We start from the raw sequence: 72,089 nt of genomic DNA, 5'->3' as shown, positions 1-72,089 counted from the left end.
CCCGGAAATCACGTGGGCCCCACCCGGAAATCACGTGGGCCCCCAGGGGAAATCACGTGGGCCCCACAAGGAAATCACGTGGGCCCCACCCGGAAATCACGTGGGCCCCACCCGGAAATCACGTGGGCCCCACCCGGAAATCACGTGGGCCCCACCCGGAAATCACGTGGGCCCCACCCGGAAATCACGTGGGCCCCACCCGGAAATCACGTGGGCCCCACCCGGAAATCACGTGGGCCCCACCCGGAAATCACGTGGGCCCCACCCGGAAATCACGTGGGCCCCACCCGGAAATCACGTGGGCCCCACCCGGAAATCACGTGGGCCCCACCCGGAAATCACGTGGGCCCCACCCGGAAATTACGTGGGCCCCCCCGGAAATCACGTGGGCCCCACCCGGAAATCACGTGGGCCCCACCCGGAAATCACGTGGGCCCCACCCGGAAATCACGTGGGCCCCACGGGGAAATCACGTGGGCCCCACCCGGAAATCACGTGGGGCCCACCCGGAAATCACGTGGGCCCCACGGGGAAGTCACGTGGGCCCCACCCGGAAATCACGTGGGCCCCACCCGGAAATCACGTGGGCCCCACCCGGAAATCACGTGGGCCCCACCCGGAAATCACGTGGGCCCCACCCGGAAATCACGTGGGCCCCACCCGGAAATCACGTGGGCCCCACCCGGAAATCACGTGGGCCCCACCCGGAAATCACGTGGGCCCCCAGGGGAAATCACGTGGGCCCCTCCCGGAAATCACGTGGGCCCCCAGGGGAAATCACGTGGGCCCCACCCGGATATCACGTGGGCCCCACCCGGAAATCACGTGGGCCCCACCCGGAAATCACGTGGGCCCCACGAGGAAATCACGTGGGTCCCACCCGGAAATCACGTGGGCCCAACCCGGAAATCACGTGGGCCCCACCCGGAAATCACGTGGGCCCCACCCGGAAATCACGTGGGCCCCACCCGGAAATCACGTGGGCCCCACCCGGAAATCACGTGGGCCCCACCCGGAAATCACGTGGGCCCCCAGGGGAAATCACGTGGGCCCCACCCGGAAATCACGTGGGCCCCACCCGGAAATCACGTGGGCCCCACCCGGAAATCACGTGGGCCCCACCCGGAAATCACGTGGGCCCCCAGGGGAAATCACGTGGGCCCCACCCGGAAATCACGTGGGCCCCACCCGGAAATCACGTGGGCCCCACCCGGAAATCACGTGGGCCCCACCCGGAAATCACGTGGGCCCCACCCGGAAATCACGTGGGCCCCACCCGGAAATCACGTGGGCCCCACCCGGAAATCACGTGGGCCCCACCCGGAAATCACGTGGGCCCCACCCGGAAATCACGTGGGCCCCCAGGGGAAATCACGTGGGCCCCACCCGGAAATCACGTGGGCCCCACCCGGAAATCACGTGGGCCCCACCCGGAAATCACGTGGGCCCCACCCGGAAATCACGTGGGCCCCACCCGGAAATCACGTGGGCCCCACCCGGAAATCACGTGGGCCCCACCCGGAAATCACGTGGGCCCCCCCGGAAATCACGTGGGCCCCACCCGGAAATCACGTGGGCCCCACCCGGAAATCAGGTGGGCCCCACCCGGAAATCACGTGGGCCCCACGGGGAAATCACGTGGGCCCCACCCGGAAATCACGTGGGGCCCACCCGGAAATCACGTGGGCCCCACGAGGAAATCACGTGGGCCCCACCCGGAAATCACGTGGGCCCCACCCGGAAATCACGTGGGCCCCCCCGGAAATCACGTGGGCCCCACCCGGAAATCACGTGGGCCCCACCCGGAAATCACGTGGGACCCACCCGGAAATCACGTGGGCCCCACCCGGAAATCACGTGGGCCCCACCCGGAAATCACGTGGGCCCCACCCGGAAATCACGTGGGCCCCACCCGGAAATCACGTGGGCCCCCAGGGGAAATCACGTGGGCCCCACCCGGAAATCACGTGGGCCCCACCCGGAAATCACGTGGGCCCCACCCGGAAATCACGTGGGCCCCACCCGGAAATCACGTGGGCCCCACCCGGAAATCACGTGGGCCCCACCCGGAAATCACGTGGGCCCCACACGGAAATCACGTGGGCCCCACCCGGAAATCACGTGGGCCCCACCCTGAAATCACGTGGGCCCCACGGGGAAATCACGTGGGCCCCACCCGGAAATCACGTGGGCCCCACCCGGAAATCACGTGGGCCCCACCCGGAAATCACGTGGGCCCCACCCGGAAATCACGTGGGCCCCACCCGGAAATCACGTGGGCCCCACACGGAAATCACGTGGGCCCCACCCGGAAATCACGTGGGCCCCACCCTGAAATCACGTGGGCCCCACCCGGAAATCACGTGGGCCCCACCCGGAAATCACGTGGGCCCCACCCGGAAATCACGTGGGCCCCACCCGGAAATCACGTGGGCCCCACCCGGAAATCACGTGGGCCCCACCCGGAAATCACGTGGGCCCCCAGGGGAAATCACGTGGGCCCCACAAGGAAATCACGTGGGCCCCACCCGGAAATCACGTGGGCCCCACCCGGAAATCACGTGGGCCCCACGGGGAAATCACGTGGGCCCCACCCGGAAATCACGTGGGCCCCACCCGGAAATCACGTGGGCCCCACCCGGAAATCACGTGGGCCCCACCCGGAAATCACGTGGGCCCCACCCGGAAATCACGTGGGCCCCACCCTGAAATCACGTGGGCCCCACCCGGAAATCACGTGGGCCCCACCCGGAAATCACGTGGGCCCCACCCGGAAATCACGTGGGCCCCACCCGGAAATCACGTGGGCCCCACCCGGAAATCACGTGGGCCCCCAGGGGAAATCACGTGGGCCCCACAAGGAAATCACGTGGGCCCCACCCGGAAATCACGTGGGCCCCACCCGGAAATCACGTGGGCCCCACCCTGAAATCACGTGGGCCCCACGGGGAAATCACGTGGGCCCCACCCGGAAATCACGTGGGCCCCACCCGGAAATCACGTGGGCCCCACCCGGAAATCACGTGGGCCCCACCCGGAAATCACGTGGGCCCCACCCGGAAATCACGTGGGCCCCACCCGGAAATCACGTGGGCCCCACCCGGAAATCACGTGGGCCCCACCCGGAAATCACGTGGGCCCCACGGGGAAATCACGTGGGCCCCACCCGGAAATCACGTGGGCCCCACCCGGAAATCACGTGGGCCCCACACGGAAATCACGTGGGCCCCACCCGGAAATCACGTGGGCCCCACCCGGAAATCACGTGGGCCCCACCCGGAAATCACGTGGGCCCCACCCGGAAATCACGTGGGCCCCACCCGGAAATCACGTGGGCCCCACGGGGAAATCAGGTGGGCCCCACCCGGAAATCACGTGGGCACCACGGGGAAATCACGTGGGCCCCACCCGGAAATCACGTGGGCACCACGGGGAAATCACGTGGGCCCCACCCGGAAATCACGTGGGCCCCACACGGAAATCACGTGGGCCCCACCGGGAAATCACGTGGGGCCCACCCGGAAATCACGTGGGCCCCACCCGGAAATCACGTGGGCCCCACGGGGAAATCACGTGGGCCCCACCCGGAAATCACGTGGGCACCACTCGGAAATCACGTGGGCCCCACACGGAAATCACGTGGGCCCCACCCGGAAATCACGTGGGCCCCACACGGAAATCACGTGGGCCCCACCCGGAAATCACGTGGGCCCCACTCGGAAATCACGTGGGCCCCACCCGGAAATCACGTGGGCCCCACCCGGAAATCACGTGGGCCCCACGGGGAAATCACGTGGGCCCCACCCGGAAATCACGTGGGCCCCACCCGGAAATCACGTGGGCCCCACCCGGAAGTCACGTGGGCCCCACCCGGAAATCACGTGGGCCCCACCCGGAAATCACGTGGGCCCCACCCGGAAATCACGTGGGCCCCACCCGGAAATCACGTGGGCCCCACCCGGAAATCACGTGGGCCCCACCCGGAAATCACGTGGGCCCCACCTGGAAATCACGTGGGCACCACGGGGAAATCACGTGGGCCCCACCCGGAAATCACGTGGGCCCCACCCGGAAATCACGTGGGCCCCACCCGGAAATCACGTGCGGCCCACCCGGAAATCACGTGGGCCCCACCCGGAAATCACGTGGGCCCCACGGGGAAAACACGTGGGCCCCACCCGGAAATCACGTGGGCCGCACCCGGAAATCACGTAGGCCCCACACGGAAATCACGTGGGCCCCACCCGGAAATCACGTGGGCCCCACCCGGAAATCACGTGGGACCCACCCGGAAATCACGTGGGCCCCACCCGTAAATCACGTGGGCCCCACGGGGAAATCACGTGGGCCCCACCCGGAAATCACGTGGGCCCCACCCGGAAATCACGTGGGCCCCACCCGGAAATCACGTGGGACCCCAGGGGAAATCACGTGGGCCCCACCCGGAAATCACGTGGGCCCCACCCGGAAATCACGTGGGCCCCACCCGGAAATCACGTGGGCCCCACCCGGAAATCACGTGGGCCCCACCCGGAAATCACGTGGGCCCCACCCGGAAATCACGTGGGCCCCACCCGGAAATCACGTGGGCCCCACCCGGAAATCACGTGGGCCCCACCCGGAAATCACGTGGGCCCCACCCGGAAATCACGTGGGGCCCACCCGGAAATCACGTGGGCCCCACCCGGAAATCACGTGGGCCCCACGGGGAAATCACGTGGGCCCCACCCGGAAATCACGTGGCCCCACCCGGAAATCACGTGGGCCCCACCCTGAAATCACGTGGGCCCCACCCGGAAATCACGTGGGCCCCACCCGGAAATCACGTGGGCCCCACCCGGAAATCACGTGGGCCCCACCCGGAAATCACGTGGGCCCCACTCGGAAATCACGTGGGCCCCACCCGGAAATCACGTGGGCCCCCAGGGGAAATCACGTGGGCCCCACCCGGAAATCACGTGGGCCCCACCCGGAAATCACGTGGGACCCCAGGGGAAATCACGTGGGCCCCACCCGGAAATCACGTGGGCCCCACCCGGAAATCACGTGGGCCCCACCCGGAAATCACGTGGGCCCCACCCGGAAATCACGTGGGCCCCACCCGGAAATCACGTGGGCCCCACCCGGAAATCACGTGGGCCCCACCCGGAAATCACGTGGGCCCCACCCGGAAATCACGTGGGCCCCACCCGGAAATCACGTGGGCCCCACCCGGAAATCACGTGGGCCCCACTCGGAAATCACGTGGGCCCCACCTGGAAATCACGTGGGCCCCCAGGGGAAATCACGTGGGCCCCACCCGGAAATCACGTGGGCCCCACCCGGAAATCACGTGGGCCCCACCCGGAAATCACGTGGGCCCCACCCGGAAATCACGTGGGCCCCACCCTGAAATCACGTGGGCCCCATCCGGAAATCACGTGGGCCCCACCCTGAAATCACGTGGGCCCCACCCGGAAATCACGTGGGGCCCACCCGGAAATCACGTGGGCCCCACCCGGAAATCACGTGGGCCCCACCCGGAAATCACGTGGGCCCCACTCGGAAATCACGTGGGCCCCACCCGGAAATCACGTGGGCCCCCAGGGGAAATCACGTGGGCCCCACCCGGAAATCACGTGGGGCCCACCCGGAAATCACGTGGGCCCCACCCGGAAATCACGTGGGCCCCACCCGGAAATCACGTGGGCCCCACCCGGAAATCACGTGGGCCCCACCCGGAAATCACGTGGGCCCCACGGGGAAATCACGTGGGCCCCACCCGGAAATCACGTGGGGCCCACCCGGAAATCACGTGGGCCCCACGGGGAAATCACGTGGGCCCCACGGGGAAATCACGTGGGCCCCACCCGGAAATCACGTGGGCCCCACCCGGAAATCACGTGGGCCCCACCCGGAAATCACGTGGGCCCCACCCGGAAATCACGTGGGCCCCACCCGGAAATCACGTGGGCCCCACCCGGAAATCACGTGGGCCCCACCCGGAAATCACGTGGGCCCTACCCGGAAATCACGTGGGCCCCCAGGGGAAATCACGTGGGCCCCACCCGGAAATCACGTGGGCCCCCAGGGGAAATCACGTGGGCCCCACCCGGATATCACGTGGGCCCCACCCGGAAATCACGTGGGCCCCACCCGGAAATCACGTGGGCCCCACGGGGAAATCACGTGGGTCCCACCCGGAAATCACGTGGGCCCCACCCGGAAATCACGTGGGCCCCACCCGGAAATCACGTGGGCCCCACCCGGAAATCACGTGGGCCCCACCCGGAAATCACGTGGGCCCCACCCGGAAATCACGTGGGCCCCACGGGGAAATCACGTGGGCCCCACCTGGAAATCACGTGGGCCCCACCCGGAAATCACGTGGGCCCCACCCGGAAGTCACGTGGGCCCCACCCGGAAATCACGTGGGCCCCACCCGGAAATCACGTGGGCCCCACCCGGAAATCACGTGGGCCCCACCCGGAAATCACGTGGGCCCCACCCGGAAATCACGTGGGCCCCACCCGGAAATCACGTGGACCCCCAGGGGAAATCACGTGGGCCCCACCCGGAAATCACGTGGGCCCCACCCGGAAATCACGTGGGCCCCACCCGGAAATCACGTGGGCCCCACCCGGAAATCAAGTGGGCCCCACCCGGAAATCACGTGGGCCCCACCCAGAAATCACGTGGGCCCCACCCGGAAATCACGTGGGCCCCACCCGGAAATCAAGTGGGCCCCACCCGGAAATCACGTGGGCCCCACCCAGAAATCACGTGGGCCCCACGTGGAAATCACGTGGGCCCCACCCGGAAATCACGTGGGCCCCACGGGGAAATCACGTGGGCCCCACCCGGAAATCACGTGGGCCCCACCCGGAAATCACGTGGGCCCCACCCGGAAATCACGTGGGCCCCACCCGGAAATCACGTGGGCCCCACCCGGAAATCACGTGGGCCCCACCCGGAAATCACGTGGGCCCCACCCGGAAATCACGTGGGCCCCACCCGGAAATCACGTGGGCCCCACCCGGAAATCACGTGGGCCCCACCCGGAAATCACGTGGGCCCCACGGGGAAATCACGTGGGCCCCACCCAGAAATCACGTGGGCCCCACGTGGAAATCACGTGGGCCCCACCCGGAAATCACGTGGGCCCCACGGGGAAATCACGTGGGCCCCACCCGGAAATCACGTGGGCCCCACCCGGAAATCACGTGGGCCCCACCCGGAAATCACGTGGGCCCCACCCGGAAATCACGTGGGCCCCACGGGGAAATCACGTGGGCCCCACCCGGAAATCACGTGGGCCCCACCCGGAAATCACGTGGGCCCCACCCGGAAATCACGTGGGCCCCACCCGGAAATCACGTGGGCCCCACCCGGAAATCACGTGGGCCCCACCCGGAAATCACGTGGGCCCCACCCGGAAATCACGTGGGCCCCCAGGGGAAATCACGTGGGCCCCACCCTGAAATCACGTGGGCCCCACCCGGAAATCACGTGGGCCCCACCCGGAAATAACGTGGGCCCCACCCGGAAATCACGTGGGCCCCACCCAGAAATCACGTGGGCCCCACCCGGAAATCACGTGGGCCCCACCCGGAAATCAAGTGGGCCCCACCCGGAAATCACGTGGGCCCCACCCGGAAATCACGTGGGCCCCCAGGGGAAATCATGTGGGCCCCACCCGGAGATCACGTGGGCCCCACCCGGAAATCACGTGGGCCCCACCCGGAAATCACTTGGGCCCCACCCGGAAATCACGTGGGCCCCACCCGGAAATCACGTGGGCCCCATCCTGAAATCACGTGGGCCCCACGGGGAAATCACGTGGGCCCCACCCGGAAATCACGTGGGGCCCACCCGGAAATCACGTGGGCCCCACCCGGAAATCACGTGGGCCCCACCCGGAAATCACGTGGGCCCCACCCGGAAATCACGTGGGCCCCACCCGGAAATCACGTGGGCCCCACCCGGAAATCACGTGGGCCCCCAGGGGAAATCACTTGGGCCCCACCCGGAAATCACGTGGGCCCCACCCGGAAATCACGTGGGCCCCACCCGGAAATCACGTGGGCCCCACGGGGAAATCACGTGGGCCCCACCCGGAAATCACGTGGGCCCCACGGGGAAATCACGTGGGTCCCACCCGGAAATCACGTGGGCCCCACCCGGAAATCACGTGGGCCCCACCCGGAAATCACGTGGGCCCCACCCGGAAATCACGTGGGCCCCACCCGGAAATCACGTGGGCCCCACGGGGAAATCACGTGGGCCCCACCCGGAAATCACGTGGGCCCCACCCGGAAATCACGTGGGCCCCACCCGGAAATCACGTGGGCCCCACCCGGAAATCACGTGGGGCCCACCCGGAAATCACGTGGGCCCCACCCGGAAATCACGTGGGCCCCACCCGGAAATCACGTGGGCCCCACCCGGAAATCACGTGGGCCCCACCCGGAAATCACGTGGGCCCCCAGGGGAAATCACGTGGGCCCCACCCGGAAATCACGTGGGCCCCACCCGGAAATCACGTGGGCCCCACGGGGAAATCACGTGGGCCCCACCCGGAAATCACGTGGGCCCCACCCGGAAATCACGTGGGCCCCCAGGGGAAATCACGTGGGCCCCACCCGGAAATCACGTGGGCCCCACCCGGAAATCACGTGGGCCCCACCCGGAAATCACGTGGGCCCCACCCGGAAATCACGTGGGCCCCACCCGGAAATCACGTGGGCCCCACCCGGAAATCACGTGGGCCCCACCCGGAAATCACGTGGGCCCCACCCGGAAATCACGTGGGCCCCACCCGGAAATCACGTGGGCCCCACCCGGAAATCACGTGGGCCCCACGGGGAAATCACGTGGGCCCCACCCGGAAATCACGTGGGCCCCACCCGGAAATCACGTGGGCCCCACCCGGAAATCACGTGGGCCCCACCCGGAAATCACGTGGGCCCCACCCTGAAATCACGTGGGCCCCACCCGGAAATCACGTGGGCCCCACCCGGAAATCACGTGGGCCCCACCCGGAAATCACGTGGGCCCCACCCGGAAATCACGTGGGCCCCACCCGGAAATCACGTGGGCCCCACCCGGAAATCACGTGGGCCCCCAGGTGAAATCACGTGGGCCCCACAAGGAAATCACGTGGGCCCCACCCTGAAATCACGTGGGCCCCACCCGGAAATCACGTGGGCCCCACCCGGAAATCACGTGGGACCCACCCGGAAATCACGTGTGCCCCACGGGGAAATCACGTGGGCCCCACCCGGAAATCACGTGGGCCCCACCCGGAAATCACGTGGGCCCCACCCGGAAATCACGTGGGCCCCACCCGGAAATCACGTGGGCCCCACCCGGAAATCACGTGGGCCCCACCCGGAAATCACGTGGCCCCCACGGGGAAATCACGTGGGCCCCACCCGGAAATCACGTGGGCCCCACCCGGAAATCACGTGGGCCCCACCCGGAAATCACGTGGGCCCCACCCGGAAATCACGTGGGCCCCACGGGGAAATCACGTGGGCCCCACGGGGAAATCACGTGGGCCCCACCCGGAAATCACGTGGGCCCCACCCGGAAATCACGTGAGCCCCACCCGGAAATCACATGGGCCCCACCCGGAAATCACGTGGGCCCCACCCGGAAATCACGTGGGCCCCACCCGGAAATCACGTGGGCCCCACCCGGAAATCACGTGGGCCCCACCCTGAAATCACGTGGGCCCCACCCGGAAATCACGTGGGCCCCACCCGGAAATCACGTGGGCCCCACCCGGAAATCACGTGGGCCCCACCCGGAAATCACGTGGGCCCCACCCGGAAATCACGTGGGCCCCCAGGGGAAATCACGTGGGCCCCACAAGGAAATCACGTGGGCCCCACCCGGAAATCACGTGGGCCCCACCCGGAAATCACGTGGGCCCCACCCTGAAATCACGTGGGCCCCACGGGGAAATCACGTGGGCCCCACCCGGAAATCACGTGGGCCCCACCCGGAAATCACGTGGGCCCCACCCGGAAATCACGTGGGCCCCACCCGGAAATCACGTGGGCCCCACCCGGAAATCACGTGGGCCCCACCCGGAAATCACGTGGGCCCCACCCGGAAATCACGTGGGCCCCACCCGGAAATCACGTGGGCCCCACGGGGAAATCACGTGGGCCCCACCCGGAAATCACGTGGGCCCCACCCGGAAATCACGTGGGCCCCACACGGAAATCACGTGGGCCCCACCCGGAAATCACGTGGGCCCCACCCGGAAATCACGTGGGCCCCACCCGGAAATCACGTGGGCCCCACCCGGAAATCACGTGGGCCCCACCCGGAAATCACGTGGGCCCCACGGGGAAATCAGGTGGGCCCCACCCGGAAATCACGTGGGCACCACGGGGAAATCACGTGGGCCCCACCCGGAAATCACGTGGGCACCACGGGGAAATCACGTGGGCCCCACCCGGAAATCACGTGGGCCCCACACGGAAATCACGTGGGCCCCACCGGGAAATCACGTGGGGCCCACCCGGAAATCACGTGGGCCCCACCCGGAAATCACGTGGGCCCCACGGGGAAATCACGTGGGCCCCACCCGGAAATCACGTGGGCACCACTCGGAAATCACGTGGGCCCCACACGGAAATCACGTGGGCCCCACCCGGAAATCACGTGGGCCCCACACGGAAATCACGTGGGCCCCACCCGGAAATCACGTGGGCCCCACTCGGAAATCACGTGGGCCCCACCCGGAAATCACGTGGGCCCCACCCGGAAATCACGTGGGCCCCACGGGGAAATCACGTGGGCCCCACCCGGAAATCACGTGGGCCCCACCCGGAAATCACGTGGGCCCCACCCGGAAGTCACGTGGGCCCCACCCGGAAATCACGTGGGCCCCACCCGGAAATCACGTGGGCCCCACCCGGAAATCACGTGGGCCCCACCCGGAAATCACGTGGGCCCCACCCGGAAATCACGTGGGCCCCACCCGGAAATCACGTGGGCCCCACCTGGAAATCACGTGGGCACCACGGGGAAATCACGTGGGCCCCACCCGGAAATCACGTGGGCCCCACCCGGAAATCACGTGGGCCCCACCCGGAAATCACGTGCGGCCCACCCGGAAATCACGTGGGCCCCACCCGGAAATCACGTGGGCCCCACGGGGAAAACACGTGGGCCCCACCCGGAAATCACGTGGGCCGCACCCGGAAATCACGTAGGCCCCACACGGAAATCACGTGGGCCCCACCCGGAAATCACGTGGGCCCCACCCGGAAATCACGTGGGACCCACCCGGAAATCACGTGGGCCCCACCCGTAAATCACGTGGGCCCCACGGGGAAATCACGTGGGCCCCACCCGGAAATCACGTGGGCCCCACCCGGAAATCACGTGGGCCCCACCCGGAAATCACGTGGGACCCCAGGGGAAATCACGTGGGCCCCACCCGGAAATCACGTGGGCCCCACCCGGAAATCACGTGGGCCCCACCCGGAAATCACGTGGGCCCCACCCGGAAATCACGTGGGCCCCACCCGGAAATCACGTGGGCCCCACCCGGAAATCACGTGGGCCCCACCCGGAAATCACGTGGGCCCCACCCGGAAATCACGTGGGCCCCACCCGGAAATCACGTGGGCCCCACCCGGAAATCACGTGGGGCCCACCCGGAAATCACGTGGGCCCCACCCGGAAATCACGTGGGCCCCACGGGGAAATCACGTGGGCCCCACCCGGAAATCACGTGGCCCCACCCGGAAATCACGTGGGCCCCACCCTGAAATCACGTGGGCCCCACCCGGAAATCACGTGGGCCCCACCCGGAAATCACGTGGGCCCCACCCGGAAATCACGTGGGCCCCACCCGGAAATCACGTGGGCCCCACTCGGAAATCACGTGGGCCCCACCCGGAAATCACGTGGGCCCCCAGGGGAAATCACGTGGGCCCCACCCGGAAATCACGTGGGCCCCACCCGGAAATCACGTGGGACCCCAGGGGAAATCACGTGGGCCCCACCCGGAAATCACGTGGGCCCCACCCGGAAATCACGTGGGCCCCACCCGGAAATCACGTGGGCCCCACCCGGAAATCACGTGGGCCCCACCCGGAAATCACGTGGGCCCCACCCGGAAATCACGTGGGCCCCACCCGGAAATCACGTGGGCCCCACCCGGAAATCACGTGGGCCCCACCCGGAAATCACGTGGGCCCCACCCGGAAATCACGTGGGCCCCACTCGGAAATCACGTGGGCCCCACCTGGAAATCACGTGGGCCCCCAGGGGAAATCACGTGGGCCCCACCCGGAAATCACGTGGGCCCCACCCGGAAATCACGTGGGCCCCACCCGGAAATCACGTGGGCCCCACCCGGAAATCACGTGGGCCCCACCCTGAAATCACGTGGGCCCCATCCGGAAATCACGTGGGCCCCACCCTGAAATCACGTGGGCCCCACCCGGAAATCACGTGGGGCCCACCCGGAAATCACGTGGGCCCCACCCGGAAATCACGTGGGCCCCACCCGGAAATCACGTGGGCCCCACTCGGAAATCACGTGGGCCCCACCCGGAAATCACGTGGGCCCCCAGGGGAAATCACGTGGGCCCCACCCGGAAATCACGTGGGGCCCACCCGGAAATCACGTGGGCCCCACCCGGAAATCACGTGGGCCCCACCCGGAAATCACGTGGGCCCCACCCGGAAATCACGTGGGCCCCACCCGGAAATCACGTGGGCCCCACGGGGAAATCACGTGGGCCCCACCCGGAAATCACGTGGGGCCCACCCGGAAATCACGTGGGCCCCACGGGGAAATCACGTGGGCCCCACGGGGAAATCACGTGGGCCCCACCCGGAAATCACGTGGGCCCCACCCGGAAATCACGTGGGCCCCACCCGGAAATCACGTGGGCCCCACCCGGAAATCACGTGGGCCCCACCCGGAAATCACGTGGGCCCCACCCGGAAATCACGTGGGCCCCACCCGGAAATCACGTGGGCCCTACCCGGAAATCACGTGGGCCCCCAGGGGAAATCACGTGGGCCCCACCCGGAAATCACGTGGGCCCCCAGGGGAAATCACGTGGGCCCCACCCGGATATCACGTGGGCCCCACCCGGAAATCACGTGGGCCCCACCCGGAAATCACGTGGGCCCCACGGGGAAATCACGTGGGTCCCACCCGGAAATCACGTGGGCCCCACCCGGAAATCACGTGGGCCCCACCCGGAAATCACGTGGGCCCCACCCGGAAATCACGTGGGCCCCACCCGGAAATCACGTGGGCCCCACCCGGAAATCACGTGGGCCCCACGGGGAAATCACGTGGGCCCCACCTGGAAATCACGTGGGCCCCACCCGGAAATCACGTGGGCCCCACCCGGAAGTCACGTGGGCCCCACCCGGAAATCACGTGGGCCCCACCCGGAAATCACGTGGGCCCCACCCGGAAATCACGTGGGCCCCACCCGGAAATCACGTGGGCCCCACCCGGAAATCACGTGGGCCCCACCCGGAAATCACGTGGACCCCCAGGGGAAATCACGTGGGCCCCACCCGGAAATCACGTGGGCCCCACCCGGAAATCACGTGGGCCCCACCCGGAAATCACGTGGGCCCCACCCGGAAATCAAGTGGGCCCCACCCGGAAATCACGTGGGCCCCACCCAGAAATCACGTGGGCCCCACCCGGAAATCACGTGGGCCCCACCCGGAAATCAAGTGGGCCCCACCCGGAAATCACGTGGGCCCCACCCAGAAATCACGTGGGCCCCACGTGGAAATCACGTGGGCCCCACCCGGAAATCACGTGGGCCCCACGGGGAAATCACGTGGGCCCCACCCGGAAATCACGTGGGCCCCACCCGGAAATCACGTGGGCCCCACCCGGAAATCACGTGGGCCCCACCCGGAAATCACGTGGGCCCCACCCGGAAATCACGTGGGCCCCACCCGGAAATCACGTGGGCCCCACCCGGAAATCACGTGGGCCCCACCCGGAAATCACGTGGGCCCCACCCGGAAATCACGTGGGCCCCACCCGGAAATCACGTGGGCCCCACGGGGAAATCACGTGGGCCCCACCCAGAAATCACGTGGGCCCCACGTGGAAATCACGTGGGCCCCACCCGGAAATCACGTGGGCCCCACGGGGAAATCACGTGGGCCCCACCCGGAAATCACGTGGGCCCCACCCGGAAATCACGTGGGCCCCACCCGGAAATCACGTGGGCCCCACCCGGAAATCACGTGGGCCCCACGGGGAAATCACGTGGGCCCCACCCGGAAATCACGTGGGCCCCACCCGGAAATCACGTGGGCCCCACCCGGAAATCACGTGGGCCCCACCCGGAAATCACGTGGGCCCCACCCGGAAATCACGTGGGCCCCACCCGGAAATCACGTGGGCCCCACCCGGAAATCACGTGGGCCCCCAGGGGAAATCACGTGGGCCCCACCCTGAAATCACGTGGGCCCCACCCGGAAATCACGTGGGCCCCACCCGGAAATAACGTGGGCCCCACCCGGAAATCACGTGGGCCCCACCCAGAAATCACGTGGGCCCCACCCGGAAATCACGTGGGCCCCACCCGGAAATCAAGTGGGCCCCACCCGGAAATCACGTGGGCCCCACCCGGAAATCACGTGGGCCCCCAGGGGAAATCATGTGGGCCCCACCCGGAGATCACGTGGGCCCCACCCGGAAATCACGTGGGCCCCACCCGGAAATCACTTGGGCCCCACCCGGAAATCACGTGGGCCCCACCCGGAAATCACGTGGGCCCCATCCTGAAATCACGTGGGCCCCACGGGGAAATCACGTGGGCCCCACCCGGAAATCACGTGGGGCCCACCCGGAAATCACGTGGGCCCCACCCGGAAATCACGTGGGCCCCACCCGGAAATCACGTGGGCCCCACCCGGAAATCACGTGGGCCCCACCCGGAAATCACGTGGGCCCCACCCGGAAATCACGTGGGCCCCCAGGGGAAATCACTTGGGCCCCACCCGGAAATCACGTGGGCCCCACCCGGAAATCACGTGGGCCCCACCCGGAAATCACGTGGGCCCCACGGGGAAATCACGTGGGCCCCACCCGGAAATCACGTGGGCCCCACGGGGAAATCACGTGGGTCCCACCCGGAAATCACGTGGGCCCCACCCGGAAATCACGTGGGCCCCACCCGGAAATCACGTGGGCCCCACCCGGAAATCACGTGGGCCCCACCCGGAAATCACGTGGGCCCCACGGGGAAATCACGTGGGCCCCACCCGGAAATCACGTGGGCCCCACCCGGAAATCACGTGGGCCCCACCCGGAAATCACGTGGGCCCCACCCGGAAATCACGTGGGGCCCACCCGGAAATCACGTGGGCCCCACCCGGAAATCACGTGGGCCCCACCCGGAAATCACGTGGGCCCCACCCGGAAATCACGTGGGCCCCACCCGGAAATCACGTGGGCCCCCAGGGGAAATCACGTGGGCCCCACCCGGAAATCACGTGGGCCCCACCCGGAAATCACGTGGGCCCCACGGGGAAATCACGTGGGCCCCACCCGGAAATCACGTGGGCCCCACCCGGAAATCACGTGGGCCCCCAGGGGAAATCACGTGGGCCCCACCCGGAAATCACGTGGGCCCCACCCGGAAATCACGTGGGCCCCACCCGGAAATCACGTGGGCCCCACCCGGAAATCACGTGGGCCCCACCCGGAAATCACGTGGGCCCCACCCGGAAATCACGTGGGCCCCACCCGGAAATCACGTGGGCCCCACCCGGAAATCACGTGGGCCCCACCCGGAAATCACGTGGGCCCCACCCGGAAATCACGTGGGCCCCACGGGGAAATCACGTGGGCCCCACCCGGAAATCACGTGGGCCCCACCCGGAAATCACGTGGGCCCCACCCGGAAATCACGTGGGCCCCACCCGGAAATCACGTGGGCCCCACCCTGAAATCACGTGGGCCCCACCCGGAAATCACGTGGGCCCCACCCGGAAATCACGTGGGCCCCACCCGGAAATCACGTGGGCCCCACCCGGAAATCACGTGGGCCCCACCCGGAAATCACGTGGGCCCCACCCGGAAATCACGTGGGCCCCCAGGTGAAATCACGTGGGCCCCACAAGGAAATCACGTGGGCCCCACCCTGAAATCACGTGGGCCCCACCCGGAAATCACGTGGGCCCCACCCGGAAATCACGTGGGACCCACCCGGAAATCACGTGTGCCCCACGGGGAAATCACGTGGGCCCCACCCGGAAATCACGTGGGCCCCACCCGGAAATCACGTGGGCCCCACCCGGAAATCACGTGGGCCCCACCCGGAAATCACGTGGGCCCCACCCGGAAATCACGTGGGCCCCACCCGGAAATCACGTGGCCCCCACGGGGAAATCACGTGGGCCCCACCCGGAAATCACGTGGGCCCCACCCGGAAATCACGTGGGCCCCACCCGGAAATCACGTGGGCCCCACCCGGAAATCACGTGGGCCCCACGGGGAAATCACGTGGGCCCCACGGGGAAATCACGTGGGCCCCACCCGGAAATCACGTGGGCCCCACCCGGAAATCACGTGAGCCCCACCCGGAAATCACATGGGCCCCACCCGGAAATCACGTGGGCCCCACCCGGAAATCACGTGGGCCCCACCCGGAAATCACGTGGGCCCCCAGGGGAAATCACGTGGGCCCCACCCGGAAATCACGTGGGCCCCACCCGGAAATCACGTGGGCCCCACCCGGAAATCACGTGGGCCCCACGGGGAAATCACGTGGGCCCCACCCGGAAATCACGTGGGCCCCACCCGGAAATCACGTGGGCCCCACCCGGAAATCACGTGGGCCCCACGGGGAAATCACGTGGGCCCCACCCGGAAATCACGTGGGCCCCACCCGGAAATCACGTGGGCCCCACCCGGAAATCACGTGGGCCCCACGGGGAAATCACGTGGGCCCCACCCGGAAATCACGTGGGCCCCACCCGGAAATCACGTGGGCCCCACCCGGAAATCACGTGGGCCCCACCCGGAAATCACGTGGGCCCCACCCGGAAATCACGAGGGCCCCACCCGGAAATTACGTGGGCCCCACCCGGAAATCACGTGGGCCCTACCCGGAAATCACGTGGGCCCCCAGAGGAAATCACGTGGGCCCCACCCGGAAATCACGTGGGCCCCACCCGGAAATCACGTGGGCCCCACCCGGAAATCACGTGGGCCCCACCCGGAAATCACGTGGGCCCCACCCGGAAATCACGTGGGCCCCACGGGGAAATCACGTGGGCCCCACCCGGAAATCACGTGGGCCCCACCCGGAAATCACGTGGGCCCCACCCGGAAATCACGTGGGCCCCACCCGGAAATCACGTGGGCCCCACCCGGAAATCACGTGGGCCCCACCCGGAAATCACGTGGGCCCCACCCGGAAATCACGTGGGCCCCACCCGGAAATCACGTGGGCCCCACCCGGAAATCACGTGGGCCCCACCCGGAAATCACGTGGGGCCCACCCGGAAATCACGTGGGCCCCACGGGGAAATCACGTGGGCCCCACCCGGAAATCACGTGGGCCCCACCCGGAAATCACGTGGGCCCCACACGGAAATCACGTGGGCCCCACCCGGAAATCACGTGGGCCCCACCCTGAAATCACGTGGGCCCCACCCGGAAATCACGTGGGCCCCACCCGGAAATCACGTGGGCCCCACCCGGAAATCACGTGGGCCCCACCCGGAAATCACGTGGGCCCCACCCGGAAATCACGTGGGCCCCACCCGGAAATCACGTGGGCCCCACCCGGAAATAACGTGGGCCCCACCCGGAAATCACGTGGGCCCCCAGGGGAAATCACGTGGGCCCCACAAGGAAATCACGTGGGCCCCACCCGGAAATCACGTGGGCCCCACCCGGAAATCACGTGGGCCCCACCCGGAAATCACGTGGGCCCCACGGGGAAATCACGTGGGCCCCACCCGGAAATCACGTGGGCCCCACCCGGAAATCACGTGGGCCCCACCCGGAAATCACGTGGGCCCCACCCGGAAATCACGTGGGCCCCACCCGGAAATCACGTGGGCCCCACCCGGAAATCACGTGGGCCCCACCCGGAAATCACGTGGGCCCCACCCGGAAATCACGTGGGCCCCAAGGGGAAATCACGTGGGCCCCACCCGGAAATCACGTGGGCCCCACCCGGAAATCACGTGGGCCCCACCCGGAAATCACGTGGGCCCCACCCGGAAATCACGTGGGCCCCACCCGGAAATCACGTGGGCCCCACCCGGAAATCACGTGGGCCCCACCCGGAAATCACGTGGGCCCCACGGGGAAATCACGCGGGCCCCACCCGGACATGACGTGGGCACCACGGGGAAATCACGTGGGCCCCACCCGGAAATCACGTGGGCACCACGGGGAAATCACGTGGGCCCCACCCGGAAATCACGTGGGCCCCACCCGGAAATCACGTGGGCCCCACCCGGAAATCACGTGGGGCCCACCCGGAAATCACGTGGGCCCCACCCGGAAATCACGTGGGCCCCACGGGGAAATCACGTGGGCCCCACCCGGAAATCACGTGGGCACCACCCGGAAATCACGTGGGCCCCACACGGAAATCACGTGGGCCCCACCCGGAAATCACGTGGGCCCCACACGGAAATCACGTGGGCCCCACCCGGAAATCACGTGGGCCCCTCCCGGAAATCACGTGGGCCCCACCCGGAAATCACGTGGGCCCCACCCGGAAATCACGTGGGCCCCACGGGGAAATCACGTGGGCCCCACCCGGAAATCACGTGGGCCCCACCCGGAAATCACGTGGGCCCCACCCGGAAGTCACGTGGGCCCCACCCGGAAATCACGTGGGCCCCACCCGGAAATCACGTGGGCCCCACCCGGAAATCACGTGGGCCCCACCCGGAAATCACGTGGGCCCCACCCGGAAATCACGTGGGCCCCACCCGGAAATCACGTGGGCCCCACCCGGAAATCACGTGGGCACCACGGGGAAATCACGTGGGCCCCACCCGGAAATCACGTGGGCCCCACCCGGAAATCACGTGGGCCCCACCCGGAAATCACGTGGGGCCCACCCGGAAATCACGTGGGCCCCACCCGGAAATCACGTGGGACCCACGGGGAAATCACGTGGGCCCCACCCGGAAATCACGTGGGCCCCACCCGGAAATCACGTAGGCCCCACACAGAAATCACGTGGGCCCCACCCGGAAATCACGTGGGCCCCACCCGGAAATCACGTGGGACCCACCCGGAAATCACGTGGGCCCCACCCGGAAATCACGTGGGCCCCACGGGGAAATCACGTGGGCCCCACCCGGAAATCACGTGGGCCCCACCCGGAAATCACGTGGGCCCCACCCGGAAATCACGTGGGACCCCAGGGGAAATCACGTGGGCCCCACCCGGAAATCACGTGGGCCCCACCCGGAAATCACGTGGGCCCCACCCGGAAATCACGTGGGCCCCACCCGGAAATCACGTGGGCCCCACCCGGAAATCACGTGGGCCCCCAGGGGAAATCACGTGGGCCCCACCCGGAAATCACGTGGGCCCCACCCGGAAATCACGTGGGCCCCACCCGGAAATCACGTGGGCCCCACCCGGAAATCACGTGGGCCCCACCCGGAAATCACGTGGGCCCCACCCGGAAATCACGTGGGCCCCACCCGGAAATCACGTGGGCCCCACCCGGAAATCACGTGGGCCCCACCCGGAAATCACGTGGGCCCCACGGGGAAATCACGTGGGCCCCACCCGGAAATCACGTGGGCCCCACCCGGAAATCACGTGGGCCCCACCCGGAAATCACGTGGGCCCCACCCGGAAATCACGTGTGCCCCACGGGGAAATCACGTGGGCCCCACCCGGAAATCACGTGGGCCCCACCCGGAAATCACGTGGGCCCCACCCGGAAATCACGTGGGCCCCACCCGGAAATCACGTGGGCCCCACCCGGAAATCACGTGGGCCCCACCCGGAAATCACGTGGCCCCCACGGGGAAATCACGTGGGCCCCACCCGGAAATCACGTGGGCCCCACCCGGAAATCACGTGGGCCCCACCCGGAAATCACGTGGGCCCCACGGGGAAATCACGTGGGCCCCACGGGGAAATCACGTGGGCCCCACGGGGAAATCACGTGGGCCCCACCCGGAAATCACGTGGGCCCCACCCGGAAATCACGTGAGCCCCACCCGGAAATCACATGGGCCCCACCCGGAAATCACGTGGGCCCCACCCGGAAATCACGTGGGCCCCACCCGGAAATCACGTGGGCCCCCAGGGGAAATCACGTGGGCCCCACCCGGAAATCACGTGGGCCCCACCCGGAAATCACGTGGGCCCCACCCGGAAATCACGTGGGCCCCACGGGGAAATCACGTGGGCCCCACCCGGAAATCACGTGGGCCCCACCCGGAAATCACGTGGGCCCCACCCGGAAATCACGTGGGCCCCACCCGGAAATCACGTGGGCCCCACCCGGAAATCACGTGGGCCCCACCCGGAAATCACGTGGGCCCCACCCGGAAATCACGTGGGCCCCACCCGGAAATCACGTGGGCCCCACGGGGAAATCACGTGGGCCCCACCCGGAAATCACGTGGGCCCCACGGGGAAATCACGTGGGCCCCACCCGGAAATCACGTGGGCCCCACCCGGAAATCACGTGGGCCCCACCCGGAAATCACGTGGGCCCCACCCGGAAATCACGTGGGCCCCACCCGGAAATCACGTGGGCCCCACCCGGAAATCACGTGGGCCCCACCCGGAAATCACGTGGGCCCCACCCGGAAATCACGTGGGCCCCAAGGGGAAATCACGTGGGCCCCACCCGGAAATCACGTGGGCCCCACCCGGAAATCACGTGGGCCCCACCCGGAAATCACGTGGGCCCCACCCGGAAATCACGTGGGCCCCACCCGGAAATCACGTGGGCCCCACCCGGAAATCACGTGGGCCCCACCCGGAAATCACGTGGGCCCCACGGGGAAATCACGCGGGCCCCACCCGGACATCACGTGGGCACCACGGGGAAATCACGTGGGCCCCACCCGGAAATCACGTGGGCACCACGGGGAAATCACGTGGGCCCCACCCGGAAATCACGTGGGCCCCACCCGGAAATCACGTGGGCCCCACCCGGAAATCACGTGGGGCCCACCCGGAAATCACGTGGGCCCCACCCGGAAATCACGTGGGCCCCACGGGGAAATCACGTGGGCCCCACCCGGAAATCACGTGGGCACCACCCGGAAATCACGTGGGCCCCACACGGAAATCACGTGGGCCCCACCCGGAAATCACGTGGGCCCCACACGGAAATCACGTGGGCCCCACCCGGAAATCACGTGGGCCCCTCCCGGAAATCACGTGGGCCCCACCCGGAAATCACGTGGGCCCCACCCGGAAATCACGTGGGCCCCACGGGGAAATCACGTGGGCCCCACCCGGAAATCACGTGGGCCCCACCCGGAAATCACGTGGGCCCCACCCGGAAGTCACGTGGGCCCCACCCGGAAATCACGTGGGCCCCACCCGGAAATCACGTGGGCCCCACCCGGAAATCACGTGGGCCCCACCCGGAAATCACGTGGGCCCCACCCGGAAATCACGTGGGCCCCACCCGGAAATCACGTGGGCCCCACCCGGAAATCACGTGGGCACCACGGGGAAATCACGTGGGCCCCACCCGGAAATCACGTGGGCCCCACCCGGAAATCACGTGGGCCCCACCCGGAAATCACGTGGGGCCCACCCGGAAATCACGTGGGCCCCACCCGGAAATCACGTGGGACCCACGGGGAAATCACGTGGGCCCCACCCGGAAATCACGTGGGCCCCACCCGGAAATCACGTAGGCCCCACACAGAAATCACGTGGGCCCCACCCGGAAATCACGTGGGCCCCACCCGGAAATCACGTGGGACCCACCCGGAAATCACGTGGGCCCCACCCGGAAATCACGTGGGCCCCACGGGGAAATCACGTGGGCCCCACCCGGAAATCACGTGGGCCCCACCCGGAAATCACGTGGGCCCCACCCGGAAATCACGTGGGACCCCAGGGGAAATCACGTGGGCCCCACCCGGAAATCACGTGGGCCCCACCCGGAAATCACGTGGGCCCCACCCGGAAATCACGTGGGCCCCACCCGGAAATCACGTGGGCCCCACCCGGAAATCACGTGGGCCCCCAGGGGAAATCACGTGGGCCCCACCCGGAAATCACGTGGGCCCCACCCGGAAATCACGTGGGCCCCACCCGGAAATCACGTGGGCCCCACCCGGAAATCACGTGGGCCCCACCCGGAAATCACGTGGGCCCCACCCGGAAATCACGTGGGCCCCACCCGGAAATCACGTGGGCCCCACCCGGAAATCACGTGGGCCCCACCCGGAAATCACGTGGGCCCCACGGGGAAATCACGTGGGCCCCACCCGGAAATCACGTGGGCCCCACCCGGAAATCACGTGGGCCCCACCCGGAAATCACGTGGGCCCCACCCGGAAATCACGTGTGCCCCACGGGGAAATCACGTGGGCCCCACCCGGAAATCACGTGGGCCCCACCCGGAAATCACGTGGGCCCCACCCGGAAATCACCTGGGCCCCACCCGGAAATCACGTGGGCCCCACCCGGAAATCACGTGGGCCCCACCCGGAAATCACGTGGCCCCCACGGGGAAATCACGTGGGCCCCACCCGGAAATCACGTGGGCCCCACCCGGAAATCACGTGGGCCCCACCCGGAAATCACGTGGGCCCCACGGGGAAATCACGTGGGCCCCACGGGGAAATCACGTGGGCCCCACGGGGAAATCACGTGGGCCCCACCCGGAAATCACGTGGGCCCCACCCGGAAATCACGTGGGCCCCACCCGGAAATCACGTGGGCCCCCAGGGGAAATCACGTGGGCCCCACCCGGAAATCACGTGGGCCCCACCCGGAAATCACGTGGGCCCCACCCGGAAATCACGTGGGCCCCACCCGGAAATCACGTGGGCCCCACCCGGAAATCACGTGGGCCCCACCCGGAAATCACGTGGGCCCCACCCGGAAATCACGTGGGCCCCACCCGGAAATCACGTGGGCCCCACCCGGAAATCACGTGGGCCCCACCCGGAAATCACGTGGGCCCCAAGGGGAAATCACGTGGGCCCCACCCGGAAATCACGTGGGCCCCACCCGGAAATCACGTGGGCCCCACCCGGAAATCACGTGGGCCCCACCCGGAAATCACGTGGGCCCCACCCGGAAATCACGTGGGCCCCACCCGGAAATCACGTGGGCCCCACGGGGAAATCACGCGGGCCCCACCCGGACATCACGTGGGCACCACGGGGAAATCACGTGGGCCCCACCCGGAAATCACGTGGGCACCACGGGGAAATCACGTGGGCCCCACCCGGAAATCACGTGGGCCCCACCCGGAAATCACGTGGGCCCCACCCGGAAATCACGTGGGGCCCACCCGGAAATCACGTGGGCCCCACCCGGAAATCACGTGGGCCCCACGGGGAAATCACGTGGGCCCCACCCGGAAATCACGTGGGCACCACCCGGAAATCACGTGGGCCCCACACGGAAATCACGTGGGCCCCACCCGGAAATCACGTGGGCCCCACACGGAAATCACGTGGGCCCCACCCGGAAATCACGTGGGCCCCTCCCGGAAATCACGTGGGCCCCACCCGGAAATCACGTGGGCCCCACCCGGAAATCACGTGGGCCCCACGGGGAAATCACGTGGGCCCCACCCGGAAATCACGTGGGCCCCACCCGGAAATCACGTGGGCCCCACCCGGAAGTCACGTGGGCCCCACCCGGAAATCACGTGGGCCCCACCCGGAAATCACGTGGGCCCCACCCGGAAATCACGTGGGCCCCACCCGGAAATCACGTGGGCCCCACCCGGAAATCACGTGGGCCCCACCCGGAAATCACGTGGGCCCCACCCGGAAATCACGTGGGCACCACGGGGAAATCACGTGGGCCCCACCCGGAAATCACGTGGGCCCCACCCGGAAATCACGTGGGCCCCACCCGGAAATCACGTGGGGCCCACCCGGAAATCACGTGGGCCCCACCCGGAAATCACGTGGGACCCACGGGGAAATCACGTGGGCCCCACCCGGAAATCACGTGGGCCCCACCCGGAAATCACGTAGGCCCCACACAGAAATCACGTGGGCCCCACCCGGAAATCACGTGGGCCCCACCCGGAAATCACGTGGGACCCACCCGGAAATCACGTGGGCCCCACCCGGAAATCACGTGGGCCCCACGGGGAAATCACGTGGGCCCCACCCGGAAATCACGTGGGCCCCACCCGGAAATCACGTGGGCCCCACCCGGAAATCACGTGGGACCCCAGGGGAAATCACGTGGGCCCCACCCGGAAATCACGTGGGCCCCACCCGGAAATCACGTGGGCCCCACCCGGAAATCACGTGGGCCCCACCCGGAAATCACGTGGGCCCCACCCGGAAATCACGTGGGCCCCCAGGGGAAATCACGTGGGCCCCACCCGGAAATCACGTGGGCCCCACCCGGAAATCACGTGGGCCCCACCCGGAAATCACGTGGGCCCCACCCGGAAATCACGTGGGCCCCACCCGGAAATCACGTGGGCCCCACCCGGAAATCACGTGGGCCCCACCCGGAAATCACGTGGGCCCCACCCGGAAATCACGTGGGCCCCACCCGGAAATCACGTGGGCCCCACGGGGAAATCACGTGGGCCCCACCCGGAAATCACGTGGGCCCCACCCGGAAATCACGTGGGCCCCACCCGGAAATCACGTGGGCCCCACCCGGAAATCACGTGTGCCCCACGGGGAAATCACGTGGGCCCCACCCGGAAATCACGTGGGCCCCACCCGGAAATCACGTGGGCCCCACCCGGAAATCACGTGGGCCCCACCCGGAAATCACGTGGGCCCCACCCGGAAATCACGTGGGCCCCACCCGGAAATCACGTGGCCCCCACGGGGAAATCACGTGGGCCCCACCCGGAAATCACGTGGGCCCCACCCGGAAATCACGTGGGCCCCACCCGGAAATCACGTGGGCCCCACGGGGAAATCACGTGGGCCCCACGGGGAAATCACGTGGGCCCCACGGGGAAATCACGTGGGCCCCACCCGGAAATCACGTGGGCCCCACCCGGAAATCACGTGGGCCCCACCCGGAAATCACGTGGGCCCCCAGGGGAAATCACGTGGGCCCCACCCGGAAATCACGTGGGCCCCACCCGGAAATCACGTGGGCCCCACCCGGAAATCACGTGGGCCCCACGGGGAAATCACGTGGGCCCCACCCGGAAATCACGTGGGCCCCACCCGGAAATCACGTGGGCCCCACCCGGAAATCACGTGGGCCCCACCCGGAAATCACGTGGGCCCCACCCGGAAATCACGTGGGCCCCACCCGGAAATCACGTGGGCCCCACCCGGAAATCACGTGGGCCCCACCCGGAAATCACGTGGGCCCCACGGGGAAATCACGTGGGCCCCACCCGGAAATCACGTGGGCCCCACCCGGAAATCACGTGGGCCCCACCCGGAAATCACGTGGGCCCCACCCGGAAATCACGTGGGCCCCACCCGGAAATCACGAGGGCCCCCCCGGAAATTACGTGGGCCCCACCCGGAAATCACGTGGGCCCTACCCGGAAATCACGTGGGCCCCCAGAGGAAATCACGTGGGCCCCACCCGGAAATCACGTGGGCCCCACCCGGAAATCACGTGGGCCCCACCCGGAAATCACGTGGGCCCCACCCGGAAATCACGTGGGCCCCACCCGGAAATCACGTGGGCCCCACGGGGAAATCACGTGGGCCCCACCCGGAAATCACGTGGGCCCCACCCGGAAATCACGTGGGCCCCACCCGGAAATCACGTGGGCCCCACCCGGAAATCACGTGGGCCCCACCCGGAAATCACGTGGGCCCCACCCGGAAATCACGTGGGCCCCACCCGGAAATCACGTGGGCCCCACCCGGAAATCACGTGGGCCCCACCCGGAAATCACGTGGGCCCCACCCGGAAATCACGTGGGGCCCACCCGGAAATCACGTGGGCCCCACGGGGAAATCACGTGGGCCCCACGGGGAAATCACGTGGGCCACACCCGGAAATCACGTGGGCCCCACCCGGAAATCACGTGGGCCCCACCCGGAAATCACGTGGGCCCCACCCGGAAATCACGTGGGCCCCACCCGGAAATCACGTGGGCCCCACCCGGAAATCACGTGGGCCCCACCCGGAAATCACGTGGGCCCCACCCGGAAATCACGTGGGCCCCACCCGGAAATCACGTGGGCCCCAAGGGGAAATCACGTGGGCCCCACCCGGAAATTACGTGGGCCCCACCCGGAAATCACGTGGGCCCCACCTGGAAATCACGTGGGCCCCACCCGGAAATCACGTGGGCCCCACCCGGAAATCACGTGGGCCCCACCCGGAAATCACGTGGGCCCCACCCGGAAATCACGTGGGCCCCACGGGGAAATCACGCGGGCCCCACCCGGACATCACGTGGGCACCACGGGGAAATCACGTGGGCCCCACCCGGAAATCACGTGGGCACCACGGGGAAATCACGTGGGCCCCACCCGGAAATCACGTGGGCCCCACCCGGAAATCACGTGGGCCCCACCCGGAAATCACGTGGGGCCCACCCGGAAATCACGTGGGCCCCACCCGGAAATCACGTGGGCCCCACGGGGAAATCACGTGGGCCCCACCCGGAAATCACGTGGGCCCCACGGGGAAATCACGTGGGCCACACACGGAAATCACGTGGGCCCCACCCGGAAATCACGTGGGCCCCACACGGAAATCACGTGGGCCCCACCCGGAAATCACGTGGGCCCCTCCCGGAAATCACGTGGGCCCCACCCGGAAATCACGTGGGCCCCACCCGGAAATCACGTGGGCCCCACGGGGAAATCACGTGGGCCCCACCCGGAAATCACGTGGGCCCCACCCGGAAATCACGTGGGCCCCACCCGGAAGTCACGTGGGCCCCACCCGGAAATCACGTGGGCCCCACCCGGAAATCACGTGGGCCCCACCCGGAAATCACGTGGGCCCCACCCGGAAATCACGTGGGCCCCACCCGGAAATCACGTGGGCCCCACCCGGAAATCACGTGGGCCCCACCCGGAAATCACGTGGGCACCACGGGGAAATCACGTGGGCCCCACCCGGAAATCACGTGGGCCCCACCCGGAAATCACGTGGGGCCCACCCGGAAATCACGTGGGGCCCACCCGGAAATCACGTGGGCCCCACCCGGAAATCACGTGTGACCCACGGGGAAATCACGTGGGCCCCACCCGGAAATCACGTGGGCCCCACCCGGAAATCACGTAGGCCCCACACAGAAATCACGTGGGCCCCACCCGGAAATCACGTGGGCCCCACCCGGAAATCACGTGGGACCCACCCGGAAATCACGTGGGCCCCACCCGGAAATCACGTGGGCCCCACGGGGAAATCACGTGGGCCCCACCCGGAAATCACGTGGGCCCCACCCGGAAATCACGTGGGCCCCACCCGGAAATCACGTTGGACCCCAGGGGAAATCACGTGGGCCCCACCCGGAAATCACGTGGGCCCCACCCGGAAATCACGTGGGCCCCACCCGGAAATCACGTGGGCCCCACCCGGAAATCACGTGGGCCCCACCCGGAAATCACGTGGGCCCCCAGGGGAAATCACGTGGGCCCCACCCGGAAATCACGTGGGCCCCACCCGGAAATCACGTGGGCCCCACCCGGAAATCACGTGGGCCCCACCCGGAAATCACGTGGGCCCCACCCGGAAATCACGTGGGCCCCACCCGGAAATCACGTGGGCCCCACCCGGAAATCACGTGGGCCCCACCCGGAAATCACGTGGGCCCCACAAGGAAATCACGTGGGCCCCACCCGGAAATCACGTGGGCCCCACCCGGAAATCACGTGGGCCCCACCCGGAAATCACGTCGGCCCCACGGGGAAATCACGTGGGCCCCACCCGGAAATCACGTGGGCCCCACCCGGAAATCACGTGGGCCCCACCCGGAAATCACGTGGGCCCCACCCGGAAATCACGTGGGCCCCACCCGGAAATCACGTGGGCCCCACCCGGAAATCACGTGGGCCCCACCCGGAAATCACGTGGGCCCCACCCGGAAATCACGTGGGCCCCACCCGGAAATCACGTGGGCCCCAAGGGGAAATCACGTGGGCCCCACCCGGAAATCACGTGGGCCCCACCCGGAAATCACGTGGGCCCCACCCGGGATTCACGTGGGCCCCACCCGGAAATCACGTGGGCCCCACCCGGAAATCACGTGGGCCCCACCCGGAAATCACGTGGGCCCCACCCGGAAATCACGTGGGCCCCACCCGGAAATCACGTGGGCCCCACCCGGAAATCACGTGGGCCCCACCCGGAAATCACGTGGGCCCCACCCGGAAATCACGTGGGCCCCACCCGGAAATCACGTGGGCCCCACCCGGAAATCACATGGGCCCCACCCGGAAATCACGTGGGCCCCACCCGGAAATCACGTGGGCCCCACCCGGAAATCACGTGGGCCCCACCCGGAAATCACGTGGGCCCCACCCGGAAATCACGTGGGCCCCACCCGGAAATCACGTGGGGCCCACCCGGAAATCACGTGGGCCCCACGGGGAAATCACGTGGGCCCCACCCGGAAATCACGTGGGCCCCACCCGGAAATCACGTGGGCCCCACCCTGAAATCACGTGGGCCCCACCCGGAAATCACGTGGGCCCCACCCTGAAATCACGTGGGCCCCACCCGGAAATCACGTGGGCCCCACCCGGAAATCACGTGGGCCCCACCCGGAAATCACGTGGGCCCCACCCGGAAATCACGTGGGCCCCACCCGGAAATCACGTGGGCCCCACCCGGGAATCCCGTGGGCCCCACCCGGAAATCACGTGGGCCCCCAGGGGAAATCACGTGGGCCCCACAAGGAAATCACGTGGGCCCCACCCGGAAATCACGTGGGCCCCACCCGGAAATCACGTGGGCCCCACGGGGAAATCACGTGGGCCCCACCCGGAAATCACGTGGGCCCCACCCGGAAATCACGTGGGCCCCACCCGGAAATCACGTGGGCCCCACCCGGAAATCACGTGGGCCCCACCCGGAAATCACGTGGGCCCCACCCGGAAATCACGTGGGCCCCACCCGGAAATCACGTGGGCCCCACCCGGAAATCACGTGGGCCCCACCCGGAAATCACGTGGGCCCCACCCGGAAATCACGTGGGCCCCACCCGGAAATCACGTGGGCCCCACCCGGAAATCACGTGGGCCCCCAGGGGAAATCACGTGGGCCCCACAAGGAAATCACGTGGGCCCCACCCGGAAATCACGTGGGCCCCACCCGGAAATCACGTGGGCCCCACCCGGAAATCACGTGGGCCCCACGGGGAAATCACGTGGGCCCCACCCGGAAATCACGTGGGCCCCACCCGGAAATCACGTGGGCCCCACCCGGAAATCACGTGGGCCCCACCCGGAAATCACGTGGGCCCCACCCGGAAATCACGTGGGCCCCACCCGGAAATCACGTGGGCCCCACCCGGAAATCACGTGGGCCCCACCCGGAAATCACGTGGGCCCCACGGGGAAATCACGTGGGCCCCACCCGGAAATCACGTGGGCCCCACCCGGAAATCACGTGGGCCCCACCCGGAAATCACGTGGGCCCCACCTGGAAATCACGTGGGCCCCACCCGGAAATCACGTGGGCCCCACCCGGAAATCACGTGGGCCCCACCCGGAAATCACGTGGGCCCCACACGGAAATCACGTGGGCCCCACCCGGAAATCACGTGGGCCCCACCCGGAAATCACGTGGGCCCCACGGGGAAATCAGGTGGGCCCCACCCGGAAATCACGTGGGCACCACGGGGAAATCACGTGGGCCCCACCCGGAAATCACGTGGGCACCACGGGGAAATCACGTGGGCCCCACCCGGAAATCACGTGGGCCCCACCCGGAAATCACGTGGGCCCCACCCGGAAATCACGTGGGCCCCACCCGGAAATCACGTGGGCCCCACCCGGAAATCACGTGGGCCCCACGGGGAAATCACGTGGGCCCCACCCGGAAATCACGTGGGCACCACCCGGAAATCACGTGGGCCCCACACGGAAATCACGTGGGCCCCACCCGGAAATCACGTGGGCCCCACACGGAAATCACGTGGGCCCCACCCGGAAATCACGTGGGCCCCACTCGGAAATCACGTGGGCCCCACCCGGAAATCACGTGGGCCCCACCCGGAAATCACGTGGGCCCCACGGGGAAATCACGTGGGCCCCACCCGGAAATCACGTGGGCCCCACCCGGAAATCACGTGGGCCCCACCCGGAAGTCACGTGGGCCCCACCCGGAAATCACGTGGGCCCCACCCGGAAATCACGTGGGCCCCACCCGGAAATCACGTGGGCCCCACCCGGAAATCACGTGGGACCCACCCGGAAATCACGTGGGCCCCACCCGGAAATCACGTGGGCCCCACCCGGAAATCACGTGGGCACCACGGGGAAATCACGTGGGCCCCACCCGGAAATCACGTGGGCCCCACCCGGAAATCACGTGGGCCCCACCCGGAAATCACGTGGGGCCCACCCGGAAATCACGTGGGCCCCACCCGGAAATCACGTGGGCCCCACGGGGAAAACACGTGGGCCCCACCCGGAAATCACGTGGGCCCCACCCGGAAATCACGTAGGCCCCACACGGAAATCACGTGGGCCCCACCCGGAAATCACGTGGGCCAAACCCGGAAATCACGTGGGACCCACCCGGAAATCACGTGGGCCCCACCCGGAAATCACGTGGGCCCCACGGGGAAATCACGTGGGCCCCACCCGGAAATCACGTGGGCCCCACCCGGAAATCACGTGGGCCCCACCCGGAAATCACGTGGGACCCCAGGGGAAATCACGTGGGCCCCACCCGGAAATCACGTGGGCCCCACCCTGAAATCACGTGGGCCCCACCCGGAAATCACGTGGGCCCCACCCTGAAATCACGTGGGCCCCACCCGGAAATCACGTGGGCCCCACCCGGAAATCACGTGGGCCCCACCCGGAAATCACGTGGGCCCCACCCGGAAATCACGTGGGCCCCACCCGGAAATCACGTGGGCCCCACCCGGAAATCACGTGGGCCCCACCCGGAAATCACGTGGGGCCCACCCGGAAATCACGTGGGCCCCACCCGGAAATCACGTGGGCCCCACGGGGAAATCACGTGGGCCCCACCCGGAAATCACGTGGCCCCACCCGGAAATCACGTGGGCCCCACCCTGAAATCACGTGGGCCCCACCCGGAAATCACGTGGGCCCCACCCGGAAATCACGTGGGCCCCACCCGGAAATCACGTGGGCCCCACCCGGAAATCACGTGGGCCCCACTCGGAAATCACGTGGGCTCCACCCGGAAATCACGTGGGCCCCCAGGGGAAATCACGTGGGCCCCACCCGGAAATCACGTGGGCCCCACCCGGAAATCACGTGGGACCCCAGGGGAAATCACGTGGACATGGGCCCCACCCGGAAATCACGTGGGCCCCACCCGGAAATCACGTGGGCCCCACCCGGAAATCACGTCGGCCCCCAGGGGAAATCACGTGGGCCCCACCCGGAAATCACGTGGGCCCCACCCGGAAATCACGTGGGCCCCACCCGGAAATCACGTGGGCCCCACCCGGAAATCACGTGGGCCCCACCCGGAAATCACGTGGGCCCCACCCGGAAATCACGTGGGCCCCACCCGGAAATCACGTGGGCCCCACCCGGAAATCACGTGGGCCCCACCCGGAAATCACGTGCGGCCCACCCGGAAATCACGTGGGCCCCACCCGGAAATCACGTGGGCCCCACCCGGAAATCCCGTGGGCCCCACCCGGAAATCACGTGGGCCCCACCCGGAAATCACGAGGGCCCCACCCGGAAATTACGTGGGCCCCACCCGGAAATCACGTGGGCCCTACCCGGAAATCACGTGGGCCCCCAGAGGAAATCACGTGGGCCCCACCCGGAAATCACGTGGGCCCCCAGGGGAAATCACGTGGGCCCCACCCGGAAATCACGTGGGCCCCACCCGGAAATCACGTGGGCCCCACCCGGAAATCACGTGGGCCCCACGGGGAAATCACGTGGGCCCCACCCGGAAATCACGTGGGCCCCACCCGGAAATCACGTGGGCCCCACCCGGAAATCACGTGGGCCCCACCCGGAAATCACGTGGGCCCCACCCGGAAATCACGTGGGCCCCACCCGGAAATCACGTGGGCCCCACCCGGAAATCACGTGGGCCCCACCCGGAAATCACGTGGGCCCCACCCGGAAATCACGTGGGCCCCACCCGGAAATCACGTGGGGCCCACCCGGAAATCACGTGGGCCCCACGGGGAAATCACGTGGGCCCCACCCGGAAATCACGTGGGCCCCACCCGGAAATCACGTGGGCCCCACACGGAAATCACGTGGGCCCCACCCGGAAATCACGTGGGCCCCACCCTGAAATCACGTGGGCCCCACCCGGAAATCACGTGGGCCCCACCCGGAAATCACGTGGGCCCCACCCGGAAATCACGTGGGCCCCACCCGGAAATCACGTGGGCCCCACCCGGAAATCACGTGGGCCCCACCCGGAAATAACGTGGGCCCCACCCGGAAATCACGTGGGCCCCCAGGGGAAATCACGTGGGCCCCACAAGGAAATCACGTGGGCCCCACCCGGAAATCACGTGGGCCCCACCCGGAAATCACGTGGGCCCCACCCGGAAATCACGTGGGCCCCACGGGGAAATCACGTGGGCCCCACCCGGAAATCACGTGGGCCCCACCCGGAAATCACGTGGGCCCCACCCGGAAATCACGTGGGCCCCACCCGGAAATCACGTGGGCCCCAACCGGAAATCACGTGGGCCCCACCCGGAAATCACGTGGGCCCCACCCGGAAATCACGTGGGCCCCACCCGGAAATCACGTGGGCCCCACCCGGAAATCACGTGGGCCCCAAGGGGAAATCACGTGGGCCCCACCCGGAAATCACGTGGGCCCCACCCGGAAATCACGTGGGCCCCACCCGGAAATCACGTGGGCCCCACCCGGAAATCACGTGGGCCCCACCCGGAAATCACGTGGGCCCCACCCGGAAATCACGTGGGCCCCACCCGGAAATCACGTGGGCCCCACGGGGAAATCACGCGGGCCCCACCGGGAAATCACGTGGGCACCACGGGGAAATCACGTGGGCCCCACCCGGAAATCACGTGGGCACCACGGGGAAATCACGTGGGCCCCACCCGGAAATCACGTGGGCCCCACCCGGAAATCACGTGGGCCCCACCCGGAAATCACGTGGGGCCCACCCGGAAATCACGTGGGCCCCACCCGGAAATCACGTGGGCCCCACGGGGAAATCACGTGGGCCCCACCCGGAAATCACGTGGGCACCACCCGGAAATCACGTGGGCCCCACCCGGAAATCACGTGGGCCCCACCCGGAAATCACGTGGGCCCCACACGGAAATCACGTGGGCCCCACCCGGAAATCACGTGGGCCCCTCCCGGAAATCACGTGGGCCCCACCCGGAAATCACGTGGGCCCCACCCGGAAATCACGTGGGCCCCACGGGGAAATCACGTGGGCCCCACCCGGAAATCACGTGGGCCCCACCCGGAAATCACGTGGGCCCCACCCGGAAGTCACGTGGGCCCCACCCGGAAATCACGTGGGCCCCACCCGGAAATCACGTGGGCCCCACCCGGAAATCACGTGGGCCCCACCCGGAAATCACGTGGGCCCCACCCGGAAATCACGTGGGCCCCACCCAGAAATCACGTGGGCCCCACCCGGAAATCACGTGGGCCCCCAGGTGAAATCACGTGGGCCCCACAAGGAAATCACGTGGGCCCCACCCTGAAATCACGTGGGCCCCACCCGGAAATCACGTGGGCCCCACCCGGAAATCACGTGGGCCCCACCCGGAAATCACGTGTGCCCCACGGGGAAATCACGTGGGCCCCACCCGGAAATCACGTGGGCCCCACCCGGAAATCACGTGGGCCCCACCCGGAAATCACGTGGGCCCCACCCGGAAATCACGTGGGCCCCACCCGGAAATCACGTGGGCCCCACCCGGAAATCACGTGGCCCCCACGGGGAAATCACGTGGGCCCCACCCGGAAATCACGTGGGCCCCACCCGGAAATCACGTGGGCCCCACCCGGAAATCACGTGGGCCCCACCCGGAAATCACGTGGGCCCCACGGGGAAATCACGTGGGCCCCACGGGGAAATCACGTGGGCCCCACCCGGAAATCACGTGGGCCCCACCCGGAAATCACGTGAGCCCCACCCGGAAATCACATGGGCCCCACCCGGAAATCACGTGGGCCCCACCCGGAAATCACGTGGGCCCCACCCGGAAATCACGTGGGCCCCCAGGGGAAATCACGTGGGCCCCACCCGGAAATCACGTGGGCCCCACCCGGAAATCACGTGGGCCCCACCCGGAAATCACGTGGGCCCCACCCGGAAATCACGTGGGCCCCACCCGGAAATCACGTGGGCCCCACCCGGAAATCACGTGGGCCCCACCCGGAAATCACGTGGGCCCCACCCGGAAATCACGTGGGCCCCACCCGGAAATCACGTGGGCCCCACGGGGAAATCACGTGGGCCCCACCCGGAAATCACGTGGGCCCCACCCGGAAATCACGTGGGCCCCACCCGGAAATCACGTGGGCCCCACCCGGAAATCACGTGGGCCCCACCCGGAAATCACGAGGGCCCCACCCGGAAATTACGTGGGCCCCACCCGGAAATCACGTGGGCCCTACCCGGAAATCACGTGGGCCCCCAGAGGAAATCACGTGGGCCCCACCCGGAAATCACGTGGGCCCCCAGGGGAAATCACGTGGGCCCCACCCGGAAATCACGTGGGCCCCACCCGGAAATCACGTGGGCCCCACCCGGAAATCACGTGGGCCCCACGGGGAAATCACGTGGGCCCCACCCGGAAATCACGTGGGCCCCACCCGGAAATCACGTGGGCCCCACCCGGAAATCACGTGGGCCCCACCCGGAAATCACGTGGGCCCCACCCGGAAATCACGTGGGCCCCACCCGGAAATCACGTGGGCCCCACCCGGAAATCACGTGGGCCCCACCCGGAAATCACGTGGGCCCCACCCGGAAATCACGTGGGCCCCACCCGGAAATCACGTGGGGCCCACCCGGAAATCACGTGGGCCCCACGGGGAAATCACGTGGGCCCCACCCGGAAATCACGTGGGCCCCACCCGGAAATCACGTGGGCCCCACACGGAAATCACGTGGGCCCCACCCGGAAATCACGTGGGCCCCACCCTGAAATCACGTGGGCCCCACCCGGAAATCACGTGGGCCCCACCCGGAAATCACGTGGGCCCCACCCGGAAATCACGTGGGCCCCACCCGGAAATCACGTGGGCCCCACCCGGAAATAACGTGGGCCCCACCCGGAAATCACGTGGGCCCCCAGGGGAAATCACGTGGGCCCCACAAGGAAATCACGTGGGCCCCACCCGGAAATCACGTGGGCCCCACCCGGAAATCACGTGGGCCCCACCCGGAAATCACGTGGGCCCCACGGGGAAATCACGTGGGCCCCACCCGGAAATCACGTGGGCCCCACCCGGAAATCACGTGGGCCCCACCCGGAAATCACGTGGGCCCCACCCGGAAATCACGTGGGCCCCACCCGGAAATCACGTGGGCCCCACCCGGAAATCACGTGGGCCCCACCCGGAAATCACGTGGGCCCCACCCGGAAATCACGTGGGCCCCACCCGGAAATCACGTGGGCCCCACCCGGAAATCACGTGGGCCCCACCCGGAAATCACGTGGGCCCCACCCGGAAATCACGTGGGCCCCACCCGGAAATCACGTGGGCCCCACCCGGAAATCACGTGGGCCCCACCCGGAAATCACGTGGGCCCCACCCGGAAATCACGTGGGCCCCACCCGGAAATCACGTGGGCCCCACCCGGAAATCACGTGGGCCCCACGGGGAAATCACGCGGGCCCCACCCGGAAATCACGTGGGCACCACGGGGAAATCACGTGGGCCCCACCCGGAAATCACGTGGGCACCACGGGGAAATCACGTGGGCCCCACCCGGAAATCACGTGGGCCCCACCCGGAAATCACGTGGGCCCCACCCGGAAATCACGTGGGGCCCACCCGGAAATCACGTGGGCCCCACCCGGAAATCACGTGGGCCCCACGGGGAAATCACGTGGGCCCCACCCGGAAATCACGTGGGCACCACCCGGAAATCACGTGGGCCCCACACGGAAATCACGTGGGCCCCACCCGGAAATCACGTGGGCCCCACACGGAAATCACGTGGGCCCCACCCGGAAATCACGTGGGCCCCTCCCGGAAATCACGTGGGCCCCACCCGGAAATCACGTGGGCCCCACCCGGAAATCACGTGGGCCCCACGGGGAAATCACGTGGGCCCCACCCGGAAATCACGTGGGCCCCACCCGGAAATCACGTGGGCCCCACCCGGAAGTCACGTGGGCCCCACCCGGAAATCACGTGGGCCCCACCCGGAAATCACGTGGGCCCCAACCGGAAATCACGTGGGCCCCACCCGGAAATCACGTGGGCCCCACCCGGAAATCACGTGGGCCCCACCCGGAAATCACGTGGGCCCCACCCGGAAATCACGTGGGCACCACGGGGAAATCACGTGGGCCCCACCCGGAAATCACGTGGGCCCCACCCGGAAATCACGTGGGCCCCACCCGGAAATCACGTGGGGCCCACCCGGAAATCACGTGGGCCCCACCCGGAAATCACGTGGGACCCACGGGGAAATCACGTGGGCCCCACCCGGAAATCACGTGGGCCCCACCCGGAAATCACGTAGGCCCCACACAGAAATCACGTGGGCCCCACCCGGAAATCACGTGGGCCCCACCCGGAAATCACGTGGGCCCCACCCGGAAATCACGTGGGCCCCACCCGGAAATCACGTGGGCCCCACGGGGAAATCACGTGGGCCCCACCCGGAAATCACGTGGGCCCCACCCGGAAATCACGTGGGCCCCACCCGGAAATCACGTGGGACCCCAGGGGAAATCACGTGGGCCCCACCCGGAAATCACGTGGGCCCCACCCGGAAATCACGTGGGCCCCACCCGGAAATCACGTGGGCCCCACCCGGAAATCACGTGGGCCCCACCCGGAAATCACGTGGGCCCCCAGGGGAAATCACGTGGGCCCCACCCGGAAATCACGTGGGCCCCACCCGGAAATCACGTGGGCCCCACCCGGAAATCACGTGGGCCCCACCCGGAAATCACGTGGGCCCCACCTGGAAATCACGTGGGCCCCACCCGGAAATAACGTGGGCCCCACCCGGAAATCACGTGGGCCCCCAGGGGAAATCACGTGGGCCCCACAAGGAAATCACGTGGGCCCCACCCGGAAATCACGTGGGCCCCACCCGGAAATCACGTGGGCCCCACCCGGAAATCACGTGGGCCCCACCCGGAAATCACGTGGGCCCCACCCGGAAATCACGTGGGCCCCACCCGGAAATCACGTGGGCCCCACCCGGAAATCACGTGGGCCCCACCCGGAAATCACGTGGGCCCCACCCGGAAATCACGTGGGCCCCACCCGGAAATCACGTGGGCCCCACCCGGAAATCACGTGGGCCCCAAGGGGAAATCACATGGGCCCCACCCGGAAATCACGTGGGCCCCACCCGGAAATCACGTGGGCCCCACCCGGAAATCACGTGGGCCCCACCCGGAAATCACGTGGGCCCCACCCGGAAATCACGTGGGCCCCACCCGGAAATCACGTGGGCCCCACCCGGAAATCACGTGGGCCCCACCCGGAAATCACGTGGGCCCCACCCGGAAATCACGTGGGCCCCACCCGGAAATCACGTGGGCCCCACCCGGAAATCACGTGGGCCCCCAGGGGAAATCACGTGGGCCCCACCCGGAAATCACGTGGGCCCCACCCGGAAATCACGTGGGCCCCACCCGGAAATCACGTGGGCCCCACCCGGAAATCACGTGGGCCCCACCCGGAAATCACGTGGGCCCCACCCGGAAATCACGTGGGCCCCACCCGGAAATCACGTGGGCCCCACCCGGAAATCACGTGGGCCCCCAGGGGAAATCACGTGGGCCCCACCCGGAAATCACGTGGGCCCCACCCGGAAATCACGTGGGCCCCACCCGGAAATCACGTGGGCCCCACCCGGAAATCACGTGGGCCCCACCCGGAAATCACGTGGGCCCCACCCGGAAATCACGTGGGCCCCACCCGGAAATCACGTGGGCCCCACCCGGAAATCACGTGGGCCCCACCCGGAAATCACGTGGGCCCCACCCGGAAATCACGTGGGCCCCACCCGGAAATCACGTGGGCCCCACCCGGAAATCACGTGGGCCCCACCCGGAAATCACGTGGGCCCCACCCGGAATCACGTGGGGCCCACCCGGAAATCACGTGGGCCCCACCCGGAAATCACGTGGGCCCCACCCGGAAATCACGTGGGCCCCACCCGGAAATCACGTGGGCCCCACCCGGAAATCACGTGGGCCCCACCCGGAAATCACGTGGGCCCCACCCGGAAATCACGTGGGCCCCACCCGGAAATCACGTGGGCCCCACCCGGAAATCACGTGGGCCCCACCCGGAAATCACGTGGGCCCCACCCGGAAATCACGTGGGCCCCACCCGGAAATCACGTGGGCCCCCAGGGGAAATCACGTGGGCCCCACAAGGAAATCACGTGGGCCCCACCCGGAAATCACGTGGGCCCCACCCGGAAATCACGTGGGCCCCACGGGGAAATCACGTGGGCCCCACCCGGAAATCACGTGGGCCCCACCCGGAAATCACGTGGGCCCCACCCGGAAATCACGTGGGCCCCACCCGGAAATCACGTGGGCCCCACCCGGAAATCACGTGGGCCCCACCCTGAAATCACGTGGGCCCCACCCGGAAATCACGTGGGCCCCACCCGGAAATCACGTGGGCCCCACCCGGAAATCACGTGGGCCCCACCCGGAAATCACGTGGGCCCCACCCGGAAATCACGTGGGCCCCCAGGGGAAATCACGTGGGCCCCACAAGGAAATCACGTGGGCCCCACCCGGAAATCACGTGGGCCCCACCCGGAAATCACGTGGGCCCCACCCGGAAATCACGTGGGCCCCACCCGGAAATCACGTGGGCCCCACCCGGAAATCACGTGGGCCCCACCCGGAAATCACGTGGGCCCCACCCGGAAATCACGTGGGCCCCACCCGGAAATCACGTGGGCCCCACGGGGAAATCACGTGGGCCCCACCCGGAAATCACGTGGGCCCCACCCGGAAATCACGTGGGCCCCACACGGAAATCACGTGGGCCCCACCCGGAAATCACGTGGGCCCCACCCGGAAATCACGTGGGCCCCACCCGGAAATCACGTGGGCCCCACCCGGAAATCACGTGGGCCCCACCCGGAAATCACGTGGGCCCCACGGGGAAATCAGGTGGGCCCCACCCGGAAATCACGTGGGCACCACGGGGAAATCACGTGGGCCCCACCCGGAAATCACGTGGGCACCACGGGGAAATCACGTGGGCCCCACCCGGAAATCACGTGGGCCCCACCCGGAAATCACGTGGGCCCCACCGGGAAATCACGTGGGGCCCACCCGGAAATCACGTGGGCCCCACCCGGAAATCACGTGGGCCCCACGGGGAAATCACGTGGGCCCCACCCGGAAATCACGTGGGCACCACTCGGAAATCACGTGGGCCCCACACGGAAATCACGTGGGCCCCACCCGGAAATCACGTGGGCCCCACACGGAAATCACGTGGGCCCCACCCGGAAATCACGTGGGCCCCACTCGGAAATCACGTGGGCCCCACCCGGAAATCACGTGGGCCCCACCCGGAAATCACGTGGGCCCCACGGGGAAATCACGTGGTCCCCACCCGGAAATCACGTGGGCCCCACCCGGAAATCACGTGGGCCCCACCCGGAAGTCACGTGGGCCCCACCCAGAAATCACGTGGGCCCCACCCGGAAATCACGTGGGCCCCACCCGGAAATCACGTGGGCCCCACCCGGAAATCACGTGGGCCCCACCCGGAAATCACGTGGGCCCCACCCGGAAATCACGTGGGCCCCACCTGGAAATCACGTGGGCACCACGGGGAAATCACGTGGGCCCCACCCGGAAATCACGTGGGCCCCACCCGGAAATCACGTGGGCCCCACCCGGAAATCACGTGGGGCCCACCCGGAAATCACGTGGGCCCCACCCGGAAATCACGTGGGCCCCACGGGGAAAACACGTGGGCCCCACCCGGAAATCACGTGGGCCCCACCCGGAAATCACGTAGGCCCCACACGGAAATCACGTGGGCCCCACCCGGAAATCACGTGGGCCCCACCCGGAAATCACGTGGGACCCACCCGGAAATCACGTGGGCCCCACCCGTAAATCACGTGGGCCCCACGGGGAAATCACGTGGGCCCCACCCGGAAATCACGTGGGCCCCACCCGGAAATCACGTGGGCCCCACCCGGAAATCACGTGGGACCCCAGGGGAAATCACGTGGGCCCCACCCGGAAATCACGTGGGCCCCACCCGGAAATCACGTGGGCCCCACCCGGAAATCACGTGGGCCCCACCCGGAAATCACGTGGGCCCCACCCGGAAATCACGTGGGCCCCACCCGGAAATCACGTGGGCCCCACCCGGAAATCACGTGGGCCCCACCCGGAAATCACGTGGGCCCCACCCGGAAATCACGTGGGCCCCACCCGGAAATCACGTGGGGCCCACCCGGAAATCACGTGGGCCCCACCCGGAAATCACGTGGGCCCCACGGGGAAATCACGTGGGCCCCACCCGGAAATCACGTGGCCCCACCCGGAAATCACGTGGGCCCCACCCTGAAATCACGTGGGCCCCACCCGGAAATCACGTGGGCCCCACCCGGAAATCACGTGGGCCCCACTCGGAAATCACGTGGGCCCCACCCGGAAATCACGTGGGCCCCACCCGGAAATCACGTGGGCCCCACCCGGAAATCACGTGGGCCCCACCCGGAAATCACGTGGGCCCCACTCGGAAATCACGTGGGCCCCACCCGGAAATCACGTGGGCCCCCAGGGGAAATCACGTGGGCCCCACCCGGAAATCACGTGGGCCCCACCCGGAAATCACGTGGGACCCCAGGGGAAATCACGTGGGCCCCACCCGGAAATCACGTGGGCCCCACCCGGAAATCACGTGGGCCCCACCCGGAAATCACGTGGGCCCCACCCGGAAATCACGTGGGCCCCACCCGGAAATCACGTGGGCCCCACCCGGAAATCACGTGGGCCCCACCCGGAAATCACGTGGGCCCCACCCGGAAATCACGTGGGCCCCACCCGGAAATCACGTGGGCCCCACTCGGAAATCACGTGGGCCCCACCCGGAAATCACGTGGGCCCCCAGGGGAAATCACGTGGGCCCCACCCGGAAATCACGTGGGCCCCACCCGGAAATCACGTGGGCCCCACCCGGAAATCACGTGGGCCCCACCCGGAAATCACGTGGGCCCCACCCTGAAATCACGTGGGCCCCACCCGGAAATCACGTGGGCCCCACCCTGAAATCACGTGGGCCCCACCCGGAAATCACGTGGGCCCCACCCGGAAATCACGTGGGCCCCACCCGGAAATCACGTGGGCCCCACCCGGAAATCACGTGGGCCCCACTCGGAAATCACGTGGGCCCCACCCGGAAATCACGTGGGCCCCCAGGGGAAATCACGTGGGCCCCACCCGGAAATCACGTGGGGCCCACCCGGAAATCACGTGGGCCCCACCCGGAAATCACGTGGGCCCCACCCGGAAATCACGTGGGCCCCACCCGGAAATCACGTGGGCCCCACCCGGAAATCACGTGGGCCCCACGGGGAAATCACGTGGGCCCCACCCGGAAATCACGTGGGGCCCACCCGGAAATCACGTGGGCCCCACGGGGAAATCACGTGGGCCCCACGGGGAAATCACGTGGGCCCCACCCGGAAATCACGTGGGCCCCACCCGGAAATCACGTGGGCCCCACCCGGAAATCACGTGGGCCCCACCCGGAAATCACGTGGGCCCCACCCGGAAATCACGTGGGCCCCACCCGGAAATCACGTGGGCCCCACCCGGAAATCACGTGGGCCCTACCCGGAAATCACGTGGGCCCCCAGGGGAAATCACGTGGGCCCCACCCGGAAATCACGTGGGCCCCCAGGGGAAATCACGTGGGCCCCACCCGGATATCACGTGGGCCCCACCCGGAAATCACGTGGGCCCCACCCGGAAATCACGTGGGCCCCACGGGGAAATCACGTGGGTCCCACCCGGAAATCACGTGGGCCCCACCCGGAAATCACGTGGGCCCCACCCGGAAATCACGTGGGCCCCACCCGGAAATCACGTGGGCCCCACCCGGAAATCACGTGGGCCCCACCCGGAAATCACGTGGGCCCCACGGGGAAATCACGTGGGCCCCACCTGGAAATCACGTGGGCCCCACCCGGAAATCACGTGGGCCCCACCCGGAAATCACGTGGGCCCCACCCGGAAATCACGTGGGCCCCACCCGGAAATCACGTGGGCCCCACCCGGAAATCACGTGGGCCCCACCCGGAAATCACGTGGGCCCCACCCGGAAATCACGTGGGCCCCACCCGGAAATCACGTGGGCCCCCAGGGGAAATCACGTGGGCCCCACCCGGAAATCACGTGGGCCCCACCCGGAAATCACGTGGGCCCCACCCGGAAATCACGTGGGCCCCACGGGGAAATCACGTGGGCCCCACGGGGAAATCACGTGGGCCCCACCCGGAAATCACGTGGGCCCCACCCGGAAATCACGTGGGCCCCACCCGGAAATCACGTGGGGCCCACCCGGAAATCACGTGGGCCCCACGGGGAAATCACGTGGGCCCCACCCGGAAATCACGTGGGCCCCACCCGGAAATCACGTGGGCCCCACCCGGAAATCACGTGGGCCCCAACCGGAAATCACGTGGGCCCCACCCGGAAATCACGTGGGCCCGACGGGGAAATCACGTGGGCCCCACCCGGAAATCACGTGGGCCCCACCCGGAAATCACGTGGGCCCCACCCGGAAATCACGTGGGCCCCACCCGGAAATCACGTGGGCCCCACCCGGAAATCACGTGGGCCCCACCCGGAACACACGTGGGCCCCACCCGGAAATCACGTGGGCCCCACCCGGAAATCACGTGGGCCCCACCCGGAAATCACGTGGGCCCCACCCGGAAATCACGTGGGCCCCACCCGGAAATCACGTGGGCCCCCAGGGGAAATCACTTGGGCCCCACCCGGAAATCACGTGGGCCCCACCCGGAAATCACGTGGGCCCCACCCGGAAATCACGTGGGCCCCACGGGGAAATCACGTGGGCCCCACCCGGAAATCACGTGGGCCCCACCCGGAAATCACGTGGGCCCCACGGGGAAATCACGTGGGCCCCACCCGGAAATCACGTGGGCCCCACCCGGATATCACGTGGGCCCCACCCGGAAATCACGTGGGCCCCACCCGGAAATCACGTGGGCCCCACGGGGAAATCACGTGGGTCCCACCCGGAAATCACGTGGGCCCCACCCGTAAATCACGTGGGCCCCACCCGGAAATCACGTGGGCCCCACCCGGAAATCACGTGGGCCCCACCCGGAAATCACGTGGGCCCCACCCGGAAATCACGTGGGCCCCACGGGGAAATCACGTGGGCCCCACCTGGAAATCACGTGGGCCCCACCCGGAAATCACGTGGGCCCCACCCGGAAATCACGTGGGCCCCACCCGGAATTCACGTGGGCCCCACCCGGAAATCACGTGGGCCCCCAGGGGAAATCACGTGGGCCCCACCCGGAAATCACGTGGGCCCCACCCGGAAATCACGTGGGCCCCACCCGGAAATCACGTGGGCCCCACCCGGAAATCACGTGGGCCCCACCCGGAAATCACGTGGGCCCCACCCGGAAATCACGTGGGCCCCACCCGGAAATCACGTGGGCCCCACCCGGAAATCACGTGGGCCCCACCCGGAAATCACGTGGGCCCCACGGGGAAATCACGTGGGCCCCACCCGGAAATCACGTGGGCCCCACCCGGAAATCACGTGGGCCCCACACGGAAATCACGTGGGCCCCACCCGGAAATCACGTGGGCCCCACCCGGAAATCACGTGGGCCCCACCCGGAAATCACGTGGGCCCCACCCGGAAATCACGTGGGCCCCACCCGGAAATCACGTGGGCCCCACCCGGAAATCACGTGGGCCCCACCCGGAAATCACGTGGGCCCCACCCGGAAATCACGTGGGCCCCACCCGGAAATCACGTGGGCCCCACCCGGAAATCACGTGGGCCCCACCCGGAAATCACGTGGGCCCCACCCGGAAATCACGTGGGCCCCACCCGGAAATCACGTGGGCCCCACCCGGAAATCACGTGGGCCCCACCCGGAAATCACGTGGGCCCCCAGGGGAAATCACGTGGGCCCCACAAGGAAATCACGTGGGCCCCACCCGGAAATCACGTGGGCCCCACCCGGAAATCACGTGGGCCCCACCCGGAAATCACGTGGGCCCCACGGGGAAATCACGTGGGCCCCACCCGGAAATCACGTGGGCCCCACCCGGAAATCACGTGGGCCCCACCCGGAAATCACGTGGGCCCCACCCGGAAATCACGTGGGCCCCACCCGGAAATCACGTGGGCCCCACCCGGAAATCACGTGGGCCCCACCCGGAAATCACTTGGGCCCCACCCGGAAATCACGTGGGCCCCACGGGGAAATCACGTGGGCCCCACCCGGAAATCACGTGGGCCCCACCCGGAAATCACGTGGGCCCCACCCGGAAATCACGTGGGCCCCACCCGGAAATCACGTGGGCCCCACCCGGAAATCACGTGGGCCCCACGGGGAAATCAGGTGGGCCCCACCCGGAAATCACGTGGGCACCACGGGGAAATCACGTGGGCCCCACCCGGAAATCACGTGGGCACCACGGGGAAATCACGTGGGCCCCACCCGGAAATCACGTGGGCCCCACCCGGAAATCACGTGGGCCCCACCGGGAAATCACGTGGGGCCCACCCGGAAATCACGTGGGCCCCACCCGGAAATCACGTGGGCCCCACGGGGAAATCACGTGGGCCCCACCCGGAAATCACGTGGGCACCACCCGGAAATCACGTGGGCCCCACACGGAAATCACGTGGGCCCCACCCGGAAATCACGTGGGCCCCACACGGAAATCACGTGGGCCCCACCCGGAAATCACGTGGGCCCCACCCGGAAATCACGTGGGCCCCACCCGGAAATCACGTGGGCCCCACCCGGAAATCACGTGGGCCCCACGGGGAAATCACGTGGGCCCCACCCGGAAATCACGTGGGCCCCACCCGGAAATCACGTGGGCCCCACCCGGAAGTCACGTGGGCCCCACCCGGAAATCACGTGGGCCCCACCGGGAAATCACGTGGGCCCCACCCGGAAATCACGTGGGCCCCACCCGGAAATCACGTGGGCCCCACCCGGAAATCACGTGGGCCCCACCCGGAAATCACGTGGGCCCCACCCGGAAATCACGTGGGCACCATGGGGAAATCACGTGGGCCCCACCCGGAAATCACGTGGGCCCCACCCGGAAATCACGTGGGCCCCACCCGGAAATCACGTGGGGCCCACCCGGAAATCACGTGGGCCCCACCCGGAAATCACGTGGGCCCCACGGGGAAAACACGTGGGCCCCACCCGGAAATCACGTGGGCCCCACCCGGAAATCACGTGGGCCCCACCCGGAAATCACGTGGGCCCCACCCGGAAATCACGTGGGCCCCACCCGGAAATCACGTGAGCCCCACCCGGAAATCACGTGGGCCCCACGGGGAAATCACGTGGGCCCCACCCGGAAATCACGTGGGCCCCACCCGGAAATCACGTGGGCCCCACGGGGAAATCACGTGGGCCCCACCCGGAAATCACGTGGGCCCCACCCGGAAATCACGTGGGCCCCACCCGGAAATCACGTGGGCCCCACCCGGAAATCACGTGGGCCCCACCCGGAAATCACGTGGGCCCCACCCGGAAATCACGTGGGCCCCACCCGGAAATCACGTGGGCCCCCAGGGGAAATCACGTGGGCCCCACCCGGAAATCACGTGGGCCCCACCCGGAAATCACGTGGGCCCCACCCGGAAATCACGTGGGCCCGACGGGGAAATCACGTGGGCCCCACCCGGAAATCACGTGGGCCCCACCCGGAAATCACGTGGGCCCCACCCGGAAATCACGTGGGCCCCACCCGGAAATCACGTGGGCCCCACCCGGAAATCACGTGGGCCCCACCCGGAAATCACGTGGGCCCCACCCGGAAATCACGTGAGCCCCACCCGGAAATCACGTGGGCCCCACCCGGAAATCACGTGGGCCCCACCCGGAAATCACGTGGGCCCCCAGGGGAAATCACTTGGGCCCCACCCGGAAATCACGTGGGCCCCACCCGGAAATCACGTGGGCCCCACCCGGAAATCACGTGGGCCCCACGGGGAAATCACGTGGGCCCCACCCGGAAATCACGTGGGCCCCACGGGGAAATCACGTGGGTCCCACCCGGAAATCACGTGGGCCCCACCCGGAAATCACGTGGGCCCCACCCGGAAATCACGTGGGCCCCACCCGGAAATCACGTGGGCCCCACCCGGAAATCACGTGGGCCCCACGGGGAAATCACGTGGGCCCCACGGGGAAATCACGTGGGCCCCACCCGGAAATCACGTGGGCCCCACCCGGAAATCACGTGGGCCCCACCCGGAAATCACGTGGGCCCCACCCGGAAATCACGTGGGCCCCACCCGGAAATCACGAGGGCCCCACCCGGAAATTACGTGGGCCCCACCCGGAAATCACGTGGGCCCTACCCGGAAATCACGTGGGCCCCCAGAGGAAATCACGTGGGCCCCACCCGGAAATCACGTGGGCCCCACCCGGAAATCACGTGGGCCCCACCCGGAAATCACGTGGGCCCCACCCGGAAATCACGTGGGCCCCACCCGGAAATCACGTGGGCCCCACCCGGAAATCACGTGGGCCCCACGGGGAAATCACGTGGGCCCCACCCGGAAATCACGTGGGCCCCACCCGGAAATCACGTGGGCCCCACCCGGAAATCACGTGGGCCCCACCCGGAAATCACGTGGGCCCCACCCGGAAATCACGTGGGCCCCACCCGGAAATCACGTGGGCCCCACCCGGAAATCACGTGGGCCCCACCCGGAAATCACGTGGGCCCCACCCGGAAATCACGTGGGCCCCACCCGGAAATCACGTGGGGCCCACCCGGAAATCACGTGGGCCCCACGGGGAAATCACGTGGGCCCCACCCGGAAATCACGTGGGCCCCACCCGGAAATCACGTGGGCCCCACACGGAAATCACGTGGGCCCCACCCGGAAATCACGTGGGCCCCCAGGGGAAATCACGTGGGCCCCACAAGGAAATCACGTGGGCCCCACCCGGAAATCACGTGGGCCCCACCCGGAAATCACGTGGGCCCCACCCGGAAATCACGTGGGCCCCACGGGGAAATCACGTGGGCCCCACCCGGAAATCACGTGGGCCCCCAGGGGAAATCACGTGGGCCCCACCCGGATATCACGTGGGCCCCACCCGGAAATCACGTGGGCCCCACCCGGAAATAACGTGGGCCCCACGGGGAAATCACGTGGGCCCCACCCGGAAATCACGTGGGCCCCACCCGGAAATCACGTGGGCCCCCAGGGGAAATCACGTGGGCCCCACCCGGAAATCACGTGGGCCCCACCCGGAAATCACGTGGGCCCCACCCGGAAATCACGTGGGCCCCACCCGGAAATCACGTGGGCCCCACCCGGAAATCACGTGGGCCCCACCCGGAAATCACGTGGGCCCCACCCGGAAATCACGTGGGCCCCACCCGGAAATCACGTGGGCCCCACCCGGAAATCACGTGGGCCCCACGGGGAAATCACGTGGGCCCCACCCGGAAATCACGTGGGCCCCACCCGGAAATCACGTGGGCCCCACCCGGAAATCACGTGGGCCCCACCCGGAAATCACGTGGGCCCCACCCTGAAATCACGTGGGCCCCACCCGGAAATCACGTGGGCCCCACCCGGAAATCACGTGGGCCCCACCCGGAAATCACGTGGGCCCCACCCGGAAATCACGTGGGCCCCACCCGGAAATCACGTGGGCCCCACCCGGAAATCACGTGGGCCCCACCCGGAAATCACGTGGGCCCCCAGGTGAAATCACGTGGGCCCCACAAGGAAATCACGTGGGCCCCACCCTGAAATCACGTGGGCCCCACCCGGAAATCACGTGGGCCCCACCCGGAAATCACGTGGGCCCCACCCGGAAATCACGTGGGCCCCACCCGGAAATCACGTGGGCCCCACCCGGAAATCACGTGGGCCCCACCCGGAAATCACGTGGGCCCCACCCGGAAATCACGTGGGCCCCACCCGGAAATCACGTGGGCCCCACCCGGAAATCACGTGGGCCCCACGGGGAAATCACGTGGGCCCCACGGGGAAATCACGTGGGCCCCACCCGGAAATCACGTGGGCCCCACCCGGAAATCACGTGAGCCCCACCCGGAAATCACATGGGCCCCACCCGGAAATCACGTGGGCCCCACCCGGAAATCACGTGGGCCCCACCCGGAAATCACGTGGGCCCCCAGGGGAAATCACGTGGGCCCCACCCGGAAATCACGTGGGCCCCACCCGGAAATCACGTGGGCCCCACCCGGAAATCACGTGGGCCCCACCCGGAAATCACGTGGGCCCCACCCGGAAATCACGTGGGCCCCACCCGGAAATCACGTGGGCCCCACCCGGAAATCACGTGGGCCCCACCCGGAAATCACGTGGGCCCCACCCGGAAATCACGTGGGCCCCACCCGGAAATCACGTGGGCCCCACCCGGAAATCACGTGGGCCCCACGGGGAAATCACGTGGGCCCCACCCGGAAATCACGTGGGCCCCACCCGGAAATCACGTGGGCCCCACCCGGAAATCACGTGGGCCCCACCCGGAAATCACGTGGGCCCCACCCGGAAATCACGAGGGCCCCACCCGGAAATTACGTGGGCCCCACCCGGAAATCACGTGGGCCCTACCCGGAAATCACGTGGGCCCCCAGAGGAAATCACGTGGGCCCCACCCGGAAATCACGTGGGCCCCACCCGGAAATCACGTGGGCCCCACCCGGAAATCACGTGGGCCCCACCCGGAAATCACGTGGGCCCCACCCGGAAATCACGTGGGCCCCACCCGGAAATCACGTGGGCCCCACGGGGAAATCACGTGGGCCCCACCCGGAAATCACGTGGGCCCCACCCGGAAATCACGTGGGCCCCAAGGGGAAATCACGTGGGCCCCACCCGGAAATCACGTGGGCCCCACCCGGAAATCACGTGGGCCCCACCCGGAAATCACGTGGGCCCCACCCGGAAATCACGTGGGCCCCACCCGGAAATCACGTGGGCCCCACCCGGAAATCACGTGGGCCCCACCCGGAAATCACGTGGGGCCCACCCGGAAATCACGTGGGCCCCACGGGGAAATCACGTGGGCCCCACCCGGAAATCACGTGGGCCCCACCCGGAAATCACGTGGGCCCCACACGGAAATCACGTGGGCCCCACCCGGAAATCACGTGGGCCCCCAGGGGAAATCACGTTTGCCCCACAAGGAAATCACGTGGGCCCCACCCGGAAATCACGTGGGCCCCACCCGGAAATCACGTGGGCCCCACCCGGAAATCACGTGGGCCCCACGGGGAAATCACGTGGGCCCCACCCGGAAATCACGTTGGCCCCCAGGGGAAATCACGTGGGCCCCACCCGGATATCACGTGGGCCCCACCCGGAAATCACGTGGGCCCCACCCGGAAATAACGTGGGCCCCACGGGGAAATCACGTGGGCCCCACCCGGAAATCACGTGGGCCCCACCCGGAAATCACGTGGGCCCCCAGGGGAAATCACGTGGGCCCCACCCGGAAATCACGTGGGCCCCACCCGGAAATCACGTGGGCCCCACCCGGAAATCACGTGGGCCCCACCCGGAAATCACGTGGGCCCCACCCGGAAATCACGTGGGCCCCACCCGGAAATCACGTGGGCCCCACCCGGAAATCACGTGGGCCCCACCCGGAAATCACGTGGGCCCCACCCGGAAATCACGTGGGCCCCACGGGGAAATCACGTGGGCCCCACCCGGAAATCACGTGGGCCCCACCCGGAAATCACGTGGGCCCCACCCGGAAATCACGTGGGCCCCACCCGGAAATCACGTGGGCCCCACCCTGAAATCACGTGGGCCCCACCCGGAAATCACGTGGGCCCCACCCGGAAATCACGTGGGCCCCACCCGGAAATCACGTGGGCCCCACCCGGAAATCACGTGGGCCCCACCCGGAAATCACGTGGGCCCCACCCGGAAATCACGTGGGCCCCACCCGGAAATCACGTGGGCCCCCAGGTGAAATCACGTGGGCCCCACAAGGAAATCACGTGGGCCCCACCCTGAAATCACGTGGGCCCCACCCGGAAATCACGTGGGCCCCACCCGGAAATCACGTGGGCCCCACCCGGAAATCACGTGTGCCCCACGGGGAAATCACTTGGGCCCCACCCGGAAATCACGTGGGCCCCACCCGGAAATCACGTGGGCCCCACCCGGAAATCACGTGGGCCCCACCCGGAAATCACGTGGGCCCCACCCGGAAATCACGTGGGCCCCACCCGGAAATCACGTGGCCCCCACGGGGAAATCACGTGGGCCCCACCCGGAAATCACGTGGGCCCCACCCGGAAATCACGTGGGCCCCACCCGGAAATCACGTGGGCCCCACCCGGAAATCACGTGGGCCCCACGGGGAAATCACGTGGGCCCCACGGGGAAATCACGTGGGCCCCACCCGGAAATCACGTGGGCCCCACCCGGAAATCACGTGAGCCCCACCCGGAAATCACATGGGCCCCACCCGGAAATCACGTGGGCCCCACCCGGAAATCACGTGGGCCCCACCCGGAAATCACGTGGGCCCCCAGGGGAAATCACGTGGGCCCCACCCGGAAATCACGTGGGCCCCACCCGGAAATCACGTGGGCCCCACCCGGAAATCACGTGGGCCCCACCCGGAAATCACGTGGGCCCCACCCGGAAATCACGTGGGCCCCACCCGGAAATCACGTGGGCCCCACCCGGAAATCACGTGGGCCCCACCCGGAAATCACGTGGGCCCCACCCGGAAATCACGTGGGCCCCACCCGGAAATCACGTGGGCCCCACCCGGAAATCACGTGGGCCCCACGGGGAAATCACGTGGGCCCCACCCGGAAATCACGTGGGCCCCACCCGGAAATCACGTGGGCCCCACCCGGAAATCACGTGGGCCCCACCCGGAAATCACGTGGGCCCCACCCGGAAATCACGAGTGCCCCACCCGGAAATTACGTGGGCCCCACCCGGAAATCACGTGGGCCCTACCCGGAAATCACGTGGGCCCCCAGAGGAAATCACGTGGGCCCCACCCGGAAATCACGTGGGCCCCACCCGGAAATCACGTGGGCCCCACCCGGAAATCACGTGGGCCCCACCCGGAAATCACGTGGGCCCCACCCGGAAATCACGTGGGCCCCACCCGGAAATCACGTGGGCCCCATGGGGAAATCACGTGGGCCCCACCCGGAAATCACGTGGGCCCCACCCGGAAATCACGTGGGCCCCACCCGGAAATCACGTGGGCCCCACCCGGAAATCACGTGGGCCCCACCCGGAAATCACGTGGGCCCCACCCGGAAATCACGTGGGCCCCACCCGGAAATCACGTGGGCCCCACCCGGAAATCACGTGGGCCCCACCCGGAAATCACGTGGGCCCCACCCGGAAATCACGTGGGCCCCACCCGGAAATCACGTGGGGCCCACCCGGAAATCACGTGGGCCCCACGGGGAAATCACGTGGGCCCCACCCGGAAATCACGTGGGCCCCACCCGGAAATCACGTGGGCCCCACACGGAAATCACGTGGGCCCCACCCGGAAATCACGTGGGCCCCCAGGGGAAATCACGTGGGCCCCACAAGGAAATCACGTGGGCCCCACCCGGAAATCACGTGGGCCCCACCCGGAAATCACGTGGGCCCCACCCGGAAATCACGTGGGCCCCACGGGGAAATCACGTGGGCCCCACCCGGAAATCACGTGGGCCCCACCCGGAAATCACGTGGGCCCCACCCGGAAATCACGTGGGCCCCACCCGGAAATCACGTGGGCCCCACCCGGAAATCACGTGGGCCCCACCCGGAAATCACGTGGGCCCCACCCGGAAATCACGTGGGCCCCACCCGGAAATCACGTGGGCCCCACCCGGAAATCACGTGGGCCCCAAGGGGAAATCACGTGGGCCCCACCCGGAAATCACGTGGGCCCCACCCGGAAATCACGTGGGCCCCACCCGGAAATCACGTGGGCCCCACCCGGAAATCACGTGGGCCCCACCCGGAAATCACGTGGGCCCCACCCGGAAATCACGTGGGCCCCACCCGGAAATCACGTGGGCCCCACGGGGAAATCACGCGGGCCCCACCCGGAAATCACGTGGGCACCACGGGGAAATCACGTGGGCCCCACCCGGAAATCACGTGGGCACCACAGGGAAATCACGTGGGCCCCACCCGGAAATCACGTGGGCCCCACCCGGAAATCACGTGGGCCCCACCCGGAAATCACGTGGGGCCCACCCGGAAATCACGTGGGCCCCACCCGGAAATCACGTGGGCCCCACGGGGAAATCACGTGGGCCCCACCCGGAAATCACGTGGGCACCACCCGGAAATCACGTGGGCCCCACACGGAAATCACGTGGGCCCCACCCGGAAATCACGTGGGCCCCACCCGGAAATCACGTGGGCCCCACCCGGAAATCACGTGGGCCCCCAGGTGAAATCACGTGGGCCCCACAAGGAAATCACGTGGGCCCCACCCTGAAATCACGTGGGCCCCACCCGGAAATCACGTGGGCCCCACCCGGAAATCACGTGGGCCCCACCCGGAAATCACGTGTGCCCCACGGGGAAATCACGTGGGCCCCACCCGGAAATCACGTGGGCCCCACCCGGAAATCACGTGGGCCCCACCCGGAAATCACGTGGGCCCCACCCGGAAATCACGTGGGCCCCACCCGTAAATCACGTGGGCCCCACCCGGAAATCACGTGGCCCCCACGGGGAAATCACGTGGGCCCCACCCGGAAATCACGTGGGCCCCACCCGGAAATCACGTGGGCCCCACCCGGAAATCACGTGGGCCCCACCCGGAAATCACGTGGGCCCCACGGGGAAATCACGTGGGCCCCACGGGGAAATCACGTGGGCCCCACCCGGAAATCACGTGGGCCCCACCCGGAAATCACGTGAGCCCCACCCGGAAATCACATGGGCCCCACCCGGAAATCACGTGGGCCCCACCCGGAAATCACGTGGGCCCCCAGGGGAAATCACGTGGGCCCCACCCGGAAATCACGTGGGCCCCACCCGGAAATCACGTGGGCCCCACCCGGAAATCACGTGGGCCCCACCCGGAAATCACGTGGGCCCCACCCGGAAATCACGTGGGCCCCACCCGGAAATCACGTGGGCCCCACCCGGAAATCACGTGGGCCCCACCCGGAAATCACGTGGGCCCCACCCGGAAATAACGTGGGCCCCACCCGGAAATCACGTGGGCCCCCAGGGGAAATCACGTGGGCCCCACCCGGAAATCACGTGGGCCCCACCCGGAAATCACGTGGGCCCCACCCGGAAATCACGTGGGCCCCACCCGGAATTCACGTGGGCCCCACCCGGAAATCACGTGGGCCCCACCCGGAAATCACGTGGGCCCCCATGGGAAATCACGTGGGCCCCACAAGGAAATCACGTGGGCCCCACCCGGAAATCACGTGGGCCCCACCCGGAAATCACGTGGGCCCCACCCGGAAATCACGTGGGCCCCACGGGGAAATCACGTGGGCCCCACCCGGAAATCACGTGGGCCCCACCCGGAAATCACGTGGGCCCCACCCGGAAATCACGTGGGCCCCACCCGGAAATCACGTGGGCCCCAACCGGAAATCACGTGGGCCCCACCCGGAAATCACGTGGGCCCCACCCGGAAATCACGTGGGCCCCACCCGGAAATCACGTGGGCCCCACCCGGAAATCACGTGGGCCCCAAGGGGAAATCACGTGGGCCCCACCCGGAAATCACGTGGGCCCCACCCGGAAATCACGTGGGCCCCACCCGGAAATCACGTGGGCCCCACCCGGAAATCACGTGGGCCCCACCCGGAAATCACGTGGGCCCCACCCGGAAATCACGTGGGCCCCACCCGGAAATCACGTGGGCCCCACGGGGAAATCACGCGGGCCCCACCCGGAAATCACGTGGGCACCACGGGGAAATCACGTAGGCCCCACCCGGAAATCACGTGGGCACCACGGGGAAATCACGTGGGCCCCACCCGGAAATCACGTGGGCCCCACCCGGAAATCACGTGGGCCCCACCCGGAAATCACGTGGGGCCCACCCGGAAATCACGTGGGCCCCACCCGGAAATCACGTGGGCCCCACGGGGAAATCACGTGGGCCCCACCCGGAAATCACGTGGGCACCACCCGGAAATCACGTGGGCCCCACACGGAAATCACGTGGGCCCCACCCGGAAATCACGTGGGCCCCACACGGAAATCACGTGGGCCCCACCCGGAAATCACGTGGGCCCCTCCCGGAAATCACGTGGGCCCCACCCGGAAATCACGTGGGCCCCACCCGGAAATCACGTGGGCCCCACGGGGAAATCACGTGGGCCCCACCCGGAAATCACGTGGGCCCCACCCGGAAATCACGTGGGCCCCACCCGGAAGTCACGTGGGCCCCACCCGGAAATCACGTGGGCCCCACCCGGAAATCACGTGGGCCCCACCCGGAAATCACGTGGGCCCCACCCGGAAATCACGTGGGCCCCACCCGGAAATCACGTGGGCCCCACCCGGAAATCACGTGGGACCCACCCGGAAATCACGTGGGCCCCCAGGTGAAATCACGTGGGCCCCACAAGGAAATCACGTGGGCCCCACCCTGAAATCACGTGGGCCCCACCCGGAAATCACGTGGGCCCCACCCGGAAATCACGTGGGCCCCACCCGGAAATCACGTGTGCCCCACGGGGAAATCACGTGGGCCCCACCCGGAAATCACGTGGGACCCACCCGGAAATCACGTGGGCCCCACCCGGAAATCACGTGGGCCCCACCCGGAAATCACGTGGGCCCCACCCGGAAATCACGTGGGCCCCACCGGAAATCACGTGGCCCCCACGGGGAAATCACGTGGGCCCCACCCGGAAATCACGTGGGCCCCACCCGGAAATCACGTGGGCCCCACCCGGAAATCACGTGGGCCCCACCCGGAAATCACGTGAGCCCCACCCGGAAATCACGTGGGCCCCACCCGGAAATCACGTGGGCCCCACCCGGAAATCACGTGGGCCCCACCCGGAAATCACGTGGGCCCCCAGGGGAAATCACGTGGGCCCCACCCGGAAATCACGTGGGCCCCACCCGGAAATCACGTGGGCCCCACCCGGAAATCACGTGGGCCCCACCCGGAAATCACGTGGGCCCCACCCGGAAATCACGTGGGCCCCACCCGGAAATCACGTGGGCCCCACCCGGAAATCACGTGGGCCCCACCCGGAAATCACGTGGGCCCCACCCGGAAATCACGTGGGCCCCACCCGGAAATCACGTGGGCCCCACCCGGAAATCACGTGGGCCCCACCCGGAAATCACGTGGGCCCCACCCGGAAATCACGTGGGCCCCACCCGGAAATCACGTGGGCCCCACCCGGAAATCACGTGGGCCCCACCCGGAAATAACGTGGGCCCCACCCGGAAATCACGAGGGCCCCACCCGGAGATTACGTGGGCCCCACCCGGAAATCACTTGGGCCCTACCCGGAAATCACGTGGGCCCCCAGAGGAAATCACGTGGGCCCCACCCGGAAATCACGTGGGCCCCCAGGGGAAATCACGTGGGCCCCACCCGGAAATCACGTGGGCCCCACCCGGAAATCACGTGGGCCCCACCCGGAAATCACGTGGGCCCCACGGGGAAATCACGTGGGCCCCACCCGGAAATCACGTGGGCCCCACCCGGAAATCACGTGGGCCCCACCCGGAAATCACGTGGGCCCCACCTGGAAATCACGTGGGCCCCACCCGGAAATCACGTGGGCCCCACCCGGAAATCACGTGGGCCCCACCCGGAAATCACGTGGGCCCCACCCGGAAATCACGTGGGCCCCACCCGGAAATCACGTGGGCCCCACCCGGAAATCACGTGGGGCCCACCCGGAAATCACGTGGGCCCCACGGGGAAATCACGTGGGCCCCACCCGGAAATCACGTGGGCCCCACCCGGAAATCACGTGGGCCCCACACGGAAATCACGTGGGCCCCACCCGGAAATCACGTGGGCCCCACCCTGAAATCACGTGGGCCCCACCCGGAAATCACGTGGGCCCCACCCGGAAATCACGTGGGCCCCACCCGGAAATCACGTGGGCCCCACCCGGAAATCACGTGGGCCCCACCCGGAAATCACGTGGGCCCCACCCGGAAATAACGTGGGCCCCACCCGGAAATCACGTGGGCCCCCAGGGGAAATCACGTGGGCCCCACAAGGAAATCACGTGGGCCCCACCCGGAAATCACGTGGGCCCCACCCGGAAATCACGTGGGCCCCACCCGGAAATCACGTGGGCCCCACGGGGAAATCACGTGGGCCCCACCCGGAAATCACGTGGGCCCCACCCGGAAATCACGTGGGCCCCACCCGGAAATCACGTGGGCCCCACCCGGAAATCACGTGGGCCACAACCGGAAATCACGTGGGCCCCACCCGGAAATCACGTGGGCCCCACCCGGAAATCACGTGGGCCCCACCCGGAAATCACGTGGGCCCCACCCGGAAATCACGTGGGCCCCAAGGGGAAATCACGTGGGCCCCACCCGGAAATCACGTGGGCCCCACCCGGAAATCACGTGGGCCCCACCCGGAAATCACGTGGGCCCCACCCGGAAATCACGTGGGCCCCACCCGGAAATCACGTGGGCCCCACCCGGAAATCACGTGGGCCCCACGGGGAAATCACGCGGGCCCCACCCGGAAATCACGTGGGCACCACGGGGAAATCACGTGGGCCCCACCCGGAAATCACGTGGGCACCACGGGGAAATCACGTGGGCCCCACCCGGAAATCACGTGGGCCCCACCCGGAAATCACGTGGGCCCCACCCGGAAATCACGTGGGGCCCACCCGGAAATCACGTGGGCCCCACCCGGAAATCACGTGGGCCCCACGGGGAAATCACGTGGGCCCCACCCGGAAATCACGTGGGCACCACCCGGAAATCACGTGGGCCCCACACGGAAATCACGTGGGCCCCACCCGGAAATCACGTGGGCCCCACACGGAAATCACGTGGGCCCCACCCGGAAATCACGTGGGACCCTCCCGGAAATCACGTGGGCCCCACCCGGAAATCACGTGGGCCCCACCCGGAAATCACGTGGGCCCCACGGGGAAATCACGTGGGCCCCACCCGGAAATCACGTGGGCCCCACCCGGAAATCACGTGGGCCCCACCCGGAAGTCACGTGGGCCCCACCCGGAAATCACGTGGGCCCCACCCGGAAATCACGTGGGCCCCACCCGGAAATCACGTGGGCCCCACCCGGAAATCACGTGGGCCCCACCCGGAAATCACGTGGGCCCCACCCTGAAATCACGTGGGCCCCACCCGGAAATCACGTGGGCACCACGGGGAAATCACGTGGGCCCCACCCGGAAATCACGTGGGCCCCACCCGGAAATCACGTGGGCCCCACCCGGAAATCACGTGGGGCCCACCCGGAAATCACGTGGGCCCCACCCGGAAATCACGTGGGACCCACGGGGAAATCACGTGGGCCCCACCCGGAAATCACGTGGGCCCCACCCGGAAATCACGTAGGCCCCACACAGAAATCACGTGGTCCCCACCCGGAAATCACGTGGGCCCCACCCGGAAATCACGTGGGACCCACCCGGAAATCACGTGGGCCCCACCCGGAAATCACGTGGGCCCCACGGGGAAATCACGTGGGCCCCACCCGGAAATCACGTGGGCCCCACCCGGAAATCACGTGGGCCCCACCCGGAAATCACGTGGGACCCCAGGGGAAATCACGTGGGCCCCACCCGGAAATCACGTGGGCCCCACCCGGAAATCACGTGGGCCCCACCCGGAAATCACGTGGGCCCCACCCGGAAATCACGTGGGCCCCACCCGGAAATCACGTGGGCCCCCAGGGGAAATCACGTGGGCCCCACCCGGAAATCACGTGGGCCCCACCCGGAAATCACGTGGGCCCCACCCGGAAATCACGTGGGCCCCACCCGGAAATCACGTGGGCCCCACCCGGAAATCACGTGGGCCCCACCCGGAAATAACGTGGGCCCCACCCGGAAATCACGTGGGCCCCCAGGGGAAATCACGTGGGCCCCACAAGGAAATCACGTGGGCCCCACCCGGAAATCACGTGGGCCCCACCCGGAAATCACGTGGGCCCCACCCGGAAATCACGTGGGCCCCACCCGGAAATCACGTGGGCCCCACCCGGAAATCACGTGGGCCCCACCCGGAAATCACGTGGGCCCCACCCGGAAATCACGTGGGCCCCACCCGGAAATCACGTGGGCCCCACCCGGAAATCACGTGGGCCCCACCCGGAAATCACGTGGGCCCCACCCGGAAATCACGTGGGCCCCACCCGGAAATCACGTGGGCCCCAAGGGGAAATCACGTGGGCCCCACCCGGAAATCACGTGGGCCCCACCCGGAAATCACGTGGGCCCCACCCGGAAATCACGTGGGCCCCACCCGGAAATCACGTGGGCCCCACCCGGAAATCACGTGGGCCCCACCCGGAAATCACGTGGGCCCCACCCGGAAATCACGTGGGCCCCACCCGGAAATCACGTGGGCCCCACCCGGAAATCACGTGGGCCCCACCCGGAAATCACGTGGGCCCCACCCGGAAATCACGTGGGCCCCCAGGGGAAATCACGTGGGCCCCACCCGGAAATCACGTGGGCCCCACCCGGAAATCACGTGGGCCCCACCCGGAAATCACGTGGGCCCCACCCGGAAATCACGTGGGCCCCACCCGGAAATCACGTGGGCCCCACCCGGAAATCACGTGGGCCCCACCCGGAAATCACGTGGGCCCCACCCGGAAATCACGTGGGCCCCACCGGAAATCACGTGGCCCCCACGGGGAAATCACGTGGGCCCCACCCGGAAATCACGTGGGCCCCACCCGGAAATCACGTGGGCCCCACCCGGAAATCACGTGGGCCCCACCCGGAAATCACGTGGGCCCCACGGGGAAATCACGTGGGCCCCACGGGGAAATCACGTGGGCCCCACCCGGAAATCACGTGGGCCCCACGGGGAAATCACGTGGGCCCCACGGGGAAATCACGTGGGCCCCACCCGGAAATCACGTGGGCCCCACCCGGAAATCACGTGAGCCCCACCCGGAAATCACATGGGCCCCACCCGGAAATCACGTGGGCCCCACCCGGAAATCACGTGGGCCCCACCCGGAAATCACGTGGGCCCCCAGGGGAAATCACGTGGGCCCCACCCGGAAATCACGTGGGCCCCACCCGGAAATCACGTGGGCCCCACCCGGAAATCACGTGGGCCCCACCCGGAAATCACGTGGGCCCCACCCGGAAATCACGTGGGCCCCACCCGGAAATCACGTGGGCCCCACCCGGAAATCACGTGGGCCCCACCCGGAAATCACGTGGGCCCCACCCGGAAATCACGTGGGCCCCACCCGGAAATCACGTGGGCCCCACCCGGAAATCACGTGGGCCCCACCCGGAAATCACGTGGGCCCCACCCGGAAATCACGTGGGCCCCAAGGGGAAATCACGTGGGCCCCACCCGGAAATCACGTGGGCCCCACCCGGAAATCACGTGGGCCCCACCCGGAAATCACGTGGGCCCCACCCGGAAATCACGTGGGCCCCACCCGGAAATCACGTGGGCCCCACCCGGAAATCACGTGGGCCCCACCCGGAAATCACGTGGGCCCCACCCGGAAATCACGTGGGCCCCACCCGGAAATCACGTGGGCCCCACCCGGAAATCACGTGGGCCCCACCCGGAAATCACGTGGGCCCCACCCGGAAATCACGTGGGCCCCACCCGGAAATCACGTGGGCCCCAAGGGGAAATCACGTGGGCCCCACCCGGAAATCACGTGGGCCCCACCCGGAAATCACGTGGGCCCCACCCGGAAATCACGTGGGCCCCACCCGGAAATCACGTGGGCCCCACCCGGAAATCACGTGGGCCCCACCCGGAAATCACGTGGGCCCCACCCGGAAATCACGTGGGCCCCACCCGGAAATCACGTGGGCCCCACCCGGAAATCACGTGGGCCCCACCCGGAAATCACGTGGGCCCCACCCGGAAATCACGTGGGCCCCACCCGGAAATCACGTGGGCCCCACCCGGAAATCACGTGGGCCCCACCCGGAAATCACGTGGGCCCCACCCGGAAATCACGTGGGCCCCACCCGGAAATCACGTGGGCCCCACCGGAAATCACGTGGCCCCCACGGGGAAATCACGTGGGCCCCACCCGGAAATCACGTGGGCCCCACCCGGAAATCACGTGGGCCCCACCCGGAAATCACGTGGGCCCCACCCGGAAATCACGTGGGCCCCACGGGGAAATCACGTGGGCCCCACGGGGAAATCACGTGGGCCCCACCCGGAAATCACGTGGGCCCCACCCGGAAATCACGTGAGCCCCACCCGGAAATCACATGGGCCCCACCCGGAAATCACGTGGGCCCCACCCGGAAATCACGTGGGCCCCACCCGGAAATCACGTGGGCCCCCAGGGGAAATCACGTGGGCCCCACCCGGAAATCACGTGGGCCCCACCCGGAAATCACGTGGGCCCCACCCGGAAATCACGTGGGCCCCACCCGGAAATCACGTGGGCCCCACCCGGAAATCACGTGGGCCCCACCCGGAAATCACGTGGGCCCCACCCGGAAATCACGTGGGCCCCACCCGGAAATCACGTGGGCCCCACCCGGAAATCACGTGGGCCCCACCCGGAAATCACGTGGGCCCCACCCGGAAATCACGTGGGCCCCACCCGGAAATCACGTGGGCCCCAAGGGGAAATCACGTGGGCCCCACCCGGAAATCACGTGGGCCCCACCCGGAAATCACGTGGGCCCCACCCGGAAATCACGTGGGCCCCACCCGGAAATCACGTGGGCCCCACCCGGAAATCACGTGGGCCCCACCCGGAAATCACGTGGGCCCCACCCGGAAATCACGTGGGCCCCACCCGGAAATCACGTGGGCCCCACCCGGAAATCACGTGGGCCCCACCCGGAAATCACGTGGGCCCCACCCGGAAATCACGTGGGCCCCACCCGGAAATCACGTGGGCCCCAAGGGGAAATCACGTGGGCCCCACCCGGAAATCACGTGGGCCCCACCCGGAAATCACGTGGGCCCCACCCGGAAATCACGTGGGCCCCACCCGGAAATCACGTGGGCCCCACCCGGAAATCACGTGGGCCCCACCCGGAAATCACGTGGGCCCCACCCGGAAATCACGTGGGCCCCACCCGGAAATCACGTGGGCCCCACCCGGAAATCACGTGGGCCCCCAGGGGAAATCACGTGGGCCCCACCCGGAAATCACGTGGGCCCCACCCGGAAATCACGTGGGCCCCACCCGGAAATCACGTGGGCCCCACCCGGAAATCACGTGGGCCCCACCCGGAAATCACGTGGGCCCCACCCGGAAATCACGTGGGCCCCACCCGGAAATCACGTGGGCCCCACCCGGAAATCACGTGGGCCCCACCCGGAAATCACGTGGGCCCCACCGGAAATCACGTGGCCCCCACGGGGAAATCACGTGGGCCCCACCCGGAAATCACGTGGGCCCCACCCGGAAATCACGTGGGCCCCACCCGGAAATCACGTGGGCCACACCCGGAAATCACGTGGGCCCCACGGGGAAATCACGTGGGCCCCACGGGGAAATCACGTGGGCCCCACCCGGAAATCACGTGGGCCCCACCCGGAAATCACGTGAGCCCCACCCGGAAATCACATGGGCCCCACCCGGAAATCACGTGGGCCCCACCCGGAAATCACGTGGGCCCCACCCGGAAATCACGTGGGCCCCCAGGGGAAATCACGTGGGCCCCACCCGGAAATCACGTGGGCCCCACCCGGAAATCACGTGGGCCCCACCCGGAAATCACGTGGGCCCCACCCGGAAATCACGTGGGCCCCACCCGGAAATCACGTGGGCCCCACCCGGAAATCACGTGGGCCCCACCCGGAAATCACGTGGGCCGCACCCGGAAATCACGTGGGCCCCACCCGGAAATCACGTGGGCCCCACGGGGAAATCACGTGGGCCCCACCCGGAAATCACGGGGGCCCCACCCGGAAATTACGTGGGCCCCACCCGGAAATCACGTGGGCCCTACCCGGAAATCACGTGGGCCCCCAGAGGAAATCACGTGGGCCCCACCCGGAAATCACGTGGGCCCCCAGGGGAAATCACGTGGGCCCCACCCGGAAATCACGTGGGCCCCACCCGGAAATCACGTGGGCCCCACCCGGAAATCACGTGGGCCCCACGGGGAAATCACGTGGGCCCCACCCGTAAATCACGAGGGCCCCACCCGGAAATCACGTGGGCCCCACCCGGAAATCACGTGGGCCCCACCCGGAAATCACGTGGGCCCCACCCGGAAATCACGTGGGCCCCACCCGGAAATCACGTGGGCCCCACCCGGAAATCACGTGGGCCCCACCCGGAAATCACGTGGGCCCCACCCGGAAATCACGTGGGCCCCACCCGGAAATCACGTGGGCCCCACCCGGAAATCACGTGGGGCCCACCCGGAAATCACGTGGGCCCCACGGGGAAATCACGTGGGCCCCACCCGGAAATCACGTGGGCCCCACCCGGAAATCACGTGGGCCCCACACGGAAATCACGTGGGCCCCACCCGGAAATCACGTGGGCCCCACCCTGAAATCACGTGGGCCCCACCCGGAAATCACGTGGGCCCCACCCGGAAATCACGTGGGCCCCACCCGGAAATCACGTGGGCCCCACCCGGAAATCACGTGGGCCCCACCCGGAAATCACGTGGGCCCCACCCGGAAATAACGTGGGCCCCACCCGGAAATCACGTGGGCCCCCAGGGGAAATCACGTGGGCCCCACAAGGAAATCACGTGGGCCCCACCCGGAAATCACGTGGGCCCCACCCGGAAATCACGTGGGCCCCACCCGGAAATCACGTGGGCCCCACGGGGAAATCACGTGGGCCCCACCCGGAAATCACGTGGGCCCCACCCAGAAATCACGTGGGCCCCACCCGGAAATCACGTGGGCCCCACCCGGAAATCACGTGGGCCCCAACCGGAAATCACGTGGGCCCCACCCGGAAATCACGTGGGCCCCACCCGGAAATCACGTGGGCCCCACCCGGAAATCACGTGGGCCCCACCCGGAAATCACGTGGGCCCCAAGGGGAAATCACGTGGGCCCCACCCGGAAATCACGTGGGCCCCACCCGGAAATCACGTGGGCCCCACCCGGAAATCACGTGGGCCCCACCCGGAAATCACGTGGGCCCCACCCGGAAATCACGTGGGCCCCACCCGGAAATCACGTGGGCCCCACCCGGAAATCACGTGGGCCCCACGGGGAAATCACGCGGGCCCCACCCGGAAATCACGTGTGCACCACGGGGAAATCACGTGGGCCCCACCCGGAAATCACGTGGGCACCACGGGGAAATCACGTGGGCCCCACCCGGAAATCACGTGGGCCCCACCCGGAAATCACGTGGGCCCCACCCGGAAATCACGTGGGGCCCACCCGGAAATCACGTAGGCCCCACCCGGAAATCACGTGGGCCCCACGGGGAAATCACGTGGGCCCCACCCGGAAATCACGTGGGCACCACCCGGAAATCACGTGGGCCCCACACGGAAATCACGTGGGCCCCACCCGGAAATCACGTGGGCCCCACACGGAAATCACGTGGGCCCCACCCGGAAATCACGTGGGCCCCTCCCGGAAATCACGTGGGCCCCACCCGGAAATCACGTGGGCCCCACCCGGAAATCACGTGGGCCCCACGGGGAAATCACGTGGGCCCCACCCGGAAATCACGTGGGCCCCACCCGGAAATCACGTGGGCCCCACCCGGAAGTCACGTGGGCCCCACCCGGAAATCACGTGGGCCCCACCCGGAAATCACGTGGGCCCCACCCGGAAATCACGTGGGCCCCACCCGGAAATCACGTGGGCCCCACCCGGAAATCACGTGGGCCCCACCCGGAAATCACGTGGGCCCCACCCGGAAATCACGTGGGCACCACGGGGAAATCACGTGGGCCCCACCCGGAAATCACGTGGGCCCCACCCGGAAATCACGTGGGCCCCACCCGGAAATCACGTGGGGCCCACCCGGAAATCACGTGGGCCCCACCCGGAAATCACGTGGGACCCACGGGGAAATCACGTGGGCCCCACCCGGAAATCACGTGGGCCCCACCCGGAAATCACGTAGGCCCCACACAGAAATCACGTGGGCCCCACCCGGAAATCACGTGGGCCCCACCCGGAAATCACGTGGGACCCACCCGGAAATCACGTGGGCCCCACCCGGAAATCACGTGGGCCCCACGGGGAAATCACGTGGGCCCCACCCGGAAATCACGTGGGCCCCACCCGGAAATCACGTGGGCCCCACCCGGAAATCACGTGGGACCCCAGGGGAAATCACGTGGGCCCCACCCGGAAATCACGTGGGCCCCACCCGGAAATCACGTGGGCCCCACCCGGAAATCACGTGGGCCCCACCCGGAAATCACGTGGGCCCCACCCGGAAATCACGTGGGCCCCCAGGGGAAATCACGTGGGCCCCACCCGGAAATCACGTGGGCCCCACCCGGAAATCACGTGGGCCCCACCCGGAAATCACGTGGGCCCCACCCGGAAATCACGTGGGCCCCACCCGGAAATCACGTGGGCCCCACCCGGAAATAACGTGGGCCCCACCCGGAAATCACGTGGGCCCCCAGGGGAAATCACGTGGGCCCCACAAGGAAATCACGTGGGCCCCACCCGGAAATCACGTGGGCCCCACCCGGAAATCACGTGGGCCCCACCCGGAAATCACGTGGGCCCCACCCGGAAATCACGTGGGCCCCACCCGGAAATCACGTGGGCCCCACCCGGAAATCACGTGGGCCCCAAGGGGAAATCACGTGGGCCCCACCCGGAAATCACGTGGGCCCCACCCGGAAATCACGTGGGCCCCACCCGGAAATCACGTGGGCCCCACCCGGAAATCACGTGGGCCCCACCCGGAAATCACGTGGGCCCCACCCGGAAATCACGTGGGCCCCACCCGGAAATCACGTGGGCCCCCAGGGGAAATCACGTGGGCCCCACCCGGAAATCACGTGGGCCCCACCCGGAAATCACGTGGGCCCCACCCGGAAATCACGTGGGCCCCACCCGGAAATCACGTGGGCCCCACCCGGAAATCACGTGGGCCCCACCCGGAAATCACGTGGGCCCCACCCGGAAATCACGTGGGCCCCACCCGGAAATCACGTGGGCCCCACCCGGAAATCACGTGGGCCCCACCCGGAAATCACGTGGGCCCCACCGGAAATCACGTGGCCCCCACGGGGAAATCACGTGGGCCCCACCCGGAAATCACGTGGGCCCCACCCGGAAATCACGTGGGCCCCACCCGGAAATCACGTGGGCCCCACCCGGAAATCACGTGGGCCCCACGGGGAAATCACGTGGGCCCCACGGGGAAATCACGTGGGCCCCACCCGGAAATCACGTGGGCCCCACCCGGAAATCACGTGAGCCCCACCCGGAAATCACATGGGCCCCACCCGGAAATCACGTGGGCCCCACCCGGAAATCACGTGGGCCCCACCCGGAAATCACGTGGGCCCCCAGGGGAAATCACGTGGGCCCCACCCGGAAATCACGTGGGCCCCACCCGGAAATCACGTGGGCCCCACCCGGAAATCACGTGGGCCCCACCCGGAAATCACGTGGGCCCCACCCGGAAATCACGTGGGCCCCACCCGGAAATCACGTGGGCCCCACCCGGAAATCACGTGGGCCGCACCCGGAAATCACGTGGGCCCCACCCGGAAATCACGTGGGCCCCACGGGGAAATCACGTGGGCCCCACCCGGAAATCACGAGGGCCCCACCCGGAAATTACGTGGGCCCCACCCGGAAATCACGTGGGCCCCACCCGGAAATCACGTGGGCCCCCAGGGGAAATCACGTGGGCCCCACCCGGAAATCACGTGGGCCCCACCCGGAAATCACGTGGGCCCCACCCGGAAATCACGTGGGCCCCACGGGGAAATCACGTGGGCCCCACCCGGAAATCACGTGGGCCCCACCCGGAAATCACGTGGGCCCCACCCGGAAATCACGTGGGCCCCACCCGGAAATCACGTGGGCCTCACCCGGAAATCACGTGGGCCCCACCCGGAAATCACGTGGGCCCCACCCGGAAATCACGTGGGCCCCACCCGGAAATCACGTGGGCCCCACCCGGAAATCACGTGGGCCCCACCCGGAAATCACGTGGGGCCCACCCGGAAATCACGTGGGCCCCACGGGGAAATCACGTGGGCCCCACCCGGAAATCACGTGGGCCCCACCCGGAAATCACGTGGGCCCCACACGGAAATCACGTGGGCCCCACCCGGAAATCACGTGGGCCCCACCCTGAAATCACGTGGGCCCCACCCGGAAATCACGTGGGCCCCACCCGGAAATCACGTGGGCCCCACCCGGAAATCACGTGGGCCCCACCCGGAAATCACGTGGGCCCCACCCGGAAATCACGTGGGCCCCACCCGGAAATAACGTGGGCCCCACCCGGAAATCACGTGGGCCCCCAGGGGAAATCACGTGGGCCCCACAAGGAAATCACGTGGGCCCCACCCGGAAATCACGTGGGCCCCACCCGGAAATCACGTGGGCCCCACCCGGAAATCACGTGGGCCCCACGGGGAAATCACGTGGGCCCCACCCGGAAATCACGTGGGCCCCACCCAGAAATCACGTGGGCCCCACCCGGAAATCACGTGGGCCCCACCCGGAAATCACGTGGGCCCCAACCGGAAATCACGTGGGCCCCACCCGGAAATCACGTGGGCCCCACCCGGAAATCACGTGGGCCCCACCCGGAAATCACGTGGGCCCCACCCGGAAATCACGTGGGCCCCAAGGGGAAATCACGTGGGCCCCACCCGGAAATCACGTGGGCCCCACCCGGAAATCACGTGGGCCCCACCCGGAAATCACGTGGGCCCCACCCGGAAATCACGTGGGCCCCACCCGGAAATCACGTGGGCCCCACCCGGAAATCACGTGGGCCCCACCCGGAAATCACGTGGGCCCCACGGGGAAATCACGCGGGCCCCACCCGGAAATCACGTGTGCACCACGGGGAAATCACGTGGGACCCACCCGGAAATCACGTGGGCACCACGGGGAAATCACGTGGGCCCCACCCGGAAATCACGTGGGCCCCACCCGGAAATCACGTGGGCCCCACCCGGAAATCACGTGGGGCCCACCCGGAAATCACGTGGGCCCCACCCGGAAATCACGTGGGCCCCACGGGGAAATCACGTGGGCCCCACCCGGAAATCACGTGGGCACCACCCGGAAATCACGTGGGCCCCACACGGAAATCACGTGGGCCCCACCCGGAAATCACGTGGGCCCCACACGGAAATCACGTGGGCCCCACCCGGAAATCACGTGGGCCCCTCCCGGAAATCACGTGGGCCCCACCCGGAAATCACGTGGGCCCCACCCGGAAATCACGTGGGCCCCACGGGGAAATCACGTGGGCCCCACCCGGAAATCACGTGGGCCCCACCCGGAAATCACGTGGGCCCCACCCGGAAGTCACGTGGGCCCCACCCGGAAATCACGTGGGCCCCACCCGGAAATCACGTGGGCCCCACCCGGAAATCACGTGGGCCCCACCCGGAAATCACGTGGGCCCCACCCGGAAATCACGTGGGCCCCACCCGGAAATCACGTGGGCCCCACCCGGAAATCACGTGGGCACCACGGGGAAATCACGTGGGCCCCACCCGGAAATCACGTGGGCCCCACCCGGAAATCACGTGGGCCCCACCCGGAAATCACGTGGGGCCCACCCGGAAATCACGTGGGCCCCACCCGGAAATCACGTGGGACCCACGGGGAAATCACGTGGGCCCCACCCGGAAATCACGTGGGCCCCACCCGGAAATCACGTAGGCCCCACACAGAAATCACGTGGGCCCCACCCGGAAATCACGTGGGCCCCACCCGGAAATCACGTGGGACCCACCCGGAAATCACGTGGGCCCCACCCGGAAATCACGTGGGCCCCACGGGGAAATCACGTGGGCCCCACCCGGAAATCACGTGGGCCCCACCCGGAAATCACGTGGGCCCCACCCGGAAATCACGTGGGCCCCACCCGGAAATCACGTGGGCCCCACCCGGAAATCACGTGGGCCCCACCCGGAAATCACGTGGGCCCCACCCGGAAATCACGTGGGCCCCACCCGGAAATCACGTGGGCCCCACCCGGAAATCACGTGGGCCCCACCCGGAAATCACGTGGGCCCCACCCGGAAATCACGTGGGCCCCAAGGGGAAATCACATGGGCCCCACCCGGAAATCACGTGGGCCCCACCCGGAAATCACATGGGCCCCACCCGGAAATCACGTGGGCCCTACCCGGAAATCACGTGGGCCCCACCCGGAAATCACGTGGGCCCCACCCGGAAATCACGTGGGCCCCACCCGGAAATCACGTGGGCCCCACCCGGAAATCACGTGGGCCCCACCCGGAAATCACGTGGGCCCCACCCGGAAATCACGTGGGCCCCACCCGGAAATCACGTGGGCCCCCAGGGGAAATCACGTGGGCCCCACCCGGAAATCACGTGGGCCCCACCCGGAAATCACGTGGGCCCCACCCGGAAATCACGTGGGCCCCACCCGGAAATCACGTGGGCCCCACCCGGAAATCACGTGGGCCCCACCCGGAAATCACGTGGGCCCCACCCGGAAATCACGTGGGCCCCACCCGGAAATCACGTGGGCCCCACCCGGAAATCACGTGGGCCCCACCCGGAAATCACGTGGGCCCCACCCGGAAATCACGTGGGCCCCACCCGGAAATCACGTGGGCCCCACCCGGAAATCACGTGGGGCCCACCCGGAAATCACGTGGGCCCCACGGGGAAATCACGTGGGCCCCACCCGGAAATCACGTGGGCCCCACCCGGAAATCACGTGGGCCCCACACGGAAATCACGTGGGCCCCACCCGGAAATCACGTGGGCCCCACCCTGAAATCACGTGGGCCCCACCCGGAAATCACGTGGGCCCCACCCGGAAATCACGTGGGCCCCACGGGGAAATCACGTGGGCCCCACCCGGAAATCACGTGGGCCCCACCCGGAAATCACGTGGGCCCCACCCGGAAATCACGTGGGCCCCACCCGGAAATCACGTGGGCCCCACCCGGAAATCACGTGGGCCCCACCCGGAAATCACGTGGGCCCCACCCGGAAATCACGTGGGCCCCACCCGGAAATCACGTGGGCCCCACGGGGAAATCACGTGGGCCCCACCCGGAAATCACGTGGGCCCCACCCGGAAATCACGTGGGCCCCACACGGAAATCACGTGGGCCCCACCCGGAAATCACGTGGGCCCCACGGGGAAATCACGTGGGCCCCACCCGGAAATCACGTGGGCCCCACCCGGAAATCACGTGGGCCCCACCCGGAAATCACGTGGGCCCCACGGGGAAATCAGGTGGGCCCCACCCGGAAATCACGTGGGCACCACGGGGAAATCACGTGGGCCCCACCCGGAAATCACGTGGGCACCACGGGGAAATCACGTGGGCCCCACCCGGAAATCACGTGGGCCCCACGCGGAAATCACGTGGGCCCCACCGGGAAAACACGTGGGGCCCACCCGGAAATCACGTGGGCCCCACCCGGAAATCACGTGGGCCCCACGGGGAAATCACGTGGGCCCCACCCGGAAATCACGTGGGCACCACTCGGAAATCACGTGGGCCCCACACGGAAATCACGTGGGCCCCACCCGGAAATCACGTGGGCCCCACACGGAAATCACGTGGGCCCCACCCGGAAATCACGTGGGCCCCACTCGGAAATCACGTGGGCCCCACCCGGAAATCACGTGGGCCCCACCCGGAAATCACGTGGGCCCCACGGGGAAATCACGTGGGCCCCACCCGGAAATCACGTGGGCCCCACCCGGAAATCACGTGGGCCCCACCCGGAAGTCACGTGGGCCCCACCCGGAAATCACGTGGGCCCCACCCGGAAATCACGTGGGCCCCACCCGGAAATCACGTGGGCCCCACCCGGAAATCACGTGGGCCCCACCCGGAAATCACGTGGGCCCCACCCGGAAATCACGTGGGCACCACGGGGAAATCACGTGGGCCCCACCCGGAAATCACGTGGGCCCCACCCGGAAATCACGTGGGCCCCACCCGGAAATCACGTGGGGCCCACCCGGAAATCACGTGGGCCCCACCCGGAAATCACGTGGGCCCCACGGGGAAAACACGTGGGCCCCACCCGGAAATCACGTGGGCCCCACCCGGAAATCACGTAGGCCCCACACGGAAATCACGTGGGCCCCACCCGGAAATCACGTGGGCCCCACCCGGAAATCACGTGGGACCCACCCGGAAATCACGTGGGCCCCACCCGTAAATCACGTGGGCCCCACGGGGAAATCACGTGGGCCCCACCCGGAAATCACGTGGGCCCCACCCGGAAATCACGTGGGCCCCACCCGGAAATCACGTGGGACCCCAGGGGAAATCACGTGGGCCCCACCCGGAAATCACGTGGGCCCCACCCGGAAATCACGTGGGCCCCACCCGGAAATCACGTGGGCCCCACCCGGAAATCACGTGGGCCCCACCCGGAAATCACGTGGGCCCCACCCGGAAATCACGTGGGACCCACCCGGAAATCACGTGGGCCCCACACGGAAATCACGTGGGCCCCACCCGGAAATCACGTGGGCCCCACCCGGAAATCACGTGGGCCCCACCCGGAAATCACGTGGGCCCCACCCGGAAATCACGTGGGGCCCACCCGGAAATCACGTGGGCCCCACCCGGAAATCACGTGGGCCCCACGGGGAAATCACGTGGGCCCCACCCGGAAATCACGTGGCCCCACCCGGAAATCACGTGGGCCCCACCCTGAAATCACGTGGGCCCCACCCGGAAATCACGTGGGCCCCACCCGGAAATCACGTGGGCCCCACCCGGAAATCACGTGGGCCCCACCCGGAAATCACGTGGGCCCCACTCGGAAATCACGTGGGCCCCACCCGGAAATCACGTGGGCCCCCAGGGGAAATCACGTGGGCCCCACCCGGAAATCACGTGGGCCCCACCCGGAAATCACGTGGACCCCAGGGGAAATCACGTGGGCCCCACCCGGAAATCACGTGGGCCCCACCCGGAAATCACGTGGGCCCCACCCGGAAATCACGTGGGCCCCACCCGGAAATCACGTGGGCCCCACCCGGAAATCACGTGGGCCCCACCCGG

Source organism: Ovis canadensis, chromosome 5 (genome assembly GCF_042477335.2).
Source record: "Ovis canadensis isolate MfBH-ARS-UI-01 breed Bighorn chromosome 5, ARS-UI_OviCan_v2, whole genome shotgun sequence".
NCBI lineage: Eukaryota > Metazoa > Chordata > Mammalia > Artiodactyla > Bovidae > Ovis > Ovis canadensis.
The sequence above is the reverse complement of the archived record's forward strand: the minus strand, read 5'-3'. Positions refer to the sequence as shown.